Below are 72089 nucleotides of genomic sequence, written 5' to 3' on the forward strand. Positions count from 1 at the left end.
GATTTCGATTAAGGTTCATATCTAAATTCTCATATTCTTAAATTTATGACATTACAATGTGATTTAAAGTCTAAAGTACACAAGAATTCGTCTTTATTCATATTTTGAATTGTATATATTAAGACTTTCATTATTTTGACTTGGATTTTGATGAGTTGATAAAAGGTCCAAATTTACGTATTGAGCATAATATTTTGCTATACGTTTTCCTAAAAGAATGCAGGAATTTTAAGAATTAAGTACAAGTTGTTGATTTCCAAGAAATTTAAGTTTATAAGTTAAATTTACAAGTTTTACAACTTGGTTAAAGTCTAATTTTGATCTTACGATTTCAGTTAAGATTTGAAATCCATAATTTCACCCATTGGGTATGATTTAATTAAGAGATGCATAGTTGGTTTCTAATTACCAACCCATAGCTACTTTAAGGTGGATTTCCTAAGTATGAGCATATATATAGTTGGGAATAGTATTTATCACCAAAAAGGAAATATGAATGAGCGTATCCTAATTTCTGAAATCTATGAGCCACCGTAGGTTTAAGTCCCAATATGGGTTAAGTTCAGTGATCACTATAAGTTAAGGTTCTATTCTGATGGCATGGGTAGGATAGCTCTCCGCAATGTGGGTAAGATATTGGACTCCATGATAACTCATATGGTTTATATTTATTATAAGAATCTCCCACAAGAAATAATAAAGTTAATGATTTTAGAAACTAAGTGTGATGACTCAATAAGCTTTATCATTTATGTTTTATGATCCTTTAGTTTCCAACTTTACTCATGTCCAAGGTGAGTCCTTTTACACTTAGCAAACATGTTTTGAAAGTTTATTTAGCTTGGGTTTTACTTGTGCATTCACCCTATATACTTAAAACATTCTAGAAGTATTGATATATATATATATATATGTTTATGTGCTACATTATCTTATACTGTAGGTTCTGGTGCTCTTCCTCTGCAACACGATTGATTGTGGGCATCATTTCCTATATTTGTATATTTGGTTAGTCCTAATAATCCAAGGACCAAGTCTGTTGGAGTTTTAGATTTTATGGATGTCGCTTAGTTAATTTATTTCCCTCATGGATCAGCTGGGGTCGGTCCCAGTGACTTTTTAAGTTATAAGATTAAAGGCTTGTCAAAAATGTTTATTTCAGTTGAAGTGATTTTATCAAGATTTCTTATCTGTAAGATTTAAAAATGGAGATTTTAAACTTGGTTTCTTTCGGCTCTTGTGTATATCTTAGTCTACCTTTCTAGGAGTTCTGTGCTAATTAGATATCATGGGTTAGCTTGTGGCTATTCGTAGTCTCAAGCATCATGTGATTTCTAAGGGGTAGTCTCGGGGCATTAGAAAATTGATATCAGACTCTATGGTCTTAAGAAGTCCTAGGGAGTCTGACAAGTTGCGTTACATAGAGTCTTGATCATGAGTGTGAAGCGCACCACACCTTTGACCAAGCGGCAATGGGACGTATTAGGAATTATCCCTTGTTCCATGATCTGTATCGTGCTTTGAAATTGTCTATATCTTCTCTAATCCGTGCTTTTCATGACATAGAATGCCCCTCGTAGAGCTTACGCACACAGAAACGAGGATAATCCCACCCTACCTCCACCTACAGACCCCCTAAGTAAAAATATTTCACATGTTGAGTTTAGTACTGCATTCCAAGTGTTAGCCCAGGCCGTGAAGGAAAATTTTCAGGGACACAAGCTAGCAGCAGTCCCACTCCACCAGAATGATAACTTTGCTATAGCAAAATTTTTGACTTTATGAGGATGAACCCACCTAAATTCTTTGGGTCAAAGGTGAATGAGTATCCCCAGTTCTTTATTAATGAGCTGAAAAAAAATTACACAAATCATGCATGTTACTGAAGAAGAGAGTCTAAAGTTCGCATCTTATCGGTTGAAGGATGTTTCTTGTGATTGGGTTACCATGTGAAATGATAGTAGGGGTGAGGATACGACGCCTATGAATTGGTAGGTATGTCAATGTACTTTTCTGGATAGGTTCTTTTCTCTTGAAGTGAGATAGGCCAAGGTACTTGAGCTTATGAAACTTAGGAAATTCTCTATGTCAGTGAAGGAGTACTGCCTTAAGTTCACTCAGTTAGCTAAGTATGTTCCATAGTTGTTGTTTGACTCCAGAGCATGTCTGAATAAGTGTAACGCCCCGGAAAATGGGTCCCGGAGTGTCACACAGTGCTTGAGGCTACAAGTAGCCCCAAGCTAACCCTTTGAGCCATTTTCATTCAGTTCAACACAAATCAACAGGGTTTCCATAAATAACCCTCAAATATCAACAGAGTAATCATCAGCCAAGAATAAAAGAATTTTAGAAAGATAACAAAATACGACTTATTAGTCAACTCCCAACATCTATACTAGTCTGACAAGCCTCTAAGAAAATCAATAAAATTAGTGAGCTATTGAGACATGCCCTAACTGACTCATACTCAGTTATCAAATGTAAACAATTCCGTGAAACCAAGATCAGACATCACGTCCTTGGAACATGAGGACTCACCACAACAGAGGAGTAGAACAGCATGCCCAAAGAATTACTGTCGAACCTGGAACTGAGCACCTGAACCTACATTCCAAGAAAATGCAGCCTACATCCGAAGATGTGTCAGTACCATGGAAAGGAACCGAGTATATGGGGTTGCATGCAGTTGTATAAACATCATCATCATAAATATTTATAAGAAATATGCAGGATGTATGAAAGACTCACATAGACCGAAGAAAATCATCATAATCATGAGAGGATGAAATAAGTACAATTACACATTTGAGTCATCATATAATTTGTCACTCACTTTTAGTTCATCAAGAATAACAATTCTCATAATGTAAATATCATTTAAATCTTTCAAAAGAATAACTTTCACAATTTCTCTTTCAAATCACTTCACCATTCACCATAGACATAAGGAAACACACACACACTGGGAGATCTTATAACCTACATAAACCATGTCAGCTACATGGAGTCCAACGTACAACCGACGTTGGGTAGAGCTGTCCTATCCTTGCCATCTGAGTAGGACTATTGAGATTAAATCCACACAAACTAGTGATCACTATATAAATCAGCCTCAGGATCACTCATATGGGGGCACGTAGTTCTAGGGATGTAAGGTCGCTTTATACCTCCCACTCAGTGCTAAAGATTTCTCCCGGACTTAGCTCAGATCATTTCAAAGATAATCCACAACAAAACAATTTTAGTAGTATATAAATATACATCGGGAGCCATCATACTTCTCATTTATCAAAATCAAACACGTTGTGTATTTCTTTCATACTCGAGTTCAAAACAACTCCATTAAGACCAGAAGGTCAAATCATTCAAAATATCTCAAATATTCAACATCAACGTGCTTATAACACACACTTTCTCAAAAAAACACAATTTCCAATGGGAATTCACGACCCAAATATCAAAATCATGATAAATATCGTTCAAGATTCATGCTTTATATCTCCACACATGTAAATTCATCTTTCAAAATCATAAACATCAAGATTTCATAATAATCATCATAAGATATGGGTTCATGCATCAAATTCGTAAAAAATCAAATAAAAATCTTGCCTTTGTAAAGAAAATTACATTTGGGCACAAGAACGAAAGAGAGTTCTTGTTGAAAAACCCCACATACTTTGAATGATGTACGATAGATCGATACTCATTTTTGAGATGTTAATCGTGCCTTTGAATGATGGTTCTTGGAGTTCTTGAACTAGGAACTTGGAATCTTGAATAAATTTGCAGAATTAATGGTGAACTTTGGAGGTTCTTGATGTTCGATGTAGGAGCTTAGGGTTTTTTTTTTGAGGGAATTTGATGAAATATAATATATAATACTTATAATAGGCTTTAATATAGGGTTTGGATGGATTTTGAGTAAGGGGGAATGACCAAAACGCCCTTAAAAATCAAATAATTCTTGAATCTGTCCTTTGGTGGACTGTTTTGATAGTCTGAAGTAGATCAACCGTAACGTTTTACTCCGATATCCAAATTTGATGAAGCAAATTTTATTAGAAAGAGGACTCTCATATATTTCCGTTGATATATAGTATCTCACCTATATCATTGTGTACAAGGAGTTATGATCGTTTGAAGTTGACCCAAAAATTAACTTTTGATAGACTGAAGTAGATCGACCATAACTTTTTTCTCCGATAGACAAATTGGATAAACTAATTTTATTGGAAAGAGGACTCATAGAGATTTCCATTGATATATAGCATATCACCTAGATCATTATGTACAAGGAGTTTTGATCATTTAAAGTTGGAGCAAAAATACGCCAAGCCTCAGTAGTTTTTCCTGCACATTTTACTGTTCACTACTATTCACGATTCGATCGGAATGTTCATAACTCGTCGCTTGGGTGTTCGTTTTGGATGATCCACATATTATTGGAAATATTATTCGATACTCTACGCAATGGTGGGTCATAATCTAAGACATTCTATATGGAAAATTTATAATTCATTCTAGAAGATAGAACCTAACACGTTTACGCACAAAATTTCAATGAAAAATTTCCTGGGATATTGCAATAAGTTTGTCACTGGAGTATCTGATTTGGTGGTTAAGGATTGTAGGACTCACATGCTGATTGAAGATGTGGATATTGCTCGGCTGATAACTCATGCTTACCAGATTGAGGTGAAGAAGTGGAAGGAATGAGAGAGGAGGAACAAAAGGGCTAGGGCTAGACAGTTTGAGTATAGTCAGTATAGGTTGGGAGGTAAAGGTCAGTCGCAGCTCTAGGGTCACTCACTAATACCTGAACCATCCCTAGTAAGTGCCCCTACACCCAGGACCAAGCAAGAGCAGCGGGGCAGATCTTCTAATTTGAGATTTCAGGGAAGTATGGTCGGGAGGCCTACTTATTCGACTTGTGCAAAGTGTGATAAGACCCATCCTGGTAAGTGTTTGATAGGCAAAGGGGGTTGAAATTATTGTGGAAAGGAAGGCCACGGGAATAAGAAATGCCCACATGTTAAGCAAGAAGTAGAGATGTTTGTCCTCAGACTCAGGCCACGAACCCAGTAGCTCAGCCAAATCCCCCAGCTCCTCCATAGGGTGAATCATCCACTATGGGTGGCGGCCAACACTAGAATTAGTGTTATGCTTTACCATCCAATCAGGAGTAGGGGAGTTCCCCGAGACATGCTTCTTACACCCTTGAAAATAAATTAACTCAAAAACTTATGTCTTAGGTTTAGGAAGGTCACTTTAAAAATCATCAAAGTGAAGAGGCCAAAAATAAAACTAAGTCCCAAATACTTAGCTAAATTTTCAGGTTTTAAGCCTCTTATGCATGCACTATGAGCTAAACTGAGCTAAGACTAATATGAGGTATTACACCATCTCCCCCATGGGAACATTTGTCCTCAAATAAGACTAATGAAGATGAGAATACTAAGGGAACTAATAGCACATAATGAACATGCATAACTAAAACATGGTTGCAGGACAGAGTCAGAAACATGATACATAATTGAACTGATTCATGAATACATGCAATGATAGGAAGATAATTCTATAGCTGGAACTAAGAATAAAAATGAGATAATCTAAGGAAAAATATTACCTTAAGATGAGTCTAAGTTTGAAAAAAAAAGATGAGGGTACTTCGTACGCTTGTCTGCTTCTGCTTCCCTAGTGGCTCCGTCAACGGACTAATTCTGCCAAAGAATTTTGATCAAGGGAACTTTTTTGTTCCTCAGTCTACGAATCTGACGATCAAGGATTTCAACTGGGATTTTTTTGTAAGAAAGGTTATCCTGAACACCCGTACTTTCTAAAGAAACTACCATAGCTAGGTCACCAATACACTTCTTTAACAAAGAGACATAGAACAGTGAATGTACTGATGCCAAATCTGTAGGCAACTCAAGCTCATAAGCTACCTTTCCAAAGCGGTTTTAGATCCTATAAGGGCAAACATATCGGGGATTAATCTTTCTCTTCTTACAAAACCTTTTCACTCCCTTCATGGGAGAGATTTTCAAATAGACTAAGTCACCAACCTCAAACTCAAGATCTCTTCTCTTTACATCTGCAAAGGATTTCTGGCAACTTTGGGTTATCTTAAGCCTCTCTTTGATTAACTGAACCTTCTGCATCACATCAACTACTGAATATGGCCCTATCAACACAGTTTTACCTACCTTAAACCAACTAATAGGAGACCTACATCTTCTTCCATAGAGGGCCTCAAGTAGAGCCATCCGAATACTGGAATGATAACTGTTATTGTAGGTAAACTTAAACAAAGGCAAGTGATCATTCTAACTACCCTTAAAAGTCGATAACACATGCTCTCAACATGTCTTCTAGGGTATGAATGGTCCTTTCTACCAGACCATCTATCTGAGGGTCAAAGGTTTTACTGAGATACACTTGGATACCAAGACCCTTCTAAGAAGCTTTCCAAAAGTGAGAGGTAAATTAAGAACCTCCATTTGAAATGATAGACAATGGGACTCTGTGAAATCTAACCAACTCTCTTAATATTGAGCTTGCAATAGTGCTCGATTGTATAGGAAGTATGAACTGGCAAGAAATGGGCTGATTCGGTTATCCTGTCTACAATAGCCCATATTGAATCATACTGACGATGCAAACGGGGCAACCCTGTCACAAAGTCTATGTTCACCTCTTCCCACTTCTAATTAGGAATAATAAACTCCTTCAATATAAAACTAGGCCTCTAGTTCTCAACCTTAACCTACTGACAATTAGGACACTTAGCTATAAACTTTGCAATATCCCTTTTCATACCACTCCACCAATAGATTTCTTGCAAATCATGATACATCTTAGTGGCTCCTGGATAAATAGAATAATGTACATCGTGCGCTTCTATAAGGATTCGTTACCTCAACCCATTTACACACAGTACACATATCTTACCCTGACATCATAACACACAATCTTAACCCGACTAGAATCCCTATCTTGTTTCTCCTTCACTTCGGCAACCAATGAAGATTCCAAACTATTCTGAACCCATACACTACCCTCAGCTGAGTCCACTAACCGCACGCCTAATCTAGGAAGATGATGAACCTCCCTAACTAACTGTTTCTTGTCATCCTCTACATGAGCAACACTACCTATAAACAATTTACTAAGGCATCTGCCACTATATTAGCCTTGCCCTTATGATACAAAACACTCATATCATTATCATTCAACAATTCTAACCACCTTCTCTGGCGGAGATTTAAATCATTCTACCAAAATACATGCTGTAAACTTTTGTGATCCGTGAACACATCAACATGCACCCTATACAAATAATGCCTCCAAATTTTTAAAGCAAACACAACAGCTACTAACTTAAGATCATTAGTAGGGTAATTTTTTTCATGGGGTTTAAGTTGTCTTGAGGCATAGTCTATGACCTTAACTCTCTACATCAAAACACTATCCAAACCAACTCTAGAAGCATCAAAGTAAACAACAAACCCATATGAACCATCTGGCAAGGTCAAAACTGGGGCTAAGGTGAGTCGAGCCTTCAACTCCTGAAAACTATTCTCATAAGAATCTGACCACTAAAACTTGAATTTCTTCTTAGATAATCTGTACATGGGGATGCAATAGATGAAAAACATTCAACAAACCATCGATAATAGATAGCCAAACCTAAGAAACTCACAAAGAAATGGATCTGGGCTAGTTTTTCACTGCTTTGATATTTTGAGAGTCAACTCTAATGCCATCACCAAAAATAATATGGCCAAGAAAAGCTACTGATTTAGCCAAAATTTGCACTTAACTAATTTGGCAATCAACTGATGGGCTCTAAGAGTTTGTAATACAATTCTGAGGTGGTCTGTATGATCAATTTCATTACGAGAATAGACAAGAATATTATCAATGAATACTATGATGAACATGTCCAAGTACTGCTTGAACACTCGGTTCATCAAGTCCATGAAGGATTTTGGGGAATTCGTTAGTCCAAAAGACATAACTAGAAACTCAAAATAACCATACTAAGTTCTAAAAGCTATTTTTGGAATGTCACATTCTCTGACTATGAGTTGATGATATCTAGATCTGAGGTCTATCGTAGAGAAATAACTGGCACCCCAAATTTGGTCAAACAAGTCATCAATTCTTATAAGTGGGTACTTATTCTTGATTGAGACTTTGTTCAACTATTGGTAATCAATTACATTCTAAGAGAATTATCTTTCTTTCATATGAAAAGGACTGAAGAGCCTTATGGGAAAATACTGGGCCTAATGAATTTTTTATGTAAGAGGTCTTTCAATTGTTCTTTCAACTCCCTAAACTCAACTAGAGCCATTCTGTAGGGAGGAACATAGATAGGTTGGGTATCTGGAAGAAGGTCTATTTCGAAGTCAATTTTCCTTTTAAAAGGAACTCTGGGAAGATTTTAGGGAACAAATCTAGAAATTCACTTACTACTGAAATGGACTCAAGACTAGAAGTCTCATAATTAGAGTCTTTGACTCGAACAAGATGGTAAACACACCCCTTCTATATCATTTTTCTCTCTCTAAGGTACGAAATAAGCTGACCCCTAAACGCTAAAGTACTACCTATCCATTCAAGGACTGGTTCATTCAAAAACTAAAAATGAACAACTCTGTTTGTAAAATCAACTAGTGCATAGCATGAGTGGAGCCAATCCATGCCAAGAATAACATCAAAATTAGTCATCTCTAACTTTACAAGGTCTACTAAAATGACTTTATAAGTATTTTAACTGGGCAATTTTTGTATAGCCGTTTGGCTAGAATAGATTTACCAACTAGGGTAGACACTAAGAAAGGCTCTACTAGAGTTTCGGGATTGAAACCAAAATAAACAGCTATGTAAGGGGTTACAAAAGAAAGTGAAGCTTTGGGATCTGACAAAGCATAAACATGTAAAGGAAATACCTATAACATATCTGTAACCATATCAGGAGAACTTTCCTAATCCTATTGGGACTAGAGTGCATACAGTTTATTTAGGCGCTGACCATTGATTGCGCTGGAATAGCACCCTGCGAAGTTAGGCGACAAGATGGAACTGAGGGATGCCTGGACTGACCCTGCTGACCACTCTTTAGGCAATCCTTGACTTTATGGCCTAGCTTGACATACCCAAAGCACACATCACTGGTGGCTCTACACACACCCTAATGATTTTTACCATATTTCTAGCAAAGAAGATTAGTGCGATCATTGTTTACACTTACCTAGGACTTAGAGCCTGGCGCTCTATCCCGATTATCATTTATAAACTTTGGTAATGGAGCATTAACCGAAGACAAAGCTGGGGCTATAGAGCAATGTTAAAGCTACCTGTCCTAGCCCTCTTATTCTCTCTTTCTTTCTCCTTAACCTTCTCTAACTCAATTTGCTAAGCATGGACCATAAGACTAGATAAGTCTATTTTCTTAATCAACCTTGTGGTCCTACACTCCTTGACCACTCTATTAGATACACCAGAGACAAACTTACTCTTCTTAGATTGGTTATCAACCAATATTGAAGGAGCGTACCTGGCCAACTAGGTAAACTTAAGCAAATACTCCCTTACACTCGTGTTACCCTATTTCAAATTTAAGAACTCCTACACCTTAGCTTCTGTCAACTCTAAAGTGAAGAACCTATCTAAAAATGCTATGTTGAACTCCTCCTACTCTACAGGCCCTACATCTGCGCCTCTATCTCCCTTTAAGTACTTAGACCAGGTGTGAGCTATATCCTGCAACTGGTAAGCAGCTAAATCTACACTCTTACTAGAAGTGATGCCCATAAGGCCAGTCACCTTTTGAACTATGTCAAGAAACTCCTGTGGATCCTTATCAAACTTGGATCTAGAAAACAATAGAGGATTTATTAGGGTGAAGGCCCAAATCCTAGCTGCAATGGTATTAGCCACTAGATTAGCTGGGATAGTAACCTACTTATTGTTCTTAGATTCTACTGAGTAATATAAAGTAGTGAATGTAGATCTAAACTTGTCATGAGAAAATGCTCATTAAGGGATTTTCCTGAACAGGTGGAAGTGCGTGTTGATTCCCATTTCTTCTTTTGTTGTTCTTTCTGGAAGGAATTTTCTATAAATGGATGAATGATTGAATTAGAAGGAGATCTTAAATTGAGCTTATGCTTATTTTCACGACATAAATACTGAAAAAAGGGAAATTTTTCTAAAATGTCTTATAGCCTCTTGCCTATAAGTGTGACGCGCTTCACACCCATGCACAAAACTCTACCCAGCATGGCTTTCAGACTCCTTAGAACACTTTATAACCTGGCCTGATACCAAGTTTTGTCATAACCCAAAGCTACTCCCTAGTCGCAATAATGGTGCCTACGGTCTTGAAAGACCACAAGCTAACCCATGAATGGGTACCTGTTGTAAGAACTGAATAACATGGTAATAAAATACACATGTACAGAAATAACTGAATGATTCCATAGGTTTTAAGCACTGAGATTAATACAATAAAACTCCCAAGTCTGACATATAAATGAACATACTAAAATCTATCTGAAAAGTTTAACAAACCAACTGATTGTCTAAAGTGTCTAAAAGCCTCTAAAACTTACATAAAAGAGTTGATGGGACAGGACCTAACTAACTCCAAATGACTACTAAAAAAATACTAAAATACTAAAGTAAACTAAGATAAACCACCATGTCCTTGATAAATGAGAACTCACCACGACTACTGCTACTGATAAGCTAAACTATCTAAGCGTGGGCGGGAGCCTGAGCATCCCAACCTATGATATTAAATATCATAGAACAAGAAAAGAGTATGCGATTAGTACTTTGAATATACTAGTATGAGAGATGATGTTAGGTTAATATGCATAGGTTTATATTCATGAATAATAACTAATTGAATGAATAGCATGAGGTAACTGAATATAAATGCATGAAAATTATAAAATTTGCGAATGCATGACCAAGCATACAATATGATTCTGAAATAATCTATAAACTCAAATATTAATAATTAAATAACTGATAATTGTATGTTATGGTCAAACAAACCTGAAACTGAATTCTATACTAAATACTAGATTTAGACTATAAGAGATATTATCTAACCGACATGCCCGATCTAAGATAATTGACCCCATTTAGAAGGGTGTCAGTATCGTTCCACGGGTACTAACAATGGCTGTGTGGATCCACTAAAGTGAAGTCCCGAAGGACTAAAGAGTCACCCTCTACTGGCAGGTGCCGTGGTGAGATATTTGTTAACCCTCAACTAGTAGGTTCACATCTCAAACCTACGTTAGCTATGTAGTTATGGAATGCAGGGATTTTTACTAAAAGTCACATCCTCAATTTGCAGGTGAGCCCCCATCCCTGGCTTCGCTTGGTGCTAAAGCCTATTCCCAACTAAACTAACTCGAATTACTGAACTAATCTAAGTTCAACTGATTATTGTAGCTGACTGAATGAATAATACTCACACATATCTGAAACCATCCTGAATGATACTGAGAGAAAGTAAACAGCTAGGTTTTTTGTATTCATAACCCCCAACACTAAATAGAATTTTCAATAAGGACATATATAGCTTTACAAATCATAATAGGGATCATTGTTCAAAATTCATCTCTTAGGTATTTCATCAAACACACGAGAATCATGAGTTAACGAATGGGAATAGATAAAACATGTGATAATAGCATAATTGCAATATTAAAAACATGGTTAAAGGATTTATCATGTAAATAATCACCATTCAATTGTGTCTAGGATAGTTACAATGAAATCACAGGGTAAACATGATTCGAAATCAAAATTCATATGAGATTCATCGATATAATTCATAATAACATATAAAAACCATAATTTAAATTTAAAATAGATTTTTGGACCCCATGGTTGAAAAGGGCCCATGGATGAACATCAAACATACCTTAAAGCTTTAATCTTGAAAGATAATTAACTTTTATTAAATGTTCTTGGATTAGCAAGCACAATTTCTTGATTTTCTTAAAGGGAAGATGCTTGAACTTGATGAAATTCAGTAATAGTTAGGGTTTAATTTATAGAAAAATTGAAGAATTTGGGCATATAATACCTTAACTGAAGGTTAAATCTGTATTTTTATGGATTCGGGCAATGGGACGAGACAAGATTGCCCCTCTGGGATTTAAATTCATAACTATAATGTTGAATGGAGCATAATTGCGATGCGATGAACCCCTTATCGCTACACCCACTATGATGTAATTCAATGCGGTGAGGTTCTGGAAATGAAATCTAAATGTGCCTCAATTCTCGTCAAAAAAATCCAAAACTTCCCCGAGATATGCTCATTACACCCTAAACATGAATTAACTCAAACACTTATGTCTCAGAGTCGGGAAGGTTACTTTAAAAATCATCAAAGTTAAGTGGCCAAAAATAAAATGAAGTCCCCAACACTTAGCAAATTTTTTTGGTTCTAATCCTCTTATGCATGCACTAAGAGTTGAGCTGAGCTAAGACTAATACGGGTTATTATAATGTTTTAGGGTAAACCCTAAAAATTTTCTAAGACCTTTTCTATATCTACTCTAGTGGGTGAGTCAGTTATAGCTAGGCGAGTCTATCGAGGATGTCCTATTACCGTCCTCCATAAGGTCACTCTAGCAAACTTAATAAAGTTAAAAATGATATATTTTGATGTTATTCTAGGCATATATTGGCTCCATTCATGCTATACATTAGTCAATTATCGTACCCATAGGGTAAAGTTTCAATTGGAGGGTAGTTCGGTGACTCCCAAAGGTCATTTCATCTCTTACCTTAAGAACAAAAAGTTAATACCAAGAAAGTGTATCTACCACTCAGTTCGAGAAAAAGATACTAAGTCTGAAGCCCCAACTATTTATAGAGTTTGTGTAGTCAATGAATTTCTAGAGGTCTTCCTCGATGATTTGCTAGGGGTACCTCCATATAGAGAAATAGAGTTTGGTATTGACCTTTTTCCTAAGACTCAATCAAACTCTATCCCTCTATATCAAATAGCTCCAGTCAAACTCAAAGATTTAAAAAACATCTTAAGGATCTCTTAAATAAGGGTTTCATTAGACCCAATGCTTCCCTGTGAGGTTCTCCAATTCTATTCATGCGCAAGAAAGATGGAACTCTCAGAATGTTTATAGGCTATAAACAGCTAAACAAGGTTACCATTAAGAATAAAAACCCTATTCTTAGGATCAAAGATTTATTTGATCTGCATCTGGGTGCTCGATGGTTTTCCAAGATTCACTTTAGGTTGGGGTACTATCAGTTGAAGGTCAGAGAGCATGGTATTCTGAAGAATGCTTTTAGAATATAGTATGGTCATTTTGAGTTTGTAGTGATATGATTTGGACTAACAAATGCTCCTGTAGCCTTTCTGGATCTAATAAATATGGTCTTCAAGCAGTACATGGACATTTTTATCATTATCTTTATAGATGACATATTGGTGTACTCTTGGAGTGAGTAGGAGTATGCAGACCATTTGAGGATAGTGTTGTAGATCCTAAAGAACTATTAATTGTATGCAATATTTAGTAAGTGTGAGTTTTGGTTTGAATCTATTAGCTTTTTGGAGAAAGTCATTTCAGGATCTGGTATTCATATTGACCTTCAGAAGACTAATGCAGTGAGCTAGTGGCCTAGAACAATCACTCCATCCAATATTAGGTGTTTTTTTGGTTTTGGCTGGGTATTATAGAAGATTTGTTGAATGGTATTCCTCCATAGCCGACCATTGACTAAGCTGACAGAAAAGAAGGTGAAGTGTATAAGGTCGAACAAATATGAGAAGTGTTTTCAAGAATTGAAGGATAAACTGGCTTTGGCACCAGTGTTAGCTCTGCTATAGGGGTTAGACAGATTTATAGCGTATTATAATGCTCCCAGAGTTGGCTTAAGTTGTGGTGTATTCATGGAGAGTAATAGCCTATGCCTCTAGACAGCTTAAGGATCATGATACAAAAGTTAAGCTTAGCACTGCATTTCATCTACAGATAGATGGTCAAGCGAATGTACAATTCAGACATTAGAGAATATGTTGGGGTGTATCATACTTTAACAGAAGTTGGGATAACCATTTACCTTTGGTCGAGTTTGCCTACAATAATAGTTATCATGCTAGATTCAGATGGCTCTATTTGTAGGTACAGATCACTCATAGGGTGGTTTGAGGTTTATGAAGTGGCTTTGATTAGGACAGACTCTGTTCTTGAAGCTATGGAAAAGGTTCATCTAATTTTTGAGAGGTTGAGGACTGCTCAAAATTATCAGAAATCGTATGTGGACGTAATAAAAAGAGATCTCAAGTTTGAAGTTAGTGATTGGGTATTCTTTAAGGTGTCTCCCATGAAAGGGATAATGAGATTTGGGAAAAAGGGGAAGTTGAGCCCCTGATTTGTTGGTCCGTATGAAATAGTAAGGTGTATTGATAGGTTGTGTATGAGTTGGACTTCCCGGCAGAGTTAATAGTTGCCGACCTACTTTTCCATGTTTGAATGCTAAAAATGTACATTGGGGGTCCTTTCTTCATAGTCTCCCCAGACAGTATTGAGGTCAAGGATTACTTGTCCTATAAGGAAATTCCAGTTGAAATACTTGATAGGCAGATTCGAAGACTAAGGAATAAGGATGTGCGGTCAGTAAAAGTTCTTTGGAGAAAGCAATTGGTTGAAAGGGCCACTTAGGAAGCCGAAGCAGACATGATGACCAAATACCCTCATCTCTTTCTTCCAATTAAGTCCCTACCAAAGGTAAACTATTCTTTCAGTAAATTCTTTATCTTAAAGACCATTTAAGTATTCCATACAGTATCATGAGTCTATGAGTCATTCAATCCTTATGATAGTTGTAAGTTTGGTTGGAAGTTCAGTGTGGAGATGTCGATTTTTCCCCAAAATTCTAATCCTAGATGGATCTTATTCAAGGACAAATATTTCCAAGGGAGAGATATTGTAATACCCTATGTCTTTATGTTTTTTGTGAAACCTACAACTCGCTCAATAAGTCGTGATTACTCCTTATAAGTCATGAGATATAATCACAGTCAAGACTGTGGGGGTTTTTGAGGTTCGTCATTGGTTATGACTCATACTAAACAAGTCGTAGTTATACTATATGAGTCGTATGGTCCAGTCGTAATCAGCTAAGGGAAAGCCAAATGTTTTTGGTCATATGATGAGTCAACCCTATGAGTCATTATGTGTCTATACGAGTCGTATAGTGAGAGCCATAATGACAATAGTGTAGAAACACTAAGTTCTTGTTCAGGTTACGGTTGGAGGTTATGAGTCACTAGAAAGACTCGTCCCAGATGTCACGAGTCCTAAGGTGATCTATGACGACTGGCGGTGAATTTCTATATGTTCAATTAAGGGGTCTATTGGTCTTTTCTGATATTAAAACTTCCAACCCACGAGTTAAACGTAAAAGAGGTGTTATTTTTTCCTATTCACAATCAGTTAACGATGTCCATTCTTCTCCCACTCTCAAGAACAATAAGGCTGGGGCTTCTTCTTGAAATTCACTTCTCAAGTCTCCAAGTCTAATTTCCCTTTAAGGAATTCAAGAAAATCTAGGTATATGTGTTTGATCAGGGATAATCTTTCATCCTTGTGCTGACAACTTGATTATTTTTAGGTGAATTTATATGATTTTTATTAGGGTTCATATCTAAATTCTCATATTCTTAAAGTTATGACATTAAAATGTGATTTAAAGTCTAAAGTGAACAAGAATTTGTCTTTATTCATATTTGGAATTGTATATGTTAAGATTTTCATTATTTTGACTTTGATTTTGATGATTTGATGAAAGGTCCCAACTTAAGTATTGAGCATATTATTTTGCTTTAAATTTTGTTGAGAGAATGTAGGATTCATAAATTAAGTACAAGTTGTTAATTTCTAAGAAGTTTAAGATTATTAGTTCAATTTATAAGTTTTACAACTTGGTTAAAGTTTAATTTTAATCTTATTATCTCAGTTAAGATTTGAAATCACCAATTTCACCTATTGGGAATGATTTAAGAAAAAGATGCATAGTTGGTTTCTAATTACAAACCCAAATGGTATTTTAAGGTGGATTTCCTAAGTGTGAGCATATATATATATTTGGGAGTAGAATTTAGCATCAAAAAGGAAATGTGGATGAGCATATCCTAATTTCCAAAAACTATGAGCCACCATAGGTTTATGTCCCAATATGGGTTAGGTTCAATAATTACTATAAGTTAAGGTTCTATTCCAATGGTAAGGGTAGGAAAACTCACCCCAATGCGGGTAAGACGTTGTATTCCATGATAGCTTACATGGTTTATGTTGGTTATAAGAATCTCCCACAAGAAATAATAAAATTAAAGATTTGAGAAACTAAGTGTGATAACTCACTAAGCTTTATATTATGCTTTATTATTTATGTTTTATGATCCTTCAGTTTCCAACTTTACTCATGTCCAAGGTGGGTCCATTTACACTTAGGATGCATGATTATAAAGTTCATTCAGTTTGGGTTTAATTTGTGCATTCACCCATATATACTTAGTACTTTCCATAAGTACTGATCCATATATTTGTTTATGTGCTACATTACCTTATACTATAGGTTCTGGTTCTCATCCCCTGTAGCATAATTAATTGCGGCCATCATCCTCTTCATCTGGATATTTGGTGAGTCCTCATAGTCCGAGGACCATATCTATTGGATTCCATATTTTATTGATATCACTTAGTTATTTTATTTCCTTTATGGGTCAGTTAGGGTCTGTCCCAGAGAGCTTTTTGGTTATAATATTAGAGGCTTGTCTAAAACCTCTTGATTATAGACTCAATTTTAGCCTAACTCTAGGCTCCTTTCACCTTTTGTAACTCTACTACAAGCTCATCTTGGCAACTCTACCAAGGACCCTCTAGACTTATTAACTCTGATCAATATCAAACTAAGGCAACTCCACCTAAGAACCTACAAAGCAAGACATTACTCTTATAGCATGAGTAATTCTATTATAAATCAACACTCAAGAACACTCACTCACTTTTTAAGCATACTAAAAAAGAAAGAACATGAACAATGCTTGAGCAATCTTGAAATAGAATTTTAGCTGCCTCACTTTACTCTTTAGATTTGTACAAAAGCTATTTGTTGAAGAAGCCTCTTTTTCCTTTTATAGATGGGTGATGATTAGGGATAAAATATCATTGGAACACGTGTCTTATTCAGTATAAGTAGCACCTACAAGTTTGCTACACAAGAGGATAAAACTGTGCAGACACACATGCCAGCTATACTGTGCCATGAACATCCAGGGACCTGGTCCCTTGCAGTTAGCTGCTCATCATCAAAACTACATATAGTAATTTTCCACCTTTTAGATAACGACAAACCAACCATAAAAATTTGAGCACATCCATCATATTTAATTAGGGTGATTACCACTGAGAAAATGAATGTTCCCCCTATGATTATGCTTCCACCATCAAGCAACAAAGGGACCTAGTCCCTTGTTGTTATTTGCAGTAAAAACTCTGATCTCTTACCCCTTTCATTATGAACCTTTATTTAGCACATTTTCATACTCCCCACTGTAACATAACTTCTTTCATTTATCTATTCAGTACATTACTTACTACCCTTTATTAGCATGCCATTTAATTCACCTGGTACCTAGTCCCTACTATATGAACTCAGGGACCCAACCATAGTCTGGCCAATATGTTGGCCTAAAGTTTCTATTATGACTACGACTAAGGGATATGAGTTGTAAAGACTCAAAACAAGTCGTATAGTCCCATCTATAGTAAAACTGGTCTGATGCCCAAAGTATTCTATCTTGACTACAACTTGAATTCTACGAGTCTTAAGGTCTCTTAACGAGTCAGAGGGTATGAGACCTAGGGGTATAAAAAGGGGGTTCCCCATCTACTGTCAAGACTAAAACTCATGGTAAGAAGCCATAGTGAATTCTTACGAGTATTATAGTGACTCATATTCATTGGCGATAATTTTTCAGCTTTTAATTAAGGAAACTTTAGACATTTTGCTTTTACCCCCAAATCATAACCCATGACTTAAACACCCTTTAGGGTGTCATTATTAATCCAAAACAAATTTAAATAACTTCTCAATCTCTCTCAAATTCTCTTAAGTAAGAAACTTTAGGTTTTCAAGAAGTTCATCAATTAGAGCTCCTAGGGGCAAGTTCTCTCAATAACTCTTGATATTTCGGGTATGTTACTCTTCCCCAACTATTAATTTGGGAAATCATTTGTTTTAAATAGTTCTCCTTATGGTTTTGGTGTTGGTTTTGGAACATGGGTTGAAGTCTTTGAATAATTGTTGTTTATATGGTGTTTTATGTTTACATATCCATTGTTTATATTTTAAATGGTGGTTTCAAAATGAATTTGATGCATGGTATGGTGAATAAACTAGGAGATTGTGATTTCCCCAATTCTTTTGTATATTGACAATTAAATTGGTAATAACCCCAACCCAATTTTACGGGTGTGGTTTTGAGTACAAAAAAACTGCATGAAACTACTGTTGGAATAATTTGATGATTTAAATAGGTTATATAAACATGATGGTTGTATTGTTAAACAAAGGGAGTTTTTCTCCAAATTAATGGAATTCAAATGGCATGTTGATATTACCTTGCAAGTGTAGTTGGTATGATGATACCAACAATGTATGCCTAAATATATATTAGGGTTCAATAAATGGGAATAGGGGATAATTCTTTTAATTGGGCTTAAAAGAGGGTTGTGTAGCTAGGCCATGAATGTGGTGGTCCCGAGGGGCCAACACTAGAAACTGTGTTTGCCAGCGTAGGGTCTAAATGACCTGGGATTTGAGTCCTCTTACTTATGACTTGGTGGTTTGATTTTACCTTATTATATAATTGAGAGGTTTAACTTCCCCATATTACATTACATGATCGGGTGCTTTAGTAACCTTAGTATATGGTTGGGAGGTTTGAGTCCCCCATGCATATATTATTTTTAGATCTATAGAGGCCTTGTGGATGTTACTGTGGATTAGGTATTGATGTTGACATTCTTAGATGTCTTTGAGTTTATTACTTTTCTATCTTGTTATATATTTGGAAATTTAGCCGCTGCTAGGTGTTATGTTCTATGTTGACTAGGTAAAATAGGAGGTCTCTGGTCCTCAGTTGATTTGGGATACTCGTCATAGCTAGGCCCTGGTTTGGGTTTTAATAAATATGATATCTGATCCTAGGTTTGGTGTCATTAGGAATCCATAAAGCGATGTCAAGTAGATTTTTTTTTATGGATGTGTAGCATGCCACACTGAAAAAGGAGAGGCAATAATACATTTAGGAATGTTTCCCTTTTTTGTTGTTTGGTTTCAGGATATAGAGTCTAAGGTCTTTGATCTTCTCTAATCCCTGTTTGTTTGCATTTCAGATCATGCCTTCAAGAAGATCTGATATGCATGGAAACCCTTCTGTACTGTCTGAGGATAATATCAACGGAGCTCGTTCTACTTATGAAGTTCAGACCCGATGTAGGGCTCCAGCCCTTGACTGTCCTACCCCACATGAAGTTTTACCTATCCCTACTAATCCTCCTCGAGCCCCTCATTATGATGATAATCATGCCCCATCACCCTCAAGAGATATTTCTAATATTGAGATTTGCCGATCTATTTATCTATTGACCCAGCTGGTGATATCTCAGTCACATCCATTGGGTCCTACCAATACTGCTATGAGTTCTTTTGAGGTCACTCGATTTGGGCAGTTTATAAGGCTCAATCCTCCAAAATTTATTGGATCTAAGGTTAAGGAGGATCCTCAAGGATTCATAGATAAAATGGAGAGAATCTTCCGAGTTATGCATACTTTTGACTTTGAAGGTATGGAGTTTTCCGCATATCAGCTAAAGGATGTGGCATATCAGTGGCATAAAGAGTGGGATCATTATAGGGTTGATGATGCTGAGTTATTACTATGGGAGGAATTCTCAGGTGCTTTTCTTGATCGTTTCTTTCCTCAGGGGCTGAGGAAATTAGAGGACAAGGAGTTTGTGAATTTAAGGCAAGGTAGGATGACTGTTAGATTTATTCACTGTGATCTAGGAATCAGAAGTAGTTAAATAAAGAATTCCCATTTTAAAAACCCTTTATGCTAGGAGAACCACCAATTTCCCACTAGAAAATTACATGTGTTGGCCACCATATACACATTCTGGTGACCCTATCAGAGTCTGGCCAGCGATGTTAGTTTTTGACGAAATTGATTATCGACTCTTTCTCTCTCACTTCTCTCACCGACCACTAAAATAGTGGTAGCTTCTTTGGTGGCCCATCTCTACGGCCCAAAAACCACATCAATTTTCAGTGAGTGACATTAGTTTTTGGCAAGTATCAGTTTCTGGCGAGTGACGTTGGTTTCTGGCAAACTGACCATTGTTTATCATTTCTTATCTTTTCTTTTCTTTATAACCCTTTTTTAGTACTACAAGGCCAAATCCAGCACTTCAGGTGGCAATATTAAGATTTCGGCAACCAGCTTATTTTACTGGTGACCAACATATTCTTTCGCGTTCAATTATAGGGACGTGATACTAGTAGTAGGGTAAAGATGGCAGCAACAAATTTTGGTGACCAACTTATGCTCTAATTTTCCAAAATTCAACAAAACGATTAAGAAAATGTCATTTACTTCATTTTCTCCCAGTATCAAGTGCACTCGTTTTAGTATTTTTTAGTTTATTTAGTATAGGCTTCGTGTCTCTTTTTTCATCCTAATTTCTTGCTTAGTTTTCTTGATTATTCCTTTGCGATTACTGGTTTTGGTTTCTCTGTAACTTAGTAGGTGTTCATTGCTTGTGAGTAGTATAGTACTTGCTGTTTATTTTGAGTATCAAGCCTGCTTGCTAGTTTTTTCTTTGCTAATTTAGCTATTTTTAGTCGTAATATTTTACTAATCATGTTTTTTTATCCTTTTTCTTTAATTTCTTCTATCGTATCCTTTTGAGTGGTTCCTGGGGTAATAGATATGGACTAGGCTCATGTCATAGGTTAAGGTTAGGGCTGGGGTCAGGTCTAGTTCAAGTCTAGGGTTGGGGGTAAGGGATAGTAAGTCTAGGTGGGATGAGGGTGCTTTTATATTAAGAGTTGGGTCCTGGAATACAGGGATGCTTCAAGGTAAGTCTATAGAGCTAGTGAAGATTCTTAGAAAGAGGAGGATTAGTATAGCGTGTGTTTAGGAAACTAAATGGGTAGGCACTAAGGCGAGAGATACGGATAGATTTAAGTTGTGATACTCAGGTAGCTTGAGACATAGAAATGGGGTAGGTATCTTAGTAAGTGAAAAACTTAGGGAGCATGTGGTAGAGGTTAAGAGAGTTAGTGATAGATTGATGTCTATTAAGTTTGTCATGGGAGGGTGTACGATGAATGTTATTAGTCCTTACGCTCTGTAAGAGGTTTGGATATAGAGAAGAAAAAGGGATTTAAGGAGTATTTAGATAAGGTGGTGAGGAACGTCTCGAGCATGAAAATCTTTTCATGGAAAGATATTTAATAGGCATATATGGTCTTTATCGAAAGGTTATGATAATGTACATGGCGGTTTTGGTTTTGGGGAGAGAAAAAGGAGGAGCTTCTCTTTTGGTTTTAGGGATTTTGGGTTACGAATAGGGAATTTGATCTTTCCAAAAAAGAAGGATCACCTTCTTATGCTTCATAGTTTAGTGGCCAAGACTCAGATAGACTTTTTGCTCTTTAGGAAGGGTGATAGAGTACTATGTAAAGGTTGTACAGTCATACCTAGTGAGAATATTTCAACTCAACATAGGTTGTTGGTGATGGACATGGTAATTAATAAGGGTTGAAAGAAAAGGAGTGTGGAGTCTCAGCCTAGGGGTAAGTGGGGTAGCTTGACTTTAGCTAGTGTTTTAGAGATGTGGTAGAAGTTAAGGAGCAGGAGGGCTTTGGAGAGTAGAGGGGATTTTGAAAAATATGGGAGACGACTGCCAGTTGTATTAGAAAGATTGCTAGAGAGGTGTTGGATGTCTTGAGAGGGTGATCTGGCAAGCATTGAGGGGACTGGTGATGAAATAAAGAGGTTAAGAGGAAGTTGGAGTCTAAAAAGATAAATTATTCTAAGTTGGTTGAGAGAAAGGATGATGAGGAGAGGCAGACAAATAAGGAGAAGTATATGGTAGCTAGGAGAGAGGCTAAGTTAATAGTTACGACAGCTAAGACAAAAGTTTTTAAGATCTTGTATGCAGCCTTAGAAGAGAAAGGTAAGGATAAGAAGTTATATAGGCTTTCTAAGGCCAAAATGCAGAGGGCTCATGACCTTGATCAAGTGAAGTACATTAAGGGAGAGGATGGTAGTGTGTTGGTCGAAGATGCCCTCATTAAGAAGAGGTGGCAGTCCTATTTTATATACTTTTGAATGAAGAGAGGGACAATGGTTTCATGTTAGGGGACTTGGAGAAATCTTAAGAGTGTTGCGACTATGGTTATTGTAGGTGTATCAAGGTTAAAAAGGTCAGAGAGACTATTTGTAGGATGCATCGGGGTAGGGCAATGGGACCAGATGAGATTCCAGTGGATTTTTGGAAAGCACTGATGGGGTAGGTTTGGAGTGGTTGACAAGGTTGTTTAACATCATTTTTAGGGCGGCGAAGATGCCTGAAGAATAAAGATGGAGTACGATGATTTCATTGTATAAGAGCAAGGGGATATCCAGAGTTTCAACAACTATAGAGCTATTAAGTTGTTCAGTCATACTATGGAGGTTTTTGAAAGGGTGGTAGAGTTGAGGCTGAGAAGGAGAGCGACTATCTCTGCAAATTAGTTTAGTTTCATACCTAGTTGCTTAACTACTGAGGCCATTCACCTTATGAAGAGATTAGAGTTGTTTTGGGAGAGAAAGAAGGACTTTTACACCGTGTTTATTGATGTTGAGAAGGCATATGATAGAGTTCCCAAAAAGATTATGTAGAGGTTCTTGTAGGCTAGTGGGGTGCTCGTGATATACACTAGATCGATTCAGGACATGTATGATGGCGTAAAGACTTGGGTCAAGACAGTAGGTAGAGATTTGGGGAGCTTTTCAGTTTTGATAGAGTTACATCAGGGATCAACTCTTAGCCCTTTTTAATTTGCCTTAGTGATGGATGTTTTGATGAGACATATTCAAGGGGAGGTGTCTTGGTGTATGTTATTTGCTAATTATGTGGTACTGATTGATGAGACTTGGGGAGGAGTTAATGATAAGTTGGAGATTTGGAGACAGACCTTTAGTTTAAAGGATTTTGGTTAAGCAAGACAAAGATGAAGTACTTGGAGTGTAAGTTTAGTGATGTGTCATAGGAGGTTGATGTAGTTGTGAAGCTAGACTCTCAGGTCATCAAAAAATAGAGAGTTTTAAGTATCTGGATCTATAATTTAGGGAAATAGTGAGATTGATGAGGATGTCACGCATCGTATTAGGGTAGAGAGGTTGAAATAGAGGCTTGCTTTAAGATTTTTATGTCATATAAAGGTTTCCTCAAAAATTAAAGAAAATTTTTACAGAGTGGCAGTTCGGTCGTCTATGATGCATGGAGAAGAGTGTTGACCAGTTAAAAACTCCCACATCCAAAATTTAAAGGTAGCAGAGATAAAGATGTTATGATAGATATGTAGCCATACCAGGAAAGATAGGGTAAGGAATGAGATTATTTGGGAGAAGGTGGGAGTGGCCTTGGTGAAGGATAAGATGCAAAAATCCAGAGTGAAGGTGTGAGACACTAGATATGGATGGTTTTAGGTGAGGTAGAGGTAGGCCAAAATAATAATGGAGGGAGGTAATTAGGCATGATATGGAGCAGTAAAAGTTTATAAAAGACATGATCCTTGATAGAAAGGTATGGAGGACATGGATTAGGGTAAAGGGTTAGGGGTGTATGTCGGTAACAATAGGGAAGAATTCTTTTTTTATGTCTAAAGTTTCTCATTCGTGGTATTGAGTGATGTCTATTATTTTGGATAGATAGTTTTTAGTATTATCATGTGGATTTAGTATCATATTATGGCTAGGGGTGTTAGTTTAATTTGCAAACTGTACTAGTTTATATGCATTTATGTTTTGTATTTATTATACTGCTATCGGTTCTTAGTCGAGGGTCTATCGGAAATAACCTCTCTACTTTATCTAAGGTAGTGGTATGGTATGTGTACACTCCACCCTCCCAAACCCCACTATGTGGAAATACACTAGGAATTTTATTGTTGTTATTGTTGTAGGATGACTATTAAGGAGTATGACTTGAAGTTTCACTAGCTATCCCATTATGCTCCTGAGCTAGTGTCGTCCATGAGAGCGAGGATGAGGAAGTTTGCTTCTAGTTTTTCCCGTGATCTAATTTTTGAGACCAAGGGTCCCTTGTTGAAATAGGATATGGATATCTTTTAACTTGTGGTGTATATGCAACGGCTCAAAGAGGAAAATAAAAGGTAGGCAGAAATTAGAAAGAGGCAGAGTAAAAAAGTTTTGATATTTGGATCAGGATGAAGGTCAACTGTAGAGTGGTAGAGATGCTAGAAAATGGTCTAAGAAGAAGTGAGAAAATTTTATCTGTTACTCTATGGCTCTTTCTCCATATCCTAAGTTATCCGGTGACCATTAATTATAGAGAAATGGTGGATTTAGATCACAGGGTGCTCAGTCTTAGTCTAGTGGAGCTCAGTCATCCGCGTCTTATCCCCCTTGCTGATTCTGTGGGCAGGTGCATTATGGATTTTGTGAGGATAGAAGGAATAAGGGTTTTAATTATGGTTAGTTGGGCCACCTGCAGCGGGGTTGTCTATCAGTTAGGGTTTCTACTAGGGCTAATAAGGTTCTAATTTCCACGTCTTCAGCTCTTGTACCAAAAAGTGCTACATCTGGCTTCGACACTGGTTGAAATTACCTTTATTCTCTTGCTACTTGCCAATAATTTGAGGTATCTCTGGATATTGTCACTGGTACGTTACAACTCTTATCCCGTGATATGTATTATCTACTTGATCTAGATTCTACTCTTTCTTATGTGACCCCTTATGTGGCTATCTATTTTAATTTTGGTCCTAAGTGTATTCCTTGTCCTTTGTGTCTAATCCGGTGGGTGACTCTATTGGGACTAGAAGAGTCTATAAGGGTTGTGTGGTATCTATCCATTGTAGGAAGACATTAGTGAATCTGATAAAGTTGGACATGCTAGACTTTGATATGAATTTATGGATAGATTAGTTGCACTCGTGTTATGCATCTCCTGACTATAGGACCCAAACGTTCAGATTCTAATTCCCAAATAAATCTGTGATTGAGTGGGAAGGTAGTTCCCTAGTGCCTAATGGGAGATTCATTTCATATCTTGGAGCCAAGAGGTTGATATCCAAAGGGTGTCTATACCATTTAGTTCATGTTAAAGATTCTAGTTCTGAGGGTCCTTTATAGCAATCTATCCTGGTGGTCTATAAGTTTTCCAAAGAGTTCCTCAATGATATTCTAGGTGTTCCTCCTGACAAGGAGACTGATTTTAGGATTGATCTTCTTCCTAGCACTCATCCTATCTCCATTGTTCCCTATAGAATGGCTCAAGCTGAGTTAAGAGAACTTAAGAAGCAATTGAAAGACCTTATTAATAAGGATTTTATTCATCTTAATATTTCCCTATGGGATGCTTCGATGCTCTTTGTGCGTAAGAAGGATAGGTCTTATAAATTATTGCCAGTTGAATAAGGTGATGGTGAACAGTAAGTATCCTCTTCCTAGGATTGGTGACTTGTTTGACCAGCATCATGGTGCTAAGCACTTCTCTAAGATTAATCTTTGACCAGTTATAATCAGCTAAAGATTAGAGAGGTGGATATCCCTAGGACTACTTTTCGTACCTGGTATGGCCATTATGAGCTCTTAGTTATATCTTTTGTTTGACTAATGCCCCAGTGGAATTTATGGATCTGATAAATCAAGTCTTCCATTATTTTTGGACTTATTCATCATTGTATTCATTGATGACATCTTGGTGTATTCTAAGAGTAAGAAAGATCATGTCAATCATCTTTGAGTAGTGTTGAAGACCCTTAAGAATCAGCAATTGCCTGCTAAATTCTCTAAGTATGAGCTCTGGTTAAATGTAGTGACCTATATGGGTTATGTTGTTCTAGTGAAGGGATAGTGATGGATCCACAGAAAGTTGAGGTGGTTAAGAAGTGGCCTAGACCCATGACTAAGCTTCTTGGGTTTAGCCAGATATTATAGGGGGTTTGTGGAAATTTTATCTTCTAGTGCTACCTTATTGACTAAGTTGACTCAAAAAAAAAAGTTGTTCCTATAGTCTGATTCTTGTGAGGGTAGTTTTGAGTAGTTGAAAGATAAGTTGACTTCAGCTCTGTTTCTAAGTCTACCCGAGGGTACTGATGGCTTTGTAGCTTATTATGATGCATCTTATGTAGGACTGGTCCGTGCGTTGATGCGACATGGTAGGGTTGTGGCCTATGCTTCTAGAAAGTTAAACTTCATAGAAAGAATTACCGAACCCACGAATTAAAATTATTAGTTATGGTCTTTTCTTTGAAGATTTGGTGTCATTATCTGTATAGGGTTCATGTTGATATCTATTCAGATCATATGAGCTTGAAATATGTGTTTACTCAGAAGGAGTTTAATCTCAGTCAAAAGAGATGACTTGATTTGCTCTAGGACTATGATATGAGTCTTCACTATTATCCAGGTAAAGAAAATGTGGTTGTTGATGCTTTTAGAAAGTTATCTATGGGAAGCCTATCTCACGTGGATAAGGAGAAGAGACAGTTGGTGAAGGATATTTACTGGTTGAATAACCTTGGGGTTCATCTCTTAGACTCTGATGATAGAGATATGATTATGCAAGAGGCGGTGAAGTCATCACTTAGAGCTGAGGTGAAAGAGAAGTAAGTTTTGGACCCAATCTCGATGTGGATTAACGGTGACGTGGGCTAGCAGAAAGTGATAGAACAACTTTTGGTACAATAACATGATGCAAAGAGGTTATTAAGATATGATGATTGTATTAATGAACAAAGGGTGTTCTTTTCCCGAGTGATTGGAATTCAATTGGCATGTTGATGTTACCTTGTAAGTGTATTTAGTATAATGATACCAACAATGTATGCCTAAATATGTATTGTGGTTCAATGAATGGGAATGTGTGATAATTATTTTAATAAGTCTTAAAAGAGGATTCCGTAGTTGGGCCGTTAAAGTGGTGGTCTCGAGGGGCCAATACTAGAAATCACATTTGCTGGCATGGGGGTCTAAATAGCCTGGGGTTCGAGTGCCCTTGCTAATGACTGGGTGGTTCGAGTCCACCTTATTATATGATTTGGAGGTTCGAGTCTCCCATATTACATTACATGACTGGGTGCTTAAGTCACGTTAGTATATGTGATCTTGGGTGTATTTAGACGCCTAAGCACCATAACTTATCCATATGTTAGCTAAGTTTAGAGAACAAAGTGCCTAGTTTTTAATGTTTTTACTCTACTTCTATGTAATTGAGCTAACCGATGTGATTAGCATGATTTCAGGCATTAATGAAGTAGATGAAGACATAATGGGACTATGGAATGCGGATGGCATATGACACAAGAGAGAGTAGCAGTCTGAACCATATGTGGCGCCTAGAAACTATGTCCAAGACTAGTTTGTCATTTATAATTAGTTCAGGGAATTAGAAGGCAGTTATGAGAGAAAAGATTATTAAAAGGCTTAATGCTGAATTTTTAGTCATAATTCATTATTCTGTATTATTTTTGGAGAGGGGAATAGCGGCTTATGGAGGAGAGAGAGAGAAACATTTTTCTCTTGTTTTCCCTATTTGCACACAAAGATATTCGTCTAGTTTTTGGTATGATGAATATACTTATGATGATTTTCGTTTTATTCATGAGTAGCAAAGTTTATTAGTTTGGATTATGGAATCCTTGTAGCATACAATATATCACTTTGGGTTTTGAATTCATTATGCATTGATTTGTTTACATCATACTCTCTTTGCTTATCTTGAATTCTCGTGGTTGCAAATATAGAGGATACTCCTTAAAACGCAACTTGTTCGAAAGAAAGGTTGATGTTCGGAAAAGAGAGCAGTGACAAGAAAATAGAATTCCCAACCCCTATTTCATATGTTAATGCCTTAGCAGGATTAAATACTTGGAGATTTCGTATTATTTTTGGTAAATGCTTTTGATTCGAGAGAACTAAAGTAAATTAGTCCTTGATGGTTAAGAAACACTTGGATTATGTTATTAAATACAATACATTTCTCTGTAAGCACGATACATGTATGAATTTGTAAAGCCCATAGTTAGAAAGTATTGAAAACTACATGGTGGAATAACCCTAGCTTGCCATTTCTCTGAATTTGAATACTACTACATATATTTCATCTTGTTAAACTGAAACCATTAATTTGTGCACTGAATCAAATCCCCCTATTTATTTTACGAAATGAATGATTGAAAGTCAACTAATCTTCATACAACTTAATTAGCACCATATTCCCTGTGGTATTCAACCCCAGCCTAGTTGGGTTATATATTTGACAACGACCACTTTCTCTCTTGTAAGAGAGGTGTAATTTGGGTGTATCAAATTTTGGCGCCGTTGTCGGGGAATACAGTTGTCGATTGAGTTTATGTTTGTTAATTCACTATTGGTCAAGTTTCCTGATTTTACATTTATTTGTTGTTTTTGTTTATTACAGGATCATTGTTGTTTATGCCACGAACCAGAAGTTCAGGAGAACCATTATTACCCTTCAATCCTGAACCTCATCTCATTGAAAGAATGGCTAACCAACAGGAAGATGAAAGATTAACCGCTTTGGCTAATGCTCAATTCAATCTACAGAATGCAGATAACCCAGGTCGACTACCTAATCTAGATGAAGAGGACCTGGGAGATGATGATTTAATTGAACCGGCTAATAGGAGGCGTACAGCAGAGGTAGTTGCACCTATAAATCGAAATCATCCATTCAGAGGAAACTAGACCGCCAAGCTACACAGTTTGATGTTGACAATGATAAAGATGATTTAGATGGAACTGGATCTACAGGGGCAATCATTCTACCACCACAAGCTCTTGGGGTGAAATTCAACATCACCAGTACTATGATCCATCTATTGAATCTAAAAAGACTCTTTGGTGGATTACCTGGTGATGATCCAAGACTAGATTTGGTGAATTTCATCAGTATTTACAAGTCATTTGATAATCCTGGAGTGGGACAAAATTCTATTTGTTTAAGATTGTTCCCACTATCTCTGTCTGGAGAAGTAACTATGTAGTTGAATGAGCTGACTCCTGATTCTATAAAAAATTGGAGGCAATTGAAAGGAGCTTTCCTCGACAGGTTTTTTCCGCCCTATAGAATGTTACAGTTGAGGGATGAGATTAGAAACTTTATTCAATTGGCTAATGAAGCTTTGCATGAGACTTAAGCGAGATTTAAAAGAAGTTGACTCAATGCCCAAACCATAAGATGACTGATGAACACTTGATGGAAATATTCTACAGAGCATTGAACTGCCTTACAAAGCCAATAGTGGATAATGCTACAGGAGGAGCTTTTATGGAGCTCACCTTTACTGAGGTTGTGGAAATGTTAGAAAGAATGACTAAGACAAATAGAGCTTGGCATAACAGAGATTCTATGGTAGGAAGTAATACTGGGTCTAGTGTAATATCAATAGAGCAACGTAGGAGAGAAGAGGAGCGTGATGAGGATATGGCTCATATGAAAACCCAAATATATCTGCTCATGAAACATTTGCTATCAGGGAATATAGAAAAGGTAAAAACTGTGGGGTCCCACAGTAAGGGAGCTGAATCAAACACAGAGGAAGAGGCTAACTACTTGCATAATCAGAGGGGTTTTCGGATCGGTGGTCAAGGAAACCAAGGTTTGAACCATCAAGGATATTGGAAGAATAAAAGTGACAGAAGTGGACTATATGTACCTCTTGGAAGACGTGATAATGCTGCCACCAGTTCAAGTAAAATGTCCATGGAGGACATGATGGAGAACCTATTAAGGGGAGTTAAGGCGACCAATTCTGGGGTGACTACTATGAAGAGTGACATATCTTTCATGAGTCAACTAGTAAACTCGTACTCAATTACTATTAAGAAAATGGAGCAGCAGATAAGATGTTGTCTAGTCAAGAATTAGGAGCATTCTCTCACACTGATGCAGTTAAAATGGATTTGGAGATGGTTGATGAATCTTTAGTGGTGCCTGTAGAGTTGGAAAGTTCAAAAAAGAAGAGTGCAGAAGTGGAACAACTACCTAAGCCAAAGCATATTAGTGATGTGGAGCAAGGCATAAAAAAGGAGGTAAAAGTTGCTCCAAATGAAATCCCAAGGCCACCACCCCCATTTCTACAACGGTTAAAGAAAAAAAAAGATGATGAAAAGTTTAGCAAATTCATGTCTATGTTGAAGCAGTTGACAGTGAAAGTGCCCTTAGTTGAAGCACAGGAACAGATGCCCAGATATGCTAAGTTTATGAAAGACCTATTGACAAAGAAAAGGACCATGAGCCATGAAATAGTAGACAATCTTCATCATTATAGTGCTATTGCTATAAGATCTATTTTCAAGAAGAAAGCTTATTCGAGAGCATTTACCGTTCCATGTACGATTGGATTGCTAAAGTTTGAAAAGGACCTTTGTGATCTTGGGGCAGGTATAAATCTTATGCCATTGACTATTTTTAAGAAACTGGGTTTAGGAGATCCTACGCCCACCAATATGAGGCTTCTAATGGAAGATATATCGGTTAAAAAACCGATTGGGATTCTACATAGTGTACTTGTAAAAGTTACAGATTTTATATTTCCTGCTGACTTTGTAATTCTTGATTGCGAAGTGGACTTTGAAGTGCCCATAATTTTGGGTAGGCTATTCTTAGCAATTGGGAGAGTGTTAGTTAACATGAAGCTAAATGAGCTAAAATTTAGGCTCAATGAGAAAGAAGTTAGTTTTGAAGTATGTCGGTCTATGAAACAACAAAAAGAGATGAGTTTCTTCTCGATTCTTGATGTATTCTACATAGATGAGCGAGATATACCAGTTAAGGATAGGTATGTTGTGGAGACCATAGATGGTTTGGTTGAACTTGCAAGCAAGGATGTGAGTGACTTGAAAGTGGTTGGACTAGGAATAAAGCAATGTCTTGATCCAACAAATGAGGTACAAATGGTACCATCGATATATCTTGATAAAGTCTGAGTAGTCAAGATAATTGAGTTATGCCGCGACGTTAAATTGCATTGTATGGGAGGCAACCCATGATTTTATTTTCATTTTATCATGTTAAACAAATTGAGCCACGACCAAAACTACAGCACTTGGTGGGAGGCAACCCATCCTTCTAATCATTTTTGTTGTTTCCAATTAAATGTAGATGCATGATGTACTAAGGAGGAGATTAGTACCAAATTTGGTTTGGAATTGAGCCATGTCAATGGTGGTAAGTTTAGGAGTGATGGGAATATTGCAGGTAAGTTAAAATGGTCAAATGTGTAAGGCTTATGTATGATTCGTGTTAGAGTCGTGCCCCAATTTATGTTAATCCAACCAAAAAATTTTTGCGGTGTGACTTTGTTTTGTGACTTTCAATGAGGTCGGCCCGATCCCTAAGCCTACCACTGAACTCGATAGGGGTGCGGGGGAGAAGCCCCCGTGGTATGGGCCTTTCTTAATGCTTTATATAAAGAATGGGGTGCATAGCGTCCAAATTTAAGTGTACTACAGGGTGTGTGGTGATCAAGATTACATAGGCCATGGCAAAGGCATCACCTAAGACATAGCCTAAGATCACCCTCACATATGCTATAGCTTATGCGTCGCACACCTTAACTTTGGCGATGGCTTATACGTCGCACATCTAACTGCTCACCCTCACTATTTTACTTGTGCAATAACTAATGAGGCGCACAACCTAATCTGTGCGATACCTTGTGCGACGCATACTTACCCTTGTGCGATCACCTATGCGGTGCATACATACCTTTAGGCGATCAGGTGTGCGGCACCTACCCTATTGCCAACACCATCTACCTCACTTATGTGATAACAAGTGCGGCGCCTAACTCACCTTGTGGGGCAGCTTGTGCGACGCACACTTGAGGTTGTGCGATTACTTATGCGCCGCCTAGACCAATGTACATGCTCACTATTTTGGTTGAGCGATGGCATGTGCGACGCACACTTAATGATCTGCGATAATATATGCGTCGCATACCCTTCCAATTTCAACATGAATCCAACTTTAACTTAGGTCAAACCGACCCAGATTTTCATTCTTTAAATAGACTTCACACCATAAATGCCTAAATTCATCTGTATTTTACCCTTAAGCCATACAATATTGAGCTCTCACCATTCTCTTTGTCCTTCACTAATCTTCCATCTTCAAGGTAAGTTTTAATTTCTTAATCATTAGTTATTGTGACTTTATGTTATAGCTAATTGATTTCTTATGGATTATGAATTAAGTTCTTACCATGGCGATGTTGTGAAAGTGATGGTGTTTTGTATATTTTGATATGGTTGAAAGTGTAGAGCATGATTCTTTTTAAAAATTGCTTCATTGAAATAGAATTAGGGGAATTAAAGTGAGTGAATTATATTGTGACTAATGTTGATGCACTATGTCAAAGTGTATGTCGTCGAAGTTCGAGTACCCGACAATAACACTTAATTGGTTGATACTAACAAATTAATTATGGGGTGGTGACTTTACCACCCTCATCTTAATTATAGTTAGTTTCATTATGTGTGGATGACGTGGATGAGATGATGAACACAAAAAAATGGCTCTGATGATGATCTCAATGTAGGTGGCATGACTCCTAATATGGATGAGGAGTACTACTAGCCAGGTTCTTTATCTTGTTATTTTCACTGGGGACAGTGCTGAGATTGAGTATGGGGTGGCTGGTTACTTTGCTACTTGTTTTGTAAGAAAATAGTACCTTCTCCTTAGCATTCTTCTGTGATAGGATTAGTTATTTTGCTTATTTTGTTAGTTATTTAGTCATAATTAGGTGCCTTTCTCAATGATGGATGGATGACGACCATCTTAAGAGAAAATTAGTCATTTAATTGCATGTAACTGTTCTAGTGGATCACATGACTTTATAGCATAAGTATGTGATGGATCATTACATTTAAAACACCTAGGCTCTAGTTGTGACTCTTATTGTGTTTGTTGGTTTTATTTGAATTCATGTAATTGTTGGGTCGAGAATCTATAATGCTCCTAATTGAGTTGACCATGTGCCATGAGTGTGAAAGACTATTGTATATTCCTTATTGCAATTGATGCTAGAACTTGTCCGGTGTGTGTGCAAAGCAACATAAAGATTATGAGTTTAGGAGATGATTTAGGCATTTCTTTAATAGCCATTTTTCACACCTTCTTTTGACATACCTTTGTACATTATCTTAGCTAGCCCCGTTGAGCCTTTAGCTTGTTCTTTTGTTAGCCTCATATTTAGCCTAATCCGTTCTTTAATAGACCATAATTGGATCCAAAAGATCCTAAGCTCTTTAATGTAAAATCAATTTGAATTAGAAGTTTGACAATTAGAAGAAAAAGGTGAAATTGATGCCCCAAAGTCTAGTTATTGACATGTGAAATTGATGTGGTTGGGAGTAGTGAAAATTGTTGAAAAAGTTCTAATTTTTTTCCTATACACATTACAATGAACCTGTTTTAGCCCTGGTCCTTCTTGGATATTGTGCACCTCAACTAAGGCAAATCGCTTAAGTTGAGGGTGGCTATTATAGGGGTGCGTAACATGAAAAGGGTGCAAAAAAATAGTATTTAAGTGGTTGCATACTCCCACCATAGTGTTATTAATTGAGCTTAAAGAGTTGGGGTGAAAAGCAAATTTGTAAAGATAGCAGAAGTGGAAATTGGTTGTTAGAGATTGGTCTTAATTAATAATAAAGTGTATTAAAGCACTTAGGGAAGATAGTCACTATTTCTAGCCAAAATAGTTCCTACCCACCCTTTAGCCTGTATTACAGCCCGTAAAAGACCTATTTGATCCTAATCTTAGCATTCTGATATTAGTGGAGTATTACACTAAGGGAAAGCATATGATCATCATTTGTAATTTGAGAATTCTTTGTGAGAGTGAGTGCAACTTGATTCTTATACCCATTTTGTTAGAAATTGCATGATTGTGAGTGATTATGGGTAACTTTCTTATTATAAAAGCACATGGTTGATGAAGGTTGGGTAATTTATATGATTTATTTTCTTAAACGGTATGCATGAATTTTCCAACTTAATGAGTCTATTCTTGAGGGTAGGTTGTCTCTAATAATGATTCCTGAATCTACTTATTGTTCATAATTATTGTGTGAGCCTATTTAAGCATCTTGTCTTCCTTTGTGTGTGTTAAGACTTGTGTAGTAGGCATAAATGGATATTTTGTTCGAGGATGAACAATGATTTAAGTGTCAGGTGGTGATCTTGGGTGTATTTATACGCCTAAGCACCATAACTTATCCATATTTTAGCTAAGTTTAGAGGACAAAGTGCCTAGTTTCTTATGTTTTTACTCTACTTCTATGTAATTGAGCTAACTGATGTGATTAGCATGATTTCAGGCATTAATGCAGTAGATGAAGACATAATGGGACTATGGAATGCGGATGGCATATGACACAAGAGAGTAGAGCAGTCTAGACCAAATGTGGCGCCTAGAAACTATGTCCAAGACTAGTTTGTCATTTATAAATAGTTTAGGGACTTAGAAGGCAATTATGAGAGAAAAGATTAGTAAAAGGCTTAATGCTGAATTTTTAATCATAATTCATTATTCTGTATTATTTTGGAAGAGGGGAATAGCGGCTTAAGGAGGAGAGAGAGAGAAACGTTTTTCTCTTGTTTTCCGTATTCGCACACCATGATATTCTTTTAGTTTTTGGTATGATGAATATACTTATGATGATTTTCATTTTATTCATGAGTATCTAAGTTTATTACTTAGGGTTATGGAAGCCTTGTAGCATACAATATACCACTTTGGGTTTTGAATTCATTATGCATTGATCTGTTTACATCATACTCTCTTCGCTTATCTTGAATTCTCGTGGTTGCAAACATAGCGGATACGCCTTAAAACATAACTTGTTCGAAAGAAAGGTTGATGTTCAGAAAAGAGAGTAGTGATAAGAAAATAGAATTCCGAACCCCTATTTCATATGTTAATGCCTTAGCAGGATTAACTACTTGGAGATTTCATATTATTTTTGGTAAACGCTTTTGATTCTAGAGAACTAAAGTGTATTAGTCCTTGATGGTTGAGAAACACTAGGATTATGTTAATAAATACAATACATTTCTCTGTAAGCACGATGCATGTATGAATTCATAAAGCCCATAGTTAGAAAGTATTGAAAACTAGAAGGTGGACATAACCCTAGCTTTCTATTTCTCTGAATTTGAATACTACTCCACATATTTCATCTTGTTAAACTGAAACCATTAATTTGTGCATTGAATCAAATCCCCCTATTTATTTTACGGAAACAAATGATTAAAAGTCAACTAATCTGCATTGAACTTAATTAGCACCATATTCCCTGTGGGATTCTACCCCAACCTAGTTGGGTTATATATTTGACAACGACCGCTTACTCTCTTATAAGAAAGGTGTAATTTGCACATATCAATATGGCTGGGAGTTTTGAGTCCCCCTTCTATATATATATATATATATATATATATATATATATATGTTTATTCTCTGGATCGTGCAGCTACACGCACTAGGGCCCTACCAGGTGGTAAGAGTTGGGGCCCATATATTCCGTGGGTATTGTTATATGATAGTTAACCTACACAATCCAAGTAAAGTTTAAAATTGTATGCTAAGCCTTATCCCCGGTGCCAATATTTTATATAAGTATATAGGTATGCACATTTGTATGTGAACTGTACATTGAGTTGATTTGGATTTTTTAATTGTCATTACTTTATCCTTATCCCTGGGTTATATGTTAGTTTTCAACCTACTAACCGTCTCTTAATGTTGTATCCCCACGTGATAATTGTTCGAAGGTAATCCTACTTTTCTAACATAGTGTTGGTGGATCGGCTCGGTTCGTTGGTCATTTCCAATAAAGTGGTGAGCTTTCATTCTCCAGAAGTCTTAATCATTCCATCTATTTCCTTTCATAAACTAGAATTCAAAAGTTCACATTAACATTGTCATTGTCAGGGTTGGGGCATGTCCTGACATAGATTATTTTTGGATTTATACTTGACTTGTGGATGTTACTGTGGATTCGGTATTGATGTTGAAATTCTTAGATGTCTTTGAGTTTATTACTTTCCTATATTTTTATATGTTTGGAATTTAGCCTCCGCTACGTGTTATGTTTTGAGTTGACTAAGAAAAAGAGGAAGTCTTCAGTCCTTAGTTGACTTGGGATACCCATCACGGCCTGGCCTTAGTTTGGGTTATGACATGATCAGTCTAGGATAACACTCTTAGGTACTACAATTGCTGTCACTAAATTGCAATTGTGGTAGTAGGATCGCAGTCCAGTGACCCGCATTACAGAAGTGTGATCATGGTCCAGTGGCCCGCGATCACGACATTTGAGAGTTGTATTCATCCAGGACCATAACCCTGAATTTCTATATTTATCCCAAATTTTTCCAAGGAACCATTTTTCAAGCTTAACTAAGTCACATAACATATTTTTCACACGATGATATTATTTGCTAATGCTCTGTGTTTCTTTCAGGTTATCAAGGAGAACATTGGCAGACTATGATCAAACTCACTTTATGGCCCCTAAGTGAAAAAGTCTATATTATGGAGACCTTCCTGAGACAAAGTTACTCCTGGAGTGAGGCATATGTTTGGACAAGGTGTCGAAGATACTCCTGGACTTTCATGACATATTGTGGCCATCAGGTGGAGATGTATTGCCCCAGATCCATGATAGGCAAGTGAATATTGAGTTAGGGAGTTCTATGCCTACCTTAGTGTAGTATCTTTCTCCGGCCCAATTATAAGAATCCAGGAGAAGGAAGTTTGCTTCAGGGCTGAGAAAATCAATGACATATATAGGCTGTAGGATGCTCACCTGACACTATTTGAGGCAAAGGGTTGTGAACAGGGGAGTTCGTTATTTGAGAAGTTATGTCCAGAAAGAGAGGTCTCATGGACCACCACAAATATGTGAATATCAGTGCATGATTTCATAGTCGAGGCTCGAATCTAGTTGGCTAGCACCTATAATTGGGTTTCCCCATACACTAACATGACCTATGTCCCCGATACTCAAGCTTGAATGGTTGCGTGAATCTTAGATAATATCCGTTTGACTGTTAGGCGTACTGTGCTTGTGTACATGAGGCATTTCAAGAATAGAGTAGGCTTTCTCCTCATGTTCCCTTCCTTGATCACAGAACTATGAAAGAGAGTTGGGGTTGAGGAGTACCCTGGGGACACTTAGGTACACCCGAAGAAGCCTATTTACCGTCTTAAGATTCAGGGTGAAGGTGACTTTCCAAGAGAAAAAATAGAAAGTCAACTTGGGCAAGCCAAAAGATGATGACATGGACTCTTGCAGACCAACCATAGTAGGGTCGTTTGAGGAGATCTCGAGTGAGATGAGAGCAATCTGCTCTATATTTGTACTGCTTTTCACTCTTACGTTGCATAGATTAACTATGAGAGGTTTTTGGCAGACTAAAAGGAGTAGAGGGCCACTATATCTAGACTTGAGAGAGTCTAATCATTCTTAGAATGATCATATAGGGATCTATAGATTCTTATGATAAGATACGGAGGAGAGAGAAGAGAAGAGAAGAGACAATTTTTTACCCCGTATGTGGAAAGGGGTGAAGGGCCTATGGAAGGTCTAGAACCTCAAAGAGAAACTTCCTTCTCTTAGGGATGATTTCAATGATGGGGTCCTTGTCAGGTAGTTCGATAATGATGATGCTAAGGATGATGTTGATACCGAGAGTGATGACAATTCTTTATGTGGTTACAGGGATCCCCTTTTACTCTTTCTATGTTTTCATGATTATGCAGTGAGGACACTGCAAGCTTTTAGTTGGGGGTACCTATCTCCGTATTTATTTGATATTTTGATTCTTTATTCTATATGATTTAGATATCTATTTGGGTGTTTTCATGTTTATTTGGATGATTTTATTTTTATTTGTGTTGTAATATTGGTCACCCTGATGGTGCCTACATTTGATGGATTAGCATTTGCTTTCATTTTTAGAGTTGTTTTCATTCTTATATTTTTATTTCTCTTTATAATGATATAGGACAAGCCTTTCCCTATGAAAGATTGATTGACGACATTCTTAAGGGAAAATCATTATGTTTTTGGGTTTTTGAGATATAGGTATAGGGGAAATCTGATTACCCATGGCATTATAGATTTGGTATTGCACTTAATCCTATGGCTAAGTCTGAATAGCCATATGGTTGACCTTGTGAGATGATGGCTTGATTTGGTGCTAACGATAGCCAATCTTGTATAGTGAAATGTAAAGCAAGCATCCTCCCCCCCCATCCAAATTTTTTTTGTGAAAATCAAGGGCTTAGACGTGATTGATTTTTTAACAACCCTTTACCCTCTTCTTATGAATCCAAATTCTTTAGTAGGTTTTGTATTATAGTTAGGAAATGCAACTGAACCTCCTTGAAAAGTTTGCATGCCATGTGCGGTGAGCTTAGTAGTTTAATTCTTATGCTTACTTCTGTTATCTAGAACTTTCCCTGTTAGTCTCTCAAAGCTAATTTTGACCATGCATGGTTGGTGAAGTAATATTAGGCCTTCTTTGTGAAAATGGAAACCCGCTTTAACCTAGCCTACCTATACATATATAGTATCCCTAGTCACCCATTTGACCCTTTAAACCTTTCTTTGGAAACCGCATTACAAGCCATGGGCCATTTGAACTTAATCCTTCTTTTGAACCCTACCCTCTTTGAACTTAAAAGTACAACTTGAGGCTAAAAGCCTAAATTATAGGTGGTAAACATTAAACAAGGTAACCTTAGGCCATGGTATTGTAAGTGAGTGCCTAAAAGTTAGACAATAAGGACAAAGGAATAAGAAAAGAAAAGGGATCAACAAAAAAAGAAAAGCATGAGAGTGCATATGAGATAGTGATGGATAGAAAATATTTTCATTGATTAGGTGAGAAAAATATGGTCAGAGTAGGCATATGATCAAATTGAGAATAAATGGAGTGTTCTATGCTCCAAAGCCGGTTAAGTAGTATATTTTGTAGAGTTCAAGGAGGGTATAGTCACTTTAACCCCAAATGTTTATCCTACCCTTTCCTGAGCCTACATTACAAGCTTGAAAAGTTCCATCGAGATCTCTAATCAAGCGTCTTTTGAGTTAGTGGCGATTCAAAATAAGGGCAAGTATATGGCATGATACTTGTTTGAATTGAGAGATTCTTTGTGAGAGTGAGTGTTTGCACTTTAGTCCTTTATTGCATGATGGATACTATGGTGTGTTGGGACTTTATTTCGTGAGGAGACATGTGGACAAATTGAGATACGTGAAGTTGTCATCTTTCGAAAATGAGGCAAAGGAGTGGTGTTAAGTTTCTATTGATAGGGAGTAACTTCTAGAGAGTTAGTGGTTGTTGATTGATTGTTCTTAGAAATATTTTTGCATCCTTGAAAGTGTGATTGATTTTAAGTGGAGTTTTACGAATATTTATTGCCATGTTTGACGGCTAGTTGGATGTGATAATTATGTTTGGAATCATTGTGATCATTTGGTTGCATGAATGGGTTGATAATTAGTAGTCTCGTTGAGTGTATAGTAGTGTTTCTTGAGGACAAGCAAAGTTTTAAGTTGGGGGTGTTGATGACTGGCAAATTTTCACTCATTTACATCAAAATTTGAGCACACTACGATGAAATAATTGTGTATATGATGCAAATTCTTTATTAAAATGCATTAAATCCCATGATTTGCATGTTTGCAGGTAATCGAATGAAAAGGAGCTGAAGCAAAGCTAAAAAGGGAAGAAAAAGACCAAAGTGCTTGCACCAGCTATAAATCAGGACCAAGGATCGACCCTCAGGTACCGCGATCATGGCTTGAGGATCGTGATCAAATCCAAAGCCAAATTGGACCACGATAATCGTGAGGTAACCACCGCATTACGGGAGTCGCGAAAGCTAAAATATTGGGTGATCGCGATAAAGCGGAAGAGTGTTAGGGCATAATTAGAAATTCACCAAGCTGGTTACCAAAATCATAATAGACTACTAGAAATGTAAATTACTTATGGATTTTACCTAGGGAATAATATCGCAGGAAATACATGCGGATTTACCTACGAAAATATTAAATTCCTCAACATTAAAATATATTACCTGTAAACTATATATTTCCAACAAATTCCGCAGGTAAATTTGATGTCATATTGCGCAAATTTCATACTTGCGACATTACCTGGGGAAATATATTGGCGAGTATTTTATCTCTAGTTAAATTCGCTGGTATATGGACAAATATATATTTTTTTCAATCTGTAGAAAAATCCCCAGGTAATTTATCTTATGGATTTACTTAGAGATATTTTGGTGGAAATTTATGTAATGGATTTTACTACCTAGGAAATTATTTGGAAATTTTGTGCTGTGAATTTTGCTGGGACTTTATTCTTGGGAATTTACCTACGAAATTATTACTTGTGACATTATTTGGGGAAATATATCGACGGGTATTTTATCTCTAGATAAATCTGCAGGTATATGGACAAATATATATATTTTTTAAATCCATAGAAAAATTTTCAGGTAATTTATCATACAGATTTACTTAGAGATATTTTAGTGAAAATTTATGTAATGGATTTTATTACCTGAAAAATTATTTGGGGATTTTGTGCTGCAAATTTTGCTAGGGATTTATTACTTGCAACATTACTTTGGGAAATGTGTCGTAGGTATTTTATCTCTAGGTAAATCCCCAGGTATATGGACAAATATATATATATATATATATATATATATATATATTTTAAATCCATAAAAAAATTCCCAGGTAATTTAGCCTACGGATTTACGTAGAGATATTTTGATAGAAATTTATGCAATGGATTTTATTACCTGGGAAATTATTTGGGGATTTTGTTCTGCGAATTTTGCTGGGGATTTATTCTTGGCGATTTACCTGCATTATTGGGGGATTTTGTTGCTACAAATTTAGCTGAAATTATTTCTTGGGGATTTACCTATGAAATTACTGCTTGAAAAATTATTGGGAGATTGTGTTGTTACAAATTTAGCTAAAACTATTTCTTAGGGATTTACGTAGGATTTTTGTGACTTGAAAAATTTAAATAGGAAAAGGATAACTTGAAAAATAAAAAATATAAATTAAAAAGAAATTGGACATTAAATCAGTGGACACGTATAATCAAGTAAAGATGCTCAAGAAATTAAAATTAGTTTACTGACATAGATGGTATCATAGATGCATTTGAACCGAATAAACCTTAGCTTGACTCGTTATGTTATCACCAAAAAATTAAAGAGGTGAAATTTTGTTGGCCTAAGATAGGTGAAAGAACGACTCAGGGCTCAAATAAAGTGTGTTTTTCTATTGGTTAATTTAAATATAATTGTAAGGCATCATACTACATATGACAATATAAAATATCAATATAATGTACATTTAGGAGTCGTCTGGTGTGAGATATAAGGTATAATAATTATGAAATAAAATAAAAAATTAATTTATTTTACATTGAGTTGAAAGTATTAGGTAGTTCTAGAATTATATATACAATGAGATTAGGGGTGGGCATTCTATTTGTTCGATTTGCTTGTTTAATTTCGGTTCGTCTTTTCAATTTTTGGATTGACAAAAGTGACAGCCATAATCAAACCAAAATAAATTAAATTAGATTCGATTTCTATAAATTTGGTTCAGTTAGTTTGAACTTTTATTTTGATTTTGAAGAATAAAGTAGTGAACTATTTTTTTGTCATGACTGAGCATTTAAAATTTGTGATTTTTGTTTAGAAAAAATTATTGTTTTCTCAAACCTATTTTTCATTTTCAAATATAAATAACTCAACATGGATGAAATGAAATAACGAGGAAACATTATTTATACTGAATATATAAAATATATATATATATATATATATATATATATAAATATAAAATTTATATACATAATAAAATATATATATATTATTGTTATCGCTGATTTTAAAGTAATATATTATGTGTCGTATTTTTAGTTACACAATTTATTCATAACTAATCCGAGAATAACTATATTATTTATTTTACTATTACTATTATTGTTATTATTATTATTATTATTATTATTGTATTAATCTGCAACCTTAGTCAATTTAATTTTCAATTTGTTTATTTTCTAGTCTGAGTTTGCCAATTTGTAATAATTTTAGCCTAATTTTATCCAATTTATTAAAATCCTAGCCCAAATTGCATCCAATTAAACTCAATTTCAAATTTCATTCAATTTTTATAACCAAATTCTTAATCTTTAGATCTCAGCAGTCGATCAACATTTATTTATTAGTATTATTATATTTATTTTTAATATTAATTTTAAATAATTACTATATTTATTAAATATCAACCTAATTCAATTCAATTTTCCTAATTTATTTAAATTCTAGTCATTTTATACTTAATTTGTGTCAATTGAGTTTAATTTGACTCAATTGGAATCCTCAATTCAATTTTTTAACCCAATATTTAATCCCAATTTGACTCATCTCCTCAATTCTAATCTCAATCGTTCATCATATTTGATCAACGATCAATATTAAATCAATTTTCACTAATATTTTTTAAAAAATTGGACAGCTTCAAACTATTTTTCTTGAACTGAGGGTCTATTGGAAACAACCTGTCTACCTTAACAGTATGGTCTGCGTACACTGTACCCTCCACGGACCCCAATTTGTGAAAATAAATCGGGTTAGTTGTGTTGACACCTAATTTTGACCTCCTGATACCCTTCTTAGACTGCTATTTTAGCAAAATTATTAATTTTAAATGTTGATATTTTCTATGCATTATTTTGATATCAAACAAATATTAACGTGTCACATTCATTATTTGAAAATATACGATTTATTTTTAGTTTATTATTTTTTACATTATATAATATTTTACGTAATTTTCCTAATATTTATTAAATTATTTCTGCAATTATACATGCCCATAATTTACAAACATTATTATTATTATTATTATTAATAATAATAATAATAATAATAATAATTATGAAATGGAGGCTCACCTCGGGAGTGTTGTGTGATAAGAAGGTGCCCCTTAAGCTTAAAGGCAAATTTTATAGAGTGGTAGTCCATCCGGCCATATTGTATGGAGCGAAGTATTGTCCAGTCAAGCACTCCCATATCCTAAAATTGAGGTGGTGGAAATAAGGATATTGCGTTGGATGTGCGAGCTTACTAAAGGGGACAGAGTTAGGAATGAGATTATCCGGGAGAAGGTGGAGTGGCTTTGGTGGAGGACAAGATGCAGGAAGGAAGGCTGAGATGGTTTGGGCATGTGATGAGGAGGCACGTTAATGCCCCAGTTCATAGGTGTGAGAGGCTAGCGTTCGATGACTTTAGGAGGAGTAGAGGTAAGCTGAAGAAATACTGAAGAGAGGTAACAAGACATGACATGGAGTAGTTGCAACTTACCGAGGACATGACCGTAGATAGAAAGTTATGGAGGTTGCGGATAAGGGTGGAAGGCTAGTGTGAATGTGTGGGTTGTAGTAAGCAGTTAGGAGAGATCTTGTGTAGACGGGTTAGTAATCCTAGGACTGCGTACACAGGTGTCTTTGGTTTGAGAGTATATGTTACTACTAGGTGGGTGTCCTATTCCTTATTTCTTAGTTCATATTTTCTTATTTCGTTTTGCCCTTATTTCTTGTATTTCATATTTCTCTGACTTCTATTTTATTATTTCTTACTCCTTATTTCTTATTACTATTTACTATTCTTTATCTTGAGCCAGGGGTCTATCGAAAACAACCTCTCTTTTTATTCGGAGGTAGCGTTATGGACTGCGTACATCTTACCCTCCCATACCCCACTTTGTGAGAATACACTGGGTTTGTTGTTGTTGCTGTTGTTGATTATTAATATTATTATTACTACTACTACTACTACTAGTACTACTAGTGCTACTACTACTACTACGTCTTTCCTACATTTATTAAATAATAACCTAAGTCAGTTCAATTTGCCCAACTTATGTAATGTCTAGCCTAATTCTTATTCAATTAATATCAATTTTAGTCAAAATTGATATTTATTCGATCTGAATAAAACTTTGCTTGACTTAATTTTAAAAATACTTATAAAGCTCACACGAGCTGATCAAGCAGCTGAATATGATATAAAAGATGTATTTGATTTGATCATTAATTTTAGCTTGACTCGTTATTGAGATCGAGAAATTAATGATCATCAGTGACGGATAAATAATTCAAGATTAACTAACACCTTTACCCAAATGCACGTAAAATAGGTGTCGTCAACATGCCTTTTTCTTCAACTACTTTAGCTACTCCATAATTTTACTATATTACCCCTAATTAATTATTATAAATTATTTATAGATAAAAAATTAATAACATTTAATAAAAAAAATAAAATAGACATTTATAACATCTCTGCTTTAACTGGTGTTGACACCTAATTTTGACCTCTCGATGCTCTCTATAGCTGCTATTTTAGCAAAATTATTTAATTTTAAATATTAATATTTTTACACATTATTCTTATATAATATAATTAACGATGTGTCGCACCCATAATTTAAAAATATACAAATTATTTTTTATTAATTTAATTAACATTTTTTTATAATTTATTAATTCAAATAGAATATTTTGTTTATTTATTTTACATAATTTTATTAATATTTATCATATGCACACTCGCAATTTACAAATACATTCTTCAGTTTACATTATTATTTTTATTATTATTTATTTATTTTTATTATAGCAATCCCTTTTTTAATTATTTGTTTATTTAATTTTTTCAATTCATTTTTTAACTTAGTTTTTCCAATTTATGATAATTTTAGCCTAGATTTTGCCCACTTGATTTTGTTTTTAACTCTTCAATTTAATTATGACCCAATTTTAAAATCATGTAACTTTAAATCTCAGTCATAGATCAAATTGACTAATGGCTGAGATTGATTCTCCATCTCTTTCCTTTTAATATACCAAAAACCAAACCTTAATTATTTTTTACCAACAACAACCGTTTTCTTCTCTCTCCCTACGCTTTTCTTTCTCTTTCTAAACTCCACCATTATAGTCGCCTATTTCTTCTTGTCCGGGTAATTGAGCTGCCGACGATGACGCTATTCCGACGCCTCTCCACTCCCTCACCCCACCGGTGACTCCACTAGTCGACCCAACACTGCCGCCACCAGCCATCTCCCCTTTTTAAAAGCTCTGCCGCCGTCACCGCTGCACAGCAGCTACACGACTGATAAAGGAAAATAGGGCTGAAAAACTGGAAAAAAAAAACAAGTGAGAATTAAAAGTTTGTTCTTTTTCACAAGTGGAAATTTTTTTTTTTAAAAAATACAAGTTGAAAGAAATGACTTGTGAAACATTGAAAGGAAAATTTTTCAAAAGCAAGTAGCGGGATTTGTAAGTTTTCATTCTATTTTTCGACAGAAATTTGAGTTTCAAAGTCTGAGTTCTTTACTGAAACCTTGACGGAGAGACTCGATATTGCTACCCCCAAAGAGGTGAGGGTTCATCATTTCCTCTTCACTTTGTTCATTTTATCTCAGCTCATTTTGGTTTGGGGTGTTCTATTTTGTTCTGTTACTGGATTTTGTTGTTGTTTCCGCTGTCTTTTAGGACAATTTGATTTTGTTGAAATTACATTAGGTTTAAATCTATTTTCATGAATATATGGCCTATAAGTACGTGAGCATCGGACTCGTTTTAGATTCAAGTTTGTGTTAGTATTGTTGTCCCTCGTTTAAGTTCAAAGACTTGATCTCGTCCTCGATTTTTCATTTTGCAAACTCTTTTTGTGGAAAAATTATGCCAAATGCATGAAGATTCCTCCTTATTTGGTCTTTGTTTTCTCTCTTTTGGGCTATTTTGAATGCCCAAATATGAGATTGAAATTTTATTAAAGTCCATTTGGTGTTCTTGTTCGTTTTATGCCTATTAAGTTCATGATATGGCTTCATTTTAAGTTTCTATCATTTCAATATGGGGGTGGGGGGGTGGGGGGGAGGGCTTCGTTCAATTTTCATCATCCTTCTTGCATAGTTTGAAATTTTCATAATTCAATTAAGCCTGTGTCCTTGTTGCATTAGATAAACATAAGTTTCTATTTTAAAAAAAAATAAAAGGGGATATCAAACACTACAAACTATTCCGACTGCTATATTTCATCATTGCTTTTTTGAGTTCTCTTGGAATCAAATTCGAGTTTGAAGTATGGAAAATATGACCTTAGATTTTCAGTTTTTTCTGTTTAACTACAAATAAAACTCCCTCTATTTCTTTTATTATTTTTTAGTATAATCACAATATGAATATATCCGTGCGTATTGAATTTTTGACTAAATTGGTATAGTAGCATTTTGATGTCCTAAGCTAGCTAATGTTCTAGTATAGTTCTGTATTTGAGAATGTGTTTTCCACTTCAACTATAAGAACTGATCTTAAAAAAAGGGATAATAATGCTGGTGGCTTCCTATAATGGAGCAAACTCTATGGCCAGTTCCCTACTATTTAGTGCGCTGACAGAGGAATAGAGGATTAGTCTCATGGCTGTAGGCAGTGGGGATACCTTGGGAAACAAAAAAAAGGGAATACTAATGCAGGTGTGATTCGCATAGAGAGTATACTTATTTATTTTTCTTTTTAGTAAATAAATAAATATGTAATATGGGTGAATCTACTTATGTTTTTTACCTTTCAACAGAAGAATACTCAAACCTCTTACCAAGAATTGAATGAAAGAAGCCTTCAAAATGAAAAGATGATCAATTATGTGGGAGAATTTCTGAAACCATGGAGGCAAACATATATAATCGGGGAAAAGGCATGGGTTTTTTATACCTGCTTTGTTTTTTGGTACTTGAAAGGTGATCTTGTGTTTTGAATTTACTAAAGTGTGGTCACTTGAGGAGTGAATTAGTGACTTGAGAATGTGTAAGTGTAGGTTCTTGAAAGGTGAATTAGTAACTTGTGAAGTGAATTAGGGACTTAAAAATTGTTTAAGTATAGTTACTTGAATTATGAATTAGTGACTTGTGTTTTGAATTTAGGTACTTGAAAATTATGTTCAAGTGTGTTTTGATGGAATGTAGCATAGATATATAGTTACTTGAAAATGATTAAGTATAGTGACTTGAAATGTGAATTAGTTAATTGAAATTAGTCTAGTGTAGTGATTTGAAATGTGCATTAGTCACTTGAAAATGTTGTAAGTGTAGTAACTTTCAATGTAAGTTAGTTAATTGAAAATGGTTAAGTGTAGCGACTTGAAGTGTATAGTAGTGATTTGAAAATGGTTAAGTGTAGTTACTTGAAATGTGAATTAGTTACTTGAAAATGGTTAAGTATAGTCATTTGAAATTGTGAACTTGTGACTTGACAATGATTAAGTGTAGTTACTTGAAATGTATACTTGTGACTTTACAATGGTTAAGTGTAGTGACTTGAAAAGTATACTAGTGACTTTAAAATGGTTAAGTGTAGTCATTTAAAATTGTGAACTTGTGACTTGAAAATGTTAAGTGTAGTTACTTGAAATGTATACTTGTTACTTTAAAATGGTCAAGTGTAGTGACTTGAAATGCTTACTTGTGACTAGAAAATGTTTAAGTGTAGTTACTTGAAATGTGAACTAAGTTACTTGAAATTATGAACTTGTGACTTGAAAATAATTAAATGTAGTGTCTTGAAATGTATACTAGTGACTTTAAAATGATTAAGTGTAGTTATTTGAAATGTGTACTACTGACTTGCAAATAGTTAATAGTAGTTACTTGAAAATGGTTAAGTATAGTGACTTGAAATATGTACTAGTAACTTGAAAATGGTTAAGTGTAGTTACGTGAAAGGGGTTAAGTATAGTGACTTGAAATGAATGATTAAGTGTAGTGACTTGAAAGTGATTGAGTATAGTTATTTGAAATGTGAAGTAGTTACTTGAAAATAGTTAAGTATAATTATTTGAAATATGAAGTAGTTACTTGAAAATGGTTAAGTATAATTATTTGAAATGTGAAGCAGTTACTTGAAAATGGTCAAGTATAGTGACTTGAAATGTGAAGCAGTTACTTGAAAATGGTCAAGTATAGTGACTTGAAATGTGAAGCAGTTACTTAAAAATGGTCAAGTATAGTGACTTGAAATGTCAATTAATTATTTGAAAATGGTCAAGTGTATTGACCTGAAATGTGTACTAGTGACTTGAAAATAGTTAAGTGTAGTGACTTGAAATGTGAATTAGTTACTTGAAAATGGTCAAGTGTAGTGACTTGAAAATGGTTAAATGTAGTTACTTGAAAATGGTTAAGTATAGTGACTTAAAATGTCAATTAGCTATTTGAAAATGGTTTGAGTTTAGACACTTGAAATGTGTACTAGTGACTTAAAATGTGACTAAGTTATTTGAAAAATATTAAGTGTAGTGACTTGAAAATGATTAAGTGTAATTACTTGAAATTGCGAACTTGTGATTTGAAAATGGTTAAGTATAGTCACTTGAAATGTGTACTGATAACTTGAAAATAATAATATATAGTTACAAAATAAATATGTTTGGTTTTATGAAAAGATCTCTACTTTGAGAATTTCCTATTGAGTAACTCATCTTGTATAATCCATTGTAGTGTACCTGACAATGTATAATCTATTGCAGTGTATCTTGTATAATCCATTTGACTGGGTTCGGAGTTTTAACAAATAAGAAAAGAGTTTTCTTCATATTAAGTGTTAAATACATGGCACCACTTAAACCTTTCCTTTTGTTCTCTTATTCTTCTAATTTCATCCTCTGTTATCTTAATAGGAAAAGTCATAACAATAGTCACAATAATCAGAAAGAAAAATGCTCTTTTGGATCCTTGTAGTATGTCCGTTTTGTAAGTTGGACACTTCTACTTACATGTTTGTCATCTAGACCCCTGAACCCACTAAAAAGCTATATTTTAAACCCTTTGACCATTCACTTTGCCTATACAACAATAAATGACTGACTGGGACAAGGAAAGTGTAGTCACTCGCCCTGGGGTGCGAGTGGGGTCATTTTGGCCAATATTTATATTAAAATAACTAAAAAAAGGAATAAAACTTTTTTTCAATTTTTAATTTTAAAATATTTTAAAAAATAATAAATTTAAATATAAAAAAGAAAAAAATCCCCCCAACCCCCTTTCCCTGTCCATCCACTCCCCCACCCTACTCCAGGCCCCGTCCCAATCCCTCCACCCCACCCAAACCCCATCCCAGCAACCCCTACCCCAGCCTCTCCCCATGAAATTAATGTAGCCATTAACATAACCATTAATACATATATACACTAGTTCCATTAATGCAGCTATTAACAGAACACGCTCCTCCACATCTACACACAAAAATTGCAAGATAGGGAAAGAGAAAATAGAAAGAAAAAAATAAGAGACCAACACTATTATTAAACACCATGAATGCAACAAAATTATCACCGTAACCCATCATCACTAACCTTATTTCCAAACCTGATTTCAACCTTACTGAAAAACCCAACAGAAAATCTTCATTACCCCAATAAAACCAACAACAACAACCCAAGATTAGCTCCAACGGGGAATAAGATTCGTGCGATTCACAAATGAGTCGGGTCTAGTACTTCTAGTAAATACTATTATTTTATGGCAGATATGGTTCCATTTATATTATTTTAGAATCAGATTCTAATTTTCATTGCGTTTCAATCATCACTGTCTAATTACCTTTTCAAAAACCATAATTTTGGATCATCAAAAATCATCATCCTTAAATCACTGCAAATTTGAAAAAGAAGGATCAAATATTATTATCCAACACAATATTTTCTAATAAAAAAGAAGAATAAGAAATAGAGAATTAAGAAGAAAGAAAGGAAAAGGGTAAGTGAGAAAGGAATAAGAGAAGGGGAGAATTAAGAATAAAGAAAGGACAAATGGGTGGAGAGAGAAATAAAAGAATGGTGGGGTTGGGATTTTATTCATTTATTCATTTATTTATTTATTATATTAATATTTAATATTTTTTATAATTTAAAATAACGTGGAAAATGATATGGCAGATGACATAGTAGCTGATGTGGGCAAAAGTATTACACTCACAAAAAATGTGTTTAAAACATTAATTTTTAATGGATTCAAGGATTAAAATGACAAACATGTAATTAGAAGTGTCCAACTTACAAAATGGACATAGTAAAAGTGTAAGACCCCACAAAGTTCCCTCGTAGTTCGGGCCTTAGAGCGTGTCAAGCAAAGAGTAACTCCATCCCTAAAAGATTGAGAAGAGACTTCCCAAGTGATTGGTATTTAAGCCATATATAATTTTCTTAAATATGATATTTTTTCATGTAGAGAATTATATTAGCTTTCCAACGATACCAATTTCGTCCAAATCCGGCATCGGGGTGAGAAGTTATGACAGTTTTATTGAGGGTTGTCGGAACTACCCAGGTGCAACGGACGATCAGACGGACCGTCGAGTTTTTAACGGACCATCGCAACCAAGGAAAAAACTTTATTTTCTGGCCCAAGTGCGATGGCTAGGATGATGGACCGTCAAGGCTATGATGGACCGTCGCCACTAAGGCAGTGTGGTCTCATCCTAGCTATCGTGCGACTGATGATCCAACGGACCATCGGACCTGCGATAGACCATTGATCCAACCGTCTTATCGAGGCAGTATGTCCCTTTTCTAGTCATCGTGTGACGGATGACCCGACGGACCGTCACACTTGTGACGGACCATCGCTTCGACCGTCATAGACCCCGTTCAGTATTTTTAGCTTGTGTTTTAAAAGGGGTTTTTGGTCCTTTCCACTCTTTTATACCTTAATATATTCCAAACAAAGCAAATGGCTTCATTCATCATCCAAAACACATGAGAGCTAGGGTTTCTCCCTCAAGATCAAATCTAAAACCCTTCTCCCATTAGTCCATGAACTCACCATGGATTCTACAAATTGAGTTAAGATTTGAGTTCTTCAAGTTCAAGGGTTGCAAGAACTCCCTCTCAAAAGTAAGAAGAAGATTTTAAAGCAAGCTTGTTCATTCAATTTCATAATCCAAGGTATGTGGGGTTTTGAACAAGGGTAATCCTTCCATCCTTGTGATGAAAGGCTCATTTAAACTATGATTCTGCAATCTATGAGATTTTACATGAATTTGAATTATTATTTTTCACCCATTATTATTGATTTCAATATTTTAATGTTTCCCATGAATTGAGAGTCTAATGGCATGATTTTCACATATTTTCTTGAGAAATTACAGTTCGGCCTATACCCCATGATTTTAATCCTTGAGAAGTTAATAGTTGAAATGTTTGAGATATTAAAGTATATGAGTATGTTGATATTTTGAGACAAATTGCTGAAATTTCCAGATTTCTACCTGAGTTATGAATCTATATGCTATCTATTATGCTTTTGATAAGTTTTAACTTGAGAATGAATTATGGGTTATTGAGCCCTACTTGAGATTTGTGATTTTATGAACTCTTATTCTATAAGTACCCATGCTTTGAGTATTCTGATATTATTGAGAAATATTTTGATGTAATGGTCATGGAGTTTTGAAATCCACTTCACTACATGAGATTACATATTTGATTATTGGATTGCTATTAAAACATGAGATTATTCTAAATTGGATTTTCATAAGATGAGTGAGATAATCTAAGGGGATTAGTATTTAGCACGAGTTGGGTAAGTTACTATGATTTCTTACCCAGAACTACCTGCCACGGTAGTTGGGCCTAAGGCTGAGATAATTTTTGGGCCTAAGGCCGAGATAGTAGGCCTGAGGTTTAGATAAGTGATCACTGAATTGATGTTATACTCCTTGGAAAGACTATGAATCTCTTCCCCAACGTGGGGTCTTCCCTAGGAGGATAAAATGTTTGACTCCATGTAGCTCTCATTGTTTATATCGGTTAAGAGAACCTCCCTTGATACAAGTTATTTTCCTAATAGTAAAATTGCAGATTTGCTCCCTAAGTCTAAAGTATTTTTTCCCTCGATACAAGTATTTTTCCCTAAATCTTTAAATGAGATATTTTCCTAAAGTGAATAAAATGCCTACAAGTATGTTTCAAAGTTATATGATTCCGAATTCCAAGTGCTTTAGTTCAAAAGAGTTATGAGTTCTTGAGCATTAAAGAAGTTTTAATCTCCATGAGACATATGGATGAGTTAAAAGTATTGTTTAAAGTTTCCTTTGGCCTATGGGTAATGAGAATAAGAGAAGATTATCGATTTCAAAGTTAAACTATGATGACTCACGAGATTTATGTTACATGCTCCATTCTACATGATTCATGAACTTTACATTTTATACTTATTCTAGCCGTGTGAGTCATTACTTATTTCATGCATGATTTGATTAAAAGTATTGACGTTGTTTTATATAAATACATGCACCCCCACATACTCAGTACATTCCCAAGTGTTTATCTACATATATGTCTATGTTCTACATTGTCTTATAATGTAGGTTCAGGTTCTCAGTCCCAGCCTCTTCAGTAAGTTTCGAGTACCTCTTTCTACATTCCTACAGTGGTGAGTTCTTATGGTTCGAGGACCTATCTTTAGATATTTCCATATTTGAGAGACTATGTTATTACTTTCAGTTCATTTTGAGTCAGATGGGGACCTATCCCAATGGCTCTCTAGTTCATAGGTTAGTAGATGCTTTGTCAGACTAGTTATTAGATTGTGATTGTGTTGAGAATTCCAGTATTATGGTTGTTTGGATCGAATATTTTCTCCGTATCTCCCTTCATATGATATGACTATGCTAGTGTTTGAATTACTTCATATTGAAATGAGTGTTATTAGTAGGAACAGGCTCAAAGGGTTAGCTTAGGGTTACTTGTATCAGAGCCTAAGGTTTTAAAAGAGTCCTAGGGAGTCTGACAAGCCGCGTTGAGTAGAGTCTTGATCATCGGTGTGTAGCATGCCACATCTATGTGTAAGAGGCTACAATACATTTTAGGAAAAAAATGTTTCTTTTTTTCAGATTCCATCGAGCCTGTAGTTCCTTCTCATCTAATAATTTGTGCTCTTCTATTTTAGAAAATACCTCTCTGAAGAGCGAATGTCCAGAAAAACGATGATGAGCAACCCCCACCTGTTGATCTTTTGAATCAGACTATGTCACATGCTGAGTTTCGAGCAGACTTTCAGGCGTTAGCCCAAGCAGTCATTGCTAATGTTTAGGCTAATAACCAGGCCTAGTTGTAAATCAGTAGGGAGGTGATGTAGCTGCTTCTAGGATTCGTTATTTTATACGAATGAATCTGCCAGAGTTTTATGGGTCTAAGGCAGATGAGGACCCACAGTGTACCCTAAGGAGGTGAGAAATATCACGCAAGTGATGCGTGTTTTTTAGTAGAAAGTGTTGAGTTAGCATCCTACATATTGAAGTACATTACTTATGACTGGGTTGTATCATAGAGGAAGGGTAGAGGTGATAATCCTGTTCCTATGACTTGGCAGGTGTTCTAAGATATATTCTTGGATGAGTTTTTTCCGCTTGAGATGACGGAGCCAAAGATTGAGTAGTTTATGAACTTGAGGCAGGGCTCCATGACTGTTAAGAAGTACAACTTGAAGTTCAACCAGTTGGCTAAGTATGCTCCTGATTTGATTTCTGACACCCGAGATAGTATGAGCAAGTTCGTGATAGGTATTTCTGGTTTGGTGTTCAAGAAGTGTTGGACTGCGATGCTTTATAGGTATATGGATCTGGCTAGGTTGATGATGCATGCCTAGTAGATGGAGGTGGATAAGATTTAAGAAAGAGATAGAGTTAGGGGTAACAAGAGGGCTAGATCTGAGCAGTATGAGTTTAGCCAGCCTAGGTTCCATGGAGGGAACTGCCCTTAATTTCAGAGACGTCTGACTATTCCAGAGCCTTCATCAGCTAGTGCTCCTACGCCTAGAGGCAGGCAGGAGCAAGGGGGTAGGTCTTTTATGTCTAGGTCGAAGAACAGTGTTGGTAACAAGCCCCATTATCCTTCTTATGCTACGTGTGGTAGGGATCATACCAGTGAGTGTTTCGTAGATTTGAAGGTCTATTTTGTTTATGGAACGCAGGTCCACAGACTTAGAGATTGTCCTTATGCTAGACAGGGGAACAGAGATGCCCGACCTCAAGTACAGGCTATTAGTGCACCAGATCCTGTACCCCATCCCGCCCCTGCTCAAGGCGCTTTATCTAGCACTGCTGGCGGTCAGTGCCAGAATAGATTCTATGCCTTACCATCCCATCAGAAGTAGGAGGACTCTCTCGATGTTGTTATTGGTATGCTACGTATCTTTTGCTTTGATGTATATGTGTTGTTGGACTCTGGGTAAAGTCTCTCTTATGTGACCCCACTTGTAGCTGTGAATTTCAAAATGAGTCCCAAAAAGATTTTTGAGACCTTCCTAATTTCTACACCAGTAGGGGAGTCAGTTATTTCTAAACCACTATATAGAGATTGTCCTGTTACTGTTCTTCAAGATTGTCCTGTTACTGTTCTTCATAGAGTCATACTTACGGATTTGATAGAGTTAGACATGGTGGATTTAGACCTTATTCTGGATATGGATTGGCTTCATTCTTGTAATGGATCTATAGACTATTATACCCATGTGGTCAAGTTTTAGTTCTCTGATGAGCCAATTTTTGAGTGGTCGGGAGTTCGATATCTCCCAAGAGTCATTTTATCTCCTATCTCAAAGCCAAAAAGCTAATATCTAAGGGTTGTATCTATCACCTAGTTAGAGGCAAAGACACTATGTCCGAGGATCCAACTATTAAGTCAATCGATATTTTTAATGAGTTTTCGGATGTTTTTCTGGAAGATCTCCCAGGGGTATCTCCCGATAGAGAGATAGAATGTGGGATTGACCTTCTTTCCAACACTCATCCCATTTTTATTCTACCATACGGTATGGAACCTGCTGAGCTTAAGGAGTTGAAAGAGCAACTCAGATACCTTTTAGACAAAGGTTTTATAAGGCCTAATATTTCTCCTTGGGGGGTACCTTTTCTATTCGTGAGGAAGAAAGATGGTTCTTTGCGTATGTGTATTGACTATCATCAGCTTAACAAGGTCACAGTAAAAAATAAGTACCCTCTTCCAAGAATTGATGACCTGTTTGATCAGTTGCAAGGTTCAAGTTATTTCTCTAAGATAGACCTTAGATCCGGCTATCATCAACTTAAAGTGAGGGAATGTGATATTCTAAAGATAGAATTCCGAACCCACTATGATCACTTTGAATTTCTAGTCATGTCTTTCAAGCTAACCAATGCCTCAATAGCTTTTATGGGCCTTATGAATAGAGTGTTCAAGAAATATCTCAATATGTTTGTCATAATGTTCATAAATGACATCCTTGTCTACTCTCGCAGTGAGCATGATCATGCAGATCACCTTAGAATTATTTTGAAACCTCTTAGAGGTCACTAGTTGTTCGCTAAATTCAGTAAGTGTGAATTTTGGATAACGTCTATTGCCTTTTTGGGTCATATTATTTCAGCCTAGGGAATTAGAGTTGATCCCCAAAAGACAGAAGCTGTAAGAAATTGGCCTAGACCTATCTCTCCATCTGATATTAGAAATTTCTTAGTTCTAGCGGGTTACTACCGCTATTTTCTTGAAGGTTTCTCTTCTATTGCATCTCCCATGACCCGGTTGACCCAAAATAAAGTTAAATTCCAGTGGCCAGATTTCTATGAGAAGAGTTTTCAGGAGTTGAAGACTCGACTTACTTTATCCCCTGTGTTGACTTTAGCTGATGGTACAGATGGTTTTATGGTGTATTGTGATACCTATAGAATTGGTTTGGGTTTTGTGTTGATGCAAAGAGGTAAGGTTATAGCCTATTCCTGTAAACCATGATCTTGAGTTAGCTGTTGTGGTCCTTGCCTTGAAAATCTAGAGACACTATCTTTATGGTGTTCATTTTGATGTGTTTACTAATCATTACATCTTACAATATGTGTTTACTCAGAGGGAGTTGAATCTTAGATAGAAGAGGTGGTTAGAGTTGTTAAAAGACTATGATATAAGTGTGTTGTATTACCCAGGTAAGGCTAATATAGTGGCAGATGCCCTTAGTAGATTGTCTATGGGTAGTGTTGCTTATGTAGAGGAAGGTAAGAAAGAGTTCACTCATGATGTGCATTGTCTGGCTAGATTGGGTGTTAGGTTGCTTGATTCAGTTGAGGGAAGTACTTTGGTGCAGAGTAGTTCCGAATCCTCTTTAGTTTCGGAAGTGAAGCAGAAGCAAGATAGAGATCCTAGTTTGGTCAGACGGAAGGAGGCAGTTAAGGACCAAAAAGTAGAGATTTTCTCCTAAGGGGGAGATGGCATGTTGAAATTGCGGGGTAGATTGTGTGTTTCGTGTGTTGATGATCTGAGGCAGAGGATTATGGATGAAGCGCATGGCATGCAGTATTCTATTCATCCCAGCACTACCAAGATGTACCACGACTTGCGGGGGATCTATTGGTGGAATAGTATGAAAAAGGATATAGCCGAGTTCATAGAAAAGTGTACAACGTGCCAAAAAGTTAAGGTAGGGCACCAAAGACCTAGTGGTGTGATACAAGATTTTGGTATACTCACTTAGAAGTGGGAGACGGTGAATATGGACTTCGTAACCGGGTTACCTCTTTTGCGTCGTCATCATGATTCTATTTTGGGTTGTTATAGACAGGATGACTAAGTTCGCACACTTCTTGCTCGTCCATACATCTTATAAAGTGTAGGATTATGCTAGATTATATATTCGGGAGTTAGTCAGACTGCATGGAGTTCCCTTGTCTATCATTTCGGATAGGGGTACTCAATTTACTTTTCAGTTTTAGAGTGTGTTTCAGCATGGTCTTGGTACCCAAATTTTTTTTAGTTTCGTTTTTCATCCGCAGACAGATGGTCAAGCTGAGAGGATCATTCAGACCCTAGAAGACATGTTGAGGGCATTTGCTCTTGATTTCAAAGGTAGTTGGGATAAGCAATTTCCATTGATAGAGTTTGCCTATAACAATAGTTACCATGCTAGCATCGGGATGACACCATTTGAGGCCTTGTATTGTAGAAGATGTAGATCACCAAGAGTTTGTTTTGAAGTGGGTGAAGCTTCTTTGATTGGGCCTAGCACAGTGTTTGAAGATATGGAGAAAGTTAAGTTGATTAGAGAAAGGTTGAAGATAGCTCAGAGTCATCAAAAGTCGTATGCCGATGTGAGGAGAAGAGATCTTCAGTTTGGAGAGGGTAATATGGTGTACTTGAAGATTTCATCCATGAAGGGGGTGAAGAGGTTTGGCAAAAAGGGAAAGCTTAGTCCCTGTTATGTTGGCCCGTATAGAGTCTTGAGCCATGTTGGCAAAGTAGCCTATAAGGTTGAGTTGACAGCGGAGTTGTCAGCCTTTCATCCTATTTTTCATGTCTCTATGGTTAAAAAGCATATTGGTGAATCCGTTATGGTAGATTCTTCAGAAAGCGCTGATATTTAGAACAGTCTTTCATTCTGTGAGTTTCCCATTGAGATCCCAGATTTTCAGATCCGTAGACTGAGGAACAAAGAGGTTTCCTTGGTCAAAGTATTGTGGTAGAACCAGACTGTTGAGGGCGCTACTTGGGAGGCAGAAACAGACATGTGATCCAAGTACCCGCACCTCTTTTCCGCGAGATCAGATCAATCTAAAGGTATTATTCTTCCTTAATTCAGCCCTTCTAATCTAAAGTTCAGCTATATATCTATTCTTGCATGAGTTCTTGCAATTTTTGAGGTATTTAAGAGTTTAGAGAGATTTTGAGCCGTTCAGCAAATTGCTTCAGCTATGTGTACTCTATTTTTCATGTGTTCCTAGTCTAACTAGTGACATTCTAGGATAAATTTTTCCAAGGGGGAGATATTGTAAGACCCCACAAAGTTCCCTCATAGTCTGGGCCTTAGAGCATGTCAAGTGAAGCATAATTCCAGTCCTAAAAGATTGAGAAGAGAATTCCCAAGTGATTGGTATTTAAACCATATAGAATTTTCTTAAATTTGACTTTTTGTCATGTAGAGAATTGAATTAGCTTTTAAACAATAGCAATTTCGTCCAAATCTGGCATCGGGGTGAGAAGTTATGGCCATTTTACTGAGGGTTGTCGAAACTACCCAGGTGTGACGGACGATCCGACGGACCTTCGAGTGTGTGATGGACCATTGCTCGGACCATCACGATAAAGGCAGAAACTTCTTTTCCTGGCCCAAGTGCGACGGCCAGGACAACGGACAGTCAAGGCTGAGATGGACCATCGCTGAAACCGTCGCCACTAAGGCAATGTGGTCTCATCCTGTCCATCGTGCGATGGACGATCTGATGGACCATCAGACCTGCGATGAAACGTTGATCCAACCATCACATCTAGGTAGTATGTCCCTTTTCTGGTCATTGTGTGACAGACGACCCGACGGATGTCGAACTTTCAACAGACCATCGCTCAGTATTTTTATCTTGTTTTTAAAAGGGCTTTTCAATTCTTTCCACTCTTTTATACCCTGATATATTTCAAACAAAGAAAATGGATTCATTTATTATCCGAAACACAAGATAGCTAGAGTTTCTCCCTCAAGATCAAATCTAAAACCCTTCTCCAACAAATTCAAAAACTCACCATGGATTCTACAAATTAAGTTGAGATTTGAGTTCCCCGAGTTCAAGGGTTACAAGAACCCTATCTCAAGAGTGAGAAAAAGAGTTTAAATCAAGCTTGTTAATCCAATTTCATAATCAAAGGTATGAGGGGTTTTGAAAAAGGGTAATCCTTTCATCCTTATGCCCAAACGCTTATTTAAACTATGATTTTCTGCAATCTATGAGATTTTACATGAATTTGAATTATTTTTTTTCACCCATTATTATTGGTTTCAATATTTTGATGTTTCCAATGAATTGAGAGTCTAATGACATGATTTTTACATGTTTTCTTGAGAAATTATAGCTAGTCCTATACCCCATGTCTTTAATCCTTAAGAAGTTAACATCTGAAAATTTTGAGATATTAAATTAAAGTATATGAGTATGTTGAGATTTTGAGACAAATTGCTGAAATTTCCAGATTTATACATGAGTTATGAATCTATATGCTAACTATTATACTTTTGATGAGTTTTAACTAGAGAATGAATTATGGGTTATTGTGCCCTACTTGAGATTTGTAATTTTATGAACTCTTATGCTATAAGCACCCATGCTTTGAGTATTTTGAGATTATTGTGAAATGTTTTGACCTAATTGTCATGGACTTTTGAAATCCACTTCACTACATGAGATTACAGATTTGATTATTAGGTTCTGATTGAACTATGACATTATTCTAAAATGGATTTTCATGAGATTAGGGATATAATCTAAGGGTAGTAGTATTTAGCACCGAGTTGGGTAAGTTCCTTTGGTTTCTTACCCCAGAACTATGTGCCACCGTAGGTTGGGCCTAAGGATGAGATGATTTTTGGGCCTAAGGCCGAGATATTAGGCCCGAGGCTGAGATAAGTGATCACTGAATTGAGGTTATACTCCCTGGCAAGTGTATGGTGCTCCTCCCCAACGTGGGGTCTCTTTCTTAGGAGGACAAAATGTTGGACTCCATGTAACTCACATGGTTTATGTCGGTTAAGAGAACCTCTCTTGATACAAGTTATTTTCCTAATAGTAAAGTTGAACATTTGCTCCCAAAGAGTAAAGTATTTTTCCCTCTATATAAGTATTTTTCCCTAAAGCTTGAAACGAGATATTTTTCTAAAGTGAATCAAATTCCTCCAAGTATGTTTCAAAGTTATATGATTCTGAATTCCAAGTACTTGAGTTCGAAAGAGTTATGAGTTCTTGAGCATTAAAGAAGTTTTACTCTCTATGAGACATATGGATGAGTTGAAAGTATTGTTTAAAGTTTCCTTTGGCCTATGGGTAATGAGAATAAGAGAAGATTACCTATTTCAAAGTTAAACTATGATGACTCACGAGATTTGTGTTACATGTTCTATTCTGCATGATTCATGAGCTTTACATTTTATACTTATTTGAGCCGTGTGAGTCATTACTTATTTCATGCATGATTTGATTAAAAGTATTGATGTTTTTTTATATAAATGCATGCACCCCCACATACTCAGTACATTCCCAAGTTATGATCAACATATACGTCTATGTGCTACATTGTCTTATAATGTAGGTTCAGGTGCTCAGTCCTAGCCTCGTGAATGACTTTTGAGTACCTCTGTCTACATTCTTACAGTGGTGTGTCCTTAGGCTACGAGGACCTATCTTCAGACATTTCTACATTTAAGAGACTATGTTATTACTTTTAGTTCATTTCGAGTCAGTTGGGGACCTGGCCCAACGGCTCTCTAGTTCATGGGTTAGTAGAGTCTTTGTCAGACTATTTATCAGATTGTGATTAAGTTGAGAACTCCAGTATTATGGTTGTTTGGATCGAATATTTTCTCCGTATCTCCCTTCATATGATATGACTATGCTAGTGTTTGAATTACTTCATCTTGAAATGAGTGTTATTAGTAGGAACATGCTCAAAGGGTTAGCTTGGGGCTACTTGTAGCCTTAAGCACCGTGTGACGTCCCGGGAGGCAATTTTGGGTCGTTACAACAAGGGTCCAAAAGAGCATTTCGCGTAATCTGAAAAATCAACTTTGAGTTTATGATGCTTTATATGTTATATATACATGTTTATATTTGTTGATTGTTATGATTTTATTTGATACTATAATGTTATATAATTTATGCTAATAATGTATTCTTAGCACTTTTTATAGCCTGAATTAACATATTCGTATGCAGAATAAGTTTGAAAGAAAGAAACAAAAAATATTAACTGCTCAAAGTGCATCAATTGTGGAAGGAGGATGGGAAAGGAATTGGAGTTGTTGATGAAGCATGTATACAAGAAATCATCTTCAAATGATGAACGTCCATCTCAAGAAGACAACCAAGCTTATGTGAGTGAAAGTTATTCTGACCCTGATGATTGACAGTTTTATTGAGGATTCAAGTTTGAAATATTTTGTTTTGGACCATTTAAGAATCATACATTATTGATGTGGATGCTACGAATTATATTTTTTCGTTAGTTGTAATCATTTACATTAGACTTGTATTGAATGATATTTTTTTAGAATTATTAGAGGTTTTGTATAGATTTTTGACTAATTGTGAAATATTTCTAGTAATTTACATGTGAATTATTACTTGAGAATTTTCATGGGATGTACATGCTAAATATTCATGAATTTTTTTTTTAGAAAATTTGTTCTTGCGGATTTACTTGGGGCATTTCATTCGAATTTTCTTGCGAAAAAGTTTCATAAATATCCGCAAGAAATTTTCTTTCGTTAATTAGGAATTTTCACCTCTAAATTTTCTTCAGATTTACTTGGGAATCCTTGTGGAGAATAATTTATGATTTTTTCATGAAAATCCACAGGTAAAATCCATTTTTATGAAATTTTACCAAAAAATCATGCAAAATTTTGATAGTTAATGGCAAATAACGTACCTGCGGATTTATTTTTGCAGCTAAATTACCTAGAAATTTTATAAATTCGCAGGTTATAATTACCTACGAAGGTATTTTCTTTGGATTCTAATTGGTAAGTAAATATGCAGGTAATTAAATTACTTGGGAATTTCACCATATTATCCCTATGAAAATCCCAAGGTAATAAACATTTTTCTTGTAGTGATAAATTGCCAAAACCCTTACACAATGAGAAGGATCTTTATGCTAATTTTCAATTTTTAGAGTGTGGAGAGTGCATTGTATGCTTAATTCTAATTGAGGATTTAGTTGTAGATTCAAATTGAAGTTTGGTTTTACTCCATTTTATTTTCAATGGAAGATTTGAATGCAAATTTGGGTAATCTTCTTCTCTTTAAATCCATGAGTAGCTAAACTCCTATATTGGGGTTATGTTTGAATAGGTTGTTAATGTGTATTGGTATTGACTTTAGCTTGAAGTGATTGTTAATGGTTTTGGGTTTTACTAATGCTCTATATTTGAACTAAGAATTGTGGGTGAAAACTCCAATTGCTTTGGATCCCACATCATCCTTGAAAGAGGGGTATGGGTGATAAGTAATTGTGAACAACAAATTGATTTTAGACACTTCCTTAGCATTGTCTTAGAAATAGGGATGTTATGTGATTTTATATGTTCATAAGTATCATCCTAGAAATAGGAATACTTTGAGGTAATGGGTTGATGAATTTGCCACAATCATGAGGTATTCGAAAGAATCCATAAGTGAGATTTAGTGTTTTGTTGAAAAGAATAACACTAAGACCCTTAACCTATCCTACTCAAATCTCATTAACTAAAGTTGGAACTAACTCTTGAATACCCATACCCTAAGACTTCTTTCATTTGGTTTTATTCAACAATTGGTTGCTTTCATTTAGTGTTATAGATTTATGTTGTTCAACTTAGTTCTAATTCCCCCCCCCCCTCATTAATTTTAATGTTTCATTTTAAGTTTGCATTATGGTTTAACTCCAAGTTAACTCTCAACACACCTAGTAATAGAAAACTAGTTACACTCCTCGTGGAGTCGTCCACAACTCTAGTTGGGTTTATATTGACTATGACCGCCTTAAATCGGAATTAAGGTGTAAGTTAAGTGTTATCAACGATCATGGGTAGAACCCACGAGCCTACCAAGGATCCTATAATCATGTTTATAGATTTCACATCCATCTCCTAACCACAAGCTCAACCTATGATTATCAATTGTTCTCAAGATAGTGGGAAGTTCTCTTAGATTCTCACCACAGTTTCTAGTTATAAAATTTTATGGGGAAAATTTATTGTGTGTGAGTCTACTTTTTGTCCCAACCTTGAAATAACTTACTTAATTTCCTTAAGGAAATTCTCTTGGCTCTCTGAACCCTTCACGAGATTTACAAGAAACACTTTCATTCTCGAACTTTCGGACTCAGCATCACGGTTCCTCGGTGGAACATATAGGAAATTCTTATTCTTGTAATCATTTTTTCTCATCCAATCACCATCACACTCTCTACTCATATCCCTATATCTATCTTCATAGCAGTTTTGACTTGATTTCCTTGACTCAAGTTCCAAGTGTCTTGATTAGACCCTTAGCCCATGACCCAAAAGCCCATCATCACTCTATTCAAGTAATTCGCTTCTTCCTCAAAATCAGACTATTTATGTCTAGATGCCTTACCTCATAAACCCATTGCATTTACCTTATCTGCTCCAATAGTTGCATATTTCTTAGTAAGAAAACTAATTTCAGTCTTCAGTTGGGCGAACTCTTAAGCCACTATTTCATCTAAGGCCTTCTTCTCACTGAAAGCACGAATAGCATAGGTACCAGTTGACCTATTTGCCTCTCGAGTATGCCACCCTTAACTGGTTTTAGTGATGCATTATAATATGTTTGCAATATGCTCATAACGAAGACTTATAAGTACTCCTCATGTAATAGTATTTGCCATAACCTTGGTATTGGCATTCAAGGCTCTATAAAATATTTCAAGCAATCTCCTCCTTATAATTCTATGATTGGGAACATTCTAGAGCTTCTTCATAAACCTCAACCATGTATCACATAATGCCTCTGAATGCAACTACCTAAAATTATAGATCTCATCCTTCAACTTTAGAATTCTATAGGGTGGGAAGAATTAATCCAAGAACTGTGTCCTCAACACATTCCAAGTGGTAATAGACCCATGAGGTAGCTCTCCTAACCACAAAGTTGTCTCTTCTATCAGAGAGAATGGGAATAACCTGAGTTGTATAGCTTCCTGACTCACCCTAGGAAGATTGTATGGAGTGTGAATCCCCACAAAGTTCATAAGGTGCATATTTGCATTATTAGTAGGCAAACCCGTAAACACTTCCTTCAGATTCAGCAACTGAATCATTGTGCTTGTAATATCATATTTGGTTCCTTAGGGAAATTTAGGAGGAATGATTACAACTATTTCAACTTGCTCAACATACCCTAGATCTTCTTTTGTATCATCATACACTAGTAATTAAGAATAAATAGGTTGTTGACCTCTATTCCTTTTAATTATATATCTGTCATATACAGCTCAACATTCATTCTCTTGTCTATCCCTTTTCTCCATAGATGCACAATGGACAACTCTATCCTAGCATTTTCTTTAGCCACTAGCTGAGTAATGACCTACTCTACAGTTTCTTGAACACCATTCTAAGGTGGCTGATTTAATATGGTTGGGTCATCATGAACCCCTTTGTGCAGGGTTCTGTGAGCATAAGCATTTTCTCTCTCCATCTTATGATTCTATCATAAGATCTATTCAAGCTCAGGATCAGATGGAATTAGGGTATTTCCTTAAATTTAAATACTGGGAATACATCGGAGTGTGCACTAGAAATAGTAGAGAACCAAAAATCATCAAACAAAACCAATAACTTTAGCAAACTCAGTCAATTAATCGACAATCATATTCCTTATAAATAGTTCCATAATTTAATATCGCCCAAATTACACCTCCAAAAAAGTATAAAGCGGTCTCTAGTCAAATATAAAATCCACCTAGGTTGGGGTTGATCCCTCGAGGAATAGGACAAACATCTAGCAAGAGCTTGCTAACAAAATTGGAAATTGCGTAAAGTAATATAAGGTTTTATAACTGGTAAAGTTGCTGCCATGTGACTAGGAGGTCACGGGTTCAAGCCTTGGAAACAACCTTTGATAGAAATGCAAGGTAAGGCAGCGTATGATACACCCTTGTAGTAGGGCCCTTCCCCAGACACTGCGCATAGCAGTAGCTTTAGTGCACTGGGATACCCTTATTAATATAAGGTTTTATAATAGTAAGGGTAAAAGTAACGATGCTGGGAAATTAGGGTTGTGATCAATATGAGACGAGTACTAGGATTGTGTTCCTCTTCATTTCATAACTTCACAGACTATTCATACTTGTCAAACTATATCGGTGCCTTACATGAAAAATTTAATAGGTTATGTACCACCTAATTGTCTTTAGACCTTGGTTTGGGTTAAATTCACCTATCTCCTCTCGGTCTCAAGGAATTGCACTACTAAACCTTATTTTATGATCTCATATTAACTATCTTCTCTCGGTCTTAAGTTAATTAGGTGAAGGTTGATAGCTTTAAATTACAGTTGTTATCTTCTTTTCCTAATAGCTAACTCTCTCTCAAGAACATATCAAATATGGGAGAGTTCCTAATATTTGAATCCATTAAAAAAGAAATCAAAGGAAGAAAATCCCCATACATGCAAGAACATCATTCTAGAATTGCTTTGTTAATTTATCTAGGTTCACAAAACCTTAGTTATGGGGTTTAGATACTCATGGTTGTAAAAACAAACATATATTTCATAGATGAAAGCATGATGATGAACTTACGGAGAATAAGAATGAAAACCCAAAATATCAAAATAATTATAAACCTTAAAAATTGAAAACAATAATTATAAGATCAATAATGTATCTCCAAACTCAAAATAATGCTGAAAGTGTATAATGTGCATAATATATTGTAAAATATTCCCAACTAATCATAAAACCCTATAGGAGTATTTATAGATACAAAATAAAACCTATCATATATAGTGTAGGAAAGCTAGGTCGGCCTCAACTCACGTTTAGTAGGTTGAGTAGTAAGTACAACCTACTAATCACAGGTCGACTAGTAGAAATCATAGACATTAATATTTTAAAATCTCAAATCACTAATGCAACTAACAATTAGTAGGCTGTACCTACTAATCAAAATTAGGATAGTAGAAATCAAAATCAGCTTACAGTTTTTAGAACTCAACTCACTAATGCAACTCACGATTAGTAGGTTCTGCCTACTAATCGTAGGTAGACTACTAGGTTGAATCACATTCAAAACTCAACCTACTACTATTACTCATGATTGGTAGGTTATACCTACTAAACGCAGGTAGACTAGTGAGTAGCTTTTTCAGCAACTCATCATCCCTTTCTCCTAGTTTTTGCTCTGAACCCTATTTTCCTACAAAATCAACACATATGCACATCATATTCAACAAGAATACCTGAGTTCATGAAAAATTTCCTTGTTTGAGGTATTGAAAGTTCCATGAAACCATGTCATAACAACTCCCTCAACTTCAAACATTTTCACGTCTTTGGGCAACTAACACAAACTAAACAAACACGATGCTTAACTAAAAGAAACTTAAGGAACCAACGGTAGTCAATTTATTCATTATATCTCAACGTTCCACCCCCTCCTATTCTCAACGTTCAAAACCAATATGTATATCCATGTAACCAAATATCATGAAACTAAAGGAATCAAGTGATGGTATCAGATTAGCTTTCAATAACCAAGCATGTATGCAATTGACACTACCCAAACAAATAAGTAGTTAACAATGCAATCGGTGTACCCTTACAGCAAGGAAGTCCCACTCTCATAATATTATAATGAATATCAATCCAGGGACTATATCAAAACACTCACGCTCGTAAAGAAGTTTAGATGCTCATTATTGTAAGAATAGACATAGATTTCATAGATGAAAGTAAAATGATGAACTTACAAAGAATAAAAATGAAAACTCGGAATCTCAAATTAATTATAAACCCTAAAAACCAAGAAAAATAATTTAAAGATCAATAATGTATCTCCAAACTCTAAATAATTTTGAAAGTGTATAAAGTACATAATATATTGTAAAATATTTCAAACTATTCATAAAATCCTATAGGAGTATTTATAGATATAAAATAAAACCTATCCTAAACAGTGTAGGAAAGTTGGGTAGGTATCATCTCATGATTAGTAGGTTGAGTAGTAGGTGCAACCTACTAATCTTAGTTTGACTAGTGGAAATCAGAGCAGACTTCAATAATTTAGAATTTCAACTCACTAATGCAAACCACGATGAGTAGGTTATACCTACTAATCGTAGGTAGGCTAGCAAAAATCAGAATTAGCTTGTAATCTTTAAAACTCAACTCACCAATGCAACTAATTATTAATATGTTCTACGTAATAATTATAGTTAGACTAGTAGGTTGCATCACCTTCAGAACTCAACCTACTATTGCTGCTCATGATTAGTAGTTTGTACCTACTAATGGTAGGTAGACTATAGAGTAGCTATTTCGATAATTATTCATCCCTTTCTCTCTAACTTTGCTCCAAACCCTATTTTTCTACAAAATAAACACAAACACACATCATATTTAATAAGAATACCTGAGTTCCTACAAAATCCTTTTTTTAAGCATCGAAAGTCCCATAAAACTAAGACACATCACAATTCTGTCTTTTTCCACTCTTTTATTATTAAAAATACATCATTATGGGGAATTCCAAGGATTATTATTAGTGTAAATAAGACCCCACTATCTCATTGCTTTGTATTTTATCTAACATTTAACTTTTGAAAAGAAAAAGAGGTAATTCCCTTTCCCCCAAGGCCAGTTAGGGTTCATCTTCCTCGGTCATCTAACTCTAAAGAATTATTCAGGGATCTTTTCTCCAGGTATGTAGGATTCCATCAATGGGTTCCCTTTAACCAATTAAGTCTAAATTTAACCCAAATCTCCAGTTCACTTTTCTATTCCAATTTAGGGTTTACGTATATTGGTAAATTAATTAATACCTAAGTCCTTTGGTGTCTTTAAGTTATGATTCTCATCTTAGCTTGAAATTTAGTATTATATTTGCTTTTGATCCCAAGCCCTAGTCTAATTTTTAAATCCATGAATTGTTGGACCTAAGTCATTGAATTCTATTAATTCAATCAGTTTATGAATTTGACATAGTAGTTGCATTATTTACACATAATGGGTTATGAACACTCGACGATCTAAGATATCATGCATACACTATTGAATGTTATATGCCCCATGCTTACATGTTTGAATATTTCCAGAGAATACATTTAGTCCAATTATCAGCTTACTACCATCAGTGAGCATTACCATTATTGGTGATGTTCAGTTGGGAGTAGTACTTAACACCGAGTGAATGCACGGATGAAGGCTCATTTGCCAGTTAAGCTGAGGACTTTAGTAGAAGTCCCTAAATCCTAGAACTGTGGAGCCACTATAGGTTCTAAAGAGTCACCTCTAAGATCAGTCTTAACACTTTAGCTCATTTTAGACATATGTTTAGTAGATCTACATCAGTCAGTATTCATACCCTTGGGGTGGTATTGAACACCTTTCCAACTACGGTTACAGGTTGGACCCCGGTTAGCTCACATTATGATATGTTAGTTATTAGTATCTCTCACAGTCTACAATTTACAATTCAGATTTTAGATTCTCTCTTGACCTTATATTTAGTTATTCAGTTCAATTTATAGCATGTATTCATTACTTTGTCTTGTACTAGTTATAAAGTTATATATTCCATGTTCATTCTCATTTCAGTTGTTTCCTTATCTCACATACTCAGTACAAAGTATTGATCGCATACTTTCTTTGTGTTATATCATATTGCAATACAAGTTCAGTCGCTCAACATCCTGATTGCTCTTAGGACGATCTTATTCCATATTTCTAGTAGTTTTGGAGAGTCCTCATTATGTGAGGACTATAGTAAGCTTTTCATTTTATGTATTTGTTGTTCCTAATATGGCATGGTTTCATAGAACTTTCTATGCTTAATATAAGAAAATTATACAAGTACTTAGGTATTTTTGTTAGATGTGATGTGTTTTTGTATTTTTTTTTGCAATAAAACAGAGTTCGGAGAAGAGAAGGAGAAAAAAATCATGAAGCATAGCTGGAAGGCTACCTACGGGCCATAGGTAGTACCTATGGGCTCATAGGTTAGGTTCGTAGGTTGCAGTCCTGAAGTTTTGAGAGTTGATTTCTTATTCTGATTCCTATGAAAATTACCTAGGAGTCATAGGTAGTACCTACAAACTTGTAGGTACCCTCTTAGGTAGGGGTTCTGAAAGATAAAGATCCTTATGATAACTACGAACATGGCTCGTAAGTGGGGTGGTAGGTTGACGCTGACTCTAATTTACTAATTTATATTGGATAGGTTTCTGATGTAACTATAAGTACCCATTAGATGTTTCATTGTCATGTTACACACTCTATACGCTTGTTACATTATTTCTGAGTTCTAAGATCATTTTTGAACCTGGAATTCTTATTCGTGGTTTTTAGGATTTGATATTAATTTGAGATTTTATTTTTCACTCTATTTTATTCATGCAATCATTCGTATTCTTTCAATTATAAATTATATGTGTGTTATTCGAATCATGAGTAGCTAAAACCCCATAACTTGGGTTGCTGAAACCTAATGGATTAACACAATCGAGAAAGTGCAAAGTAATTCTAAATTGGTGTTCATGCATGTAGTGTAGTTTTCTTTGCTTTGATTGCTTTCTTAATGGTTTCTAACATTAGGAACTCTCTTATAACTGGAGAGAGAGGTAGAAATTGGGAAAAAGAGATCATAAAGTTATTTGATGCTACCAACCTTCATCCAATTAACTTGAGACCAAGAGGAGATATTTAATATAAGATCCAAAATAAGGCTTAGTAATGCAACACTCTGAAACCAAAAGAAGATGAATGAAATTCACTCAAACCTACTCTAAAACCAAGAGGAGAGGAGTAAAATTCACTCAAACCTTATAAGTTAAAAATTTTATTTATATATATATATATATATATATATATATATATATATATATATATATATATACTCTATATATTTAATTATTTATTCATCTATTTATTTTTTTATTATTATTATTAAGTTTAATCCGTCTGATCAAATAACCGGGAGGATAAAAATTAATCAATTTTAATCCACTTTTATATTTGACTCTCTTTATAAATAAATACCTTTTTTTACCATTATTATTATTTATTTTTATCCGTCCAATCTCGTGATCGGACGGACCAAAATTAGTTAAATAATACAACAAAATATGCTTCCTCTCACTCTCTGAAAAGCAAATACGCATGATTCCCTTCATCCCAAAAGGCAGTGATACATCTCCATCTCTTTCCTAAAACACAACCATGGGTGACCCCTTCCTCCCCTCATCTCTCCCTCATCACTTTTTTTCACTACCCACCAAAACGGCAACTCCTAAACCCATCGCCAGCTGCCACTTGCAACCCCCAACACGTGAGAACCTGCTTTTTGTCATTGTCATCCTGTGAATCTGGCGGATTCAGAAGAAAAGTCGCGATTTGGTGAAAATCTGCCATTAATGGCTTTGAAAAAGTAGATTTAAGGAGATCTCGATTTGAAATTCAAATCTCAACACTTTTCTTTCTATTTTTAACTTTTGAGGTTTCAAATTTGGACTTTGAAGTTCGTATTTGTACCTATAAATATAGGTATCTCTATTCTCATAAAAAATAAGGTCAAAAAGGGGAGAGAAAACAGAAGCAAAAGCAAAAGTTTGTGAGTTTTTTTTTCTTTTAGAGGTTGAATATTTTAAAGGAAAAAAAAAAGCAGGGAAAGAGTGGAAATTGCGAGAAAAGCAGGAAGAGAGGTGGAAAATTAGAAAAAAAAAGGGAAGAAAAATTCGTGAAGAGCAAAATCGATGAAAGAAGCAAAAATTCGAGTAAGAAAAATTCCATGAAAAAAATAGGGGCTACAAGTTTTCTATTTCTTGTTTTCATCCAAAATTGATTTCCTGAAGTCGAGTTTCTAAGTCCCCAAAATTCCTCATGCTACAGTCTTGCTGCCCGACAAAAGGTGTGAATCCTCCCTTGACTCACTTCATCATTTTATTTTTATTTTTATTTTTTTATGTTGCTCTATTCTATGAGTGTTGTTTTAATTTTTCAAAGGTCCTAGATCCATAAATCATCATAATTATAGTTTTGAGGAGAAGCTTTTGATATCGTTAATTAGATGTTAAGTTGTTTCTTAGTTTTAATGCGCTCTTTAAGATTTTCCCAAGCTAAAATGGGATTCGAATCTGTTTTCTTCCTTGAAAATGAGTTTTTTTTTTCTAAAAAGACGCTGGTTTGGTCAAATTATGCATGTCAACTTTCTACTCTATCAGTTTGATGTATTCATTTCATACTTTGGTGCTCTTTGATATGGTTAAGTCTTCGCGTTGACGCTCTTATAAAGATTTATTTTTTTGTGTGTGTGATTTCCAAGCAAGTCTATGTTTTCATCTCTAAAATATGAGCATGAACTCGAGTATCGTCATGGGAGGTTTTCATGTCAAATCTGAAACAGAGTTGTATATGAATGTACTGTATGTTTAAGTTCCATGTTTAGTCGTAGTGTTGTCATTTTCCCTTGAAAAAATCAGATTAAATATGATTTACCCTTTAAGGTGAGGTATTTATTTTAGTTCATTCAGGGTAAGAGTGGAACTTTGGTGACCCGGATTGTGCTTATGCTCTGTATTTTTGATAATTAGTATTATTGGAGTGTTATTCTTAAAGAGGGTTACCCGTGTTTATGTGGGGATTATCAGATATAAGCTTGTTTATTTGAATATGCTTAATGTTTATACATGTTTAAGTTTTGGGAGATGATTAGCTTTGATGCTCATTTTGTTTTCTTGTCGTTCGTCAGTCTAACATGTTTGTAGGGGTGTTCATGGGTTTGGTTACAAACCAAACCGAACCATGAACCTTTGTTTAGTTAGGTTTGGTATTAA

The sequence above is a fragment of the Capsicum annuum genome, chromosome 3 (genome assembly GCF_002878395.1).
Source record: "Capsicum annuum cultivar UCD-10X-F1 chromosome 3, UCD10Xv1.1, whole genome shotgun sequence".
Lineage (NCBI taxonomy): Eukaryota > Viridiplantae > Streptophyta > Magnoliopsida > Solanales > Solanaceae > Capsicum > Capsicum annuum.